Source organism: Pleurodeles waltl, chromosome 7 (assembly GCF_031143425.1).
Source record: "Pleurodeles waltl isolate 20211129_DDA chromosome 7, aPleWal1.hap1.20221129, whole genome shotgun sequence".
NCBI lineage: Eukaryota > Metazoa > Chordata > Amphibia > Caudata > Salamandridae > Pleurodeles > Pleurodeles waltl.
Window position 1 is genome coordinate 595813151 of NC_090446.1, and position 72089 is coordinate 595885239.

Consider the following 72089-nt stretch of genomic DNA (forward strand, 5'->3'; position numbering starts at 1 on the left):
GGTGGGACCGAGGGTATTTTGGCATTATTCTTAATCCCAATAGTGCTGAACCAGTCTTAGCCATAATGGGTGGTGATAAATAGGAAGCAGAGATTGCAAGATCATTTTCTAGTGCTATTAGTAAACCAAAGGGGTTCAGCACAAACTTATTTTGAGAGATAATTCCACACCTTACATTCATAAATCATAAAGCCAGAAATGTGCTGGTGAGTATCAGAAAGAAAGTGTCCTAGGAGCTAGAGAAATTACAGGCTGAGAGCATTATCGAACCAGTTGAATGGTCAGACTGGGTTGTAACCCTAGTGGTAGTGCGACGACATAATGGTAAATTCAGACTCTGTACTGATCCGAGAGACCTAAACAAGAACAGTTTGGTACATCGTTTTCCACTTCCAATAATTAGTGAAATGCTATTGTTAACCAAGGGAATTGGATGGTTCACCACAACTGATTTAAAGTCAGAGTACCATCAGGTGTCCCTTCACCCGGACAGCCTAGGCTCACTGCATTTACCACTTTTGGGTGCTTTCAATGTGTAAGGGTTCAATTCGGACTAGCATTGGCTGCTGCCCTGTGTAAGCGACTCACGTTTAAGATATTTAAGGGATTCAATTATGTCTTGTTTTTCTGAGTTGAATTCCTGGTCATAGGTAGAACGAGGGCAGAACATGACTCCAATTTGATAAAAGTTCTTGATGTACTGAAAAAGAAAGGTTTAACCACTGAATTTAGTAAATGCAAAATAGCAAGGAATAATTTCACATCTAGGACATGAAATAACTAGTAAAGGAGTTGTACCTAAGGCTACTTTGGTTCTGTCCATAAAGAATGCACCAGCTCCCTCCAACAAGGAGGGAATAAGGGCATTTCTGGGACTGGCTGAATTTTATTCGAAGTAAGTGCATAATTTTTCAGGAAAAACATACCACAAAAGGAATTTAAGTGGTCTAATGAGTGTGAAGATACCTCTTTTATTAATAAGAAGGGATATTACATGTGTGCCCACTGTGCAGGGTTTGGACCCTAGTCTGAAAAGCATAGATCCACAGATGCGAGTAATAAAGTTATGGGTGCAGTCCTCAGACAAGTGGATGGGCAAGAAAAGGGGGTGTATAATAGCTTTTGTCTCCTGTTCCTTGCCTCTGCCAGAAGAGAAATATTCTGTGTTAGAGCGGGAGGCTTCAGCATGCGTATGAGGACTAGAACACTATGGACCACTATGGACCGTTGAGATTGGGGGAATCCCAAGTTAAATTGCAGAGTGATCATAAGCCATTTACTAAAGTGTTGGCTACGAAAGGTTTATGCAGTGCATCTCCTTGCCTTGCTTGCATGTCCATAAAATTATTGGATTAAAATTATAGCATGAGTTACGTGCCTGGGGTTAAGAACAAAATAGCTGATTTTCTTAGCCAGTCACTCATTCTGAATAAGGTCACAAGTGGAGAGTGTGGAGGTTGAAGTTGAGGAATGCTATTGGGCTGACATTACAAATGAAGTTAATGGTGCCTTGAAAAATGAATGGAAAGATGGTTTGGAGAATGTTGAAGTGTAACAAAAGTGCAGCAAAGGATACTTAGTGGCTTGCCTAATAACAGCAAAATAGAGGAAGATACAAGAGTATTTTGGGAATTGCAATACAAGCTGTCTGAGAAGGATGGTAAAGAGGTGGCCCACAAGTCCCCCTAGTGTACTCAGAGACAAGGTATAGGACATACATGTTATGAGGGGCATTTGGGGATTATGAAAAGCAGAGTGAAAGAATTATATTGGTGGCCAGGGATTGATGTAGTGGTGGAAAGGAAAGTAAGAGAGCAAATCAAGCAATACCTCAGAGAAAACATTAGTCACATTTAATCCGTCACCGATTCTCACTAAACGTCCAGAGATGCCATGGAAAAGGATCGGTTTAGATACAGTGGGTACCATTTACAAAGACATGGTGGTGCCCAAGTACATAATTGTGTCTTTTGATCATTTTGCCAAATGGCCAGACAGACATTGTGTCGAAGGTAGATGCTAATGCAGTGGTGAGTTTTCTGGACATAATATTGTTGAGAGAAGGTTTACCAAATGTATTAACACAGATAATTGTCCCCAATTCACTGGGGAGATTTATAATGAGTATTTGTATAGAAATTACAATATATAAAACACCCACAGTTTATCACTCTTCTGGAAACGGTGCTGTTAAGAGCTTCAACAGGCTGATAAAGAATGCCATACAACTGACTGGACTGTCATGGAACAAAATGTATGGAGAACTGTGTAGGTGTACAGAGTGACACCTTGTGCGTTGACTGGGTACAGTCCATTTGAGTTTATGAGAGGCAGATTTCCATCAAGGAAAGATAATGCGGGTTGGACAAGTAAGGCCAGATTGAGTGAATGAACTCCAAAGGTGGATAAAAGGAACCTGATTAAAGCGCAGGAAAGCTGCAAAAAGTCCAGCGACCCCAAACATAGTTGCAAGCAAGTCCATATAAATGTGGGTGATTTGGTGAGTCAAGAAGCCAGACATGTATAAGAAAGGTGAGCGAAAGTTTTATAATTCTGCAAGAGTGATGAAAGGTTTCAGCAAACCAGTTTTGTTGGGGGATGGTATGGTTTGGCACCTTAGTCGAGTTTCTTCACATAAGGGGACGGGTATAGAAATGAAGCTATCAGGTGTGAGTGAAGCTGATGTTGATCTATGCAGAAGGAATTGGTTAACTGAGGAGGGGGGAAAGGGGACGGTTTAGGGGGGGTGTTGATGCAAATGAAGGTCCGTCTCAGGGTCCAGTTAAGTGTTTGACTCAAATCTGTAATGAATCTTCACACAGTATGAACAGAACTAAGTTCGGAAAATTTGGCAGGAGTGTTAAACCCTTAAAATTCAAAGGCGTCATATGTGCAGAATAATTTTTACGTGAAACTCTTGTTAAAGCATTTGTAAATAGTTTAGTAAGGCATCCTGATTTGCATATTTGTATCCACTATTTATATGCTAATTTAGCCACATATTTATTGAATCTGGCTGGAACATTTCTGTCACCAACCATGCTGTGTTTCACTTCTTTATCTACTTTTTATTTTTATTTAGTTATTTGTTTATTTTGTCGTTTCAATGCGGGGGGTTGGGTAGAGGGGATACTACACTTACCATCACATCATAAAATGCGTTTAGTCATTGGAACCATTGGAATGCGAGGACATGAGGGAACTCTAGAAGGAGTGAGAACTTCAGAGAAGGTCCACGGCAGTTGGTTGATGTAGAGCGAGCTGCCCTCCCTCCATTTTGTGCTAGGGTCTTAACCTACAATAAATCTTATTTCTATATAAACATGCGGTACCTTCTTTACATTTGTCTTCTGTGTGTACTTCCGTTCATTCCCTTCACCATCACACACACAGCCACTCATTTGTAATCACTGTTTTATTTTCCTTTGACGCTGTCAATATTTGAAGAGCTGTGTACCTTCTTCACAAACTTTCCCATAGAATTACAAATGGCACACCTGTGAACACTGAGCTGTGTTCTCTGGAAAGAGGCCAAGAACAAGATGGACACGTAATCTGAACATCTTTATGACCTACTGACAGGAACTGTGAGTAGCTTCAGTTCCAGAAGCCTCAGTCGTGCTCAGTTATAAACAAAAGACCATAACCTGAGGTCACCCAAACACCCGAAGACGGTTCAGTTGGCAGTAGGCACTAAACAAGTCATAATAAAACTACATTAGAGACAACATCTTGAAAAGGCAAATACTTTTAAGGAAAACAAGATAACGCTTAAAGTGAAATGTTAAAAGGGGTTGCATCACCGAGATAAACATTCTTAAGGGCTTTTATGCGCATTGTTAGGAATTCGAGCGTTATTTTTGCCTGTTAAGGGCATAAATAATGGGCCCATGAAGACCAGTTTCAAAGCCACATTGTAATTATTTACGGGTGCGACACCCTGCTGGACCTGTCCCACTTAAACCCCTTGGTAAAAGTACATGGGCGTAAAGCGGTGCAGAGGCGGCGTGCGGGGACCCAGCGGTATTTTTGGGGGGCTGTATTAAAACAGGGTCTTTGGAGGTAGGCATCCGCAGGTGTGATGGACAGGCTGACTGAGGGCCCGAATTAGGCTCCGACCTCGTGCCTGCTGCCATAAAGTGCACAGTGCGCAGAAGGGACAGGCCCAGACAACTCCACCTGGACCAGCGAGACAGGCTAGGTGAGTTCTTGCCGCCCTCACTGCCTGGTTCCCGGACCACAGTACAGGGCCTGTCCCGGTTTCTGCTTCTCCTGCCAAGTTTTGGTGCAACCTCCCGCATTGTCTGCTCAGGCCGAGGCCCTGCTGTGGTTATCAGGCCCGGTTCAAGTTCTTTCTGCTTTAGCTGGCAAGCTGTTTCGTATTCGCACACTATGCCTGCTTCGAGTGTCGGGCCAAGGGCATCAAATAGGGTCAGGGCTTGTCCAATGTGTCAATCTCTGCCCCTATGCATTGCTACATCAGACTTCTTTGCAAGTCCCGCGTCGGCTTCGTCGCATTTATACAAAGCTTTAGGAATCTTGGGCATGTAAGAGCTTCAGGGTCTGTTCTAAAAGTAGGCCTCAGTGTATAGTGATGCCCTGGTGTGCCAGCTCATTCTTTTGAGATCAAGCCTCCTGTTGGTGACAGATAACCCCCCCGCCCCTCAGCAACTGAAAGTGAGGCCGATAGGTAACAGGACAGGGCTCTGGGAAGAGACACGGGGCGAGAGGAGTAGCTTAAGTGTAAAGTGAAAAATCACAAAGGCAAAGGAAACGGCTCCAAGCAGCAGCACAGCCATTGTTATGGGCTCTGGTGCAAGGAAAAAAAATGACTTCCCTAGCTGCTGTTTATATAATAAAATGCACCAATAATCAGGGTTTAGCGAGGGCTTTGGGACTCTGGACCCAGGTGCCTCTCCGCCTGCTGCACCAATGGACGCTATGCCTCTGGCGCCATGGACTGGAGAGGCTTCCAGGGAAGGCTGGAGGTTAATTGGAATCAGGTAGAAAGAGGAGATGTTGCATGGAAGGAGGGAAGTTGCACAGGACGTGTGCTGGATCGGAGGGGCTGCACAGTTGGTTGCTGCTGCTAACAAGGGGGCAGTTCATCAACCATCAGCACTGCCAGTAGGCATCACCTGTTTTTAAGGGCCTGCGTCCGTCTTCAAAGTGTGGACATATCATCCCTACCCAACCAGAGTGGAAAGTTCAGAATTAGGGATTAACTCATTGGCCTGGGTTCCATTTTTTAAATATCTTTTGTGCGGGATATAATTGTGTACTTGAGCAGATGATTCGGGTCTACAGAAAATGGGACCCTCTAACTTCTCCTGGTCTCTCTGTCTCCACTAGCGAGACCAGGATCCTCCGTGCTTCAAGGACACCTGATGATGGACGTAATGCTCCAGGTCACGGCTACCATGCTGTCTTCTCTATGAACTACTCTAACAGAACCTTTCACAAAAAGCCATCCTTACCTTCCCACGTGTCAATCATTCATCAGCACCGGACACCTTTCTTCAGTGTCGCTCATCCCTGTGGTGCTTTTTCCACCAGTCAACAATGGCATGGTGCTTACACATGAGACACATTTAGGGTTTCCTTGTTCTTTGGAAAATCAAACTACTTTCTTGAGAGCTTTCATTAACTGCTCAGCCTCCCCATATGTTTTAGTTTGTGGGGGCAGATGGGTGTAATCAAAATGTAATGTACTGGTAACTGGTTTCCAAGACGTTTCAGATACTATTGGAAGTCTCTCTCTTGAATCTGGTTCTAATCGTTGGTTTTTCATACCTGGGAAAATCTTGTGAACTGTCAGGATTTTCTTCAGTTTCTGCACTAGAACTTTGGGCAAATCTGGTGGTCACTTCCACGGTACAATACTTCGAGTATTCGTCAGTGACTGTAGGAGGTGTTGTCCTCGTGTGAGTTATTGCAAAACAAAATGGGAGACAATCTCTAATTTGGGCTACTCGCCTGGCACAAAGCATTGTTCACTACTTCCCCCATTTAGGAAGTGATACTCATTTATGGATTCATTCCCTGGCCTTAACCATACTTGATTTTTGTTGGTTGCACTAGATGGTGGGTTAGAAGTGCCACCCAATTACCAGAACCCCCGTAAATAGTCTAGGTTGCTACTGCTCACCTCCCAGCCTGAATGAGACTAGACCTCAGAAAGCCGATTCCTCCATCGAGCTTGTCAGTGCAATAGGTTAACTATCTGGAGGGTCACAGCTCCGTGATTCATTCTTTCTTTGCTTCTTCCAGCATAATGGCATTGAGGGAGGTTGTTGCAACTGGTGGACAGTATACTTCTCTGTCTTAGCAGTCTCCAAGGTTTTGGCTGCCACTCTGCAGGTTCTTACCACCTCCATAAACAAGCAGCAAAATCTGATTAATTTCTACAGTCCACTTCAAGTCCAAATCACTATTTTACTATTTAGGTATTCCACACAGACACATATGAATTCACTCAACGTAACTGGAAAAATCCAGATCCTTATGAAGGTCCGTGTTAGCAGCCAAATCGCATTAATCCTTTTCTTTCGCACTCATATTGGGAAGTCCTACAATTACTCCAGCGTTTGTGATTGGCTAGACTTTTTTTCGGTTCCCTCACCTCTCCAAATGATTCATAATAAGTCAGTGTTGGATGCATTTACTGATTACCACTTCCTACATATGAGCAATATTTTGACTGTCTCAACAAATCAAATATTCATATTTTCAAATACACAACCATGCATACCAATTATTCGAAATACTTTCCCCCCTCAGGTATAGAAATAACTTATTTTTTATAACTATTAAGTATATAAAAAAATCACTATACTAGATACCGCTTAACAACCTGTTCTTGGACACATAATATAACAAATGTATCCTCAAATCCTTTGGTGGACTGAAAGCTGAGCTTGGCTCTTTCTGCATCCCAAACATTCCAAACCCTGCTTTGTTTATTATATGCAACTGAACCTTGGAATACCTGCAAGGCCTGCATGAACTGCATCATCTTCCTGTGAATGTCAATGTGGGCTTACCAGTTTCCTGAGCTGGGGTTGGAAGAAGTCAATTGATTTGCCTCATGCCTGCCTGAGAATAGACCACATTTAGCCACACTAGAGTTGGACAAAGTGAGGAGTAGTTAGTGGAATTCTTCACCAGCCTCATGCAGCCCAGGGGACTAAAGGGCCTCAGGACATAGTCTCAGATGACACACGAAATTTGGAAACACTCCATTCTTAGTTTTCATCAGGAATGCTGGCTGCCAGCAAAAGTCAGTGAGAAGGAAGGGACCATTTAAGATGCTGGTGTATGTGGGTGCAATGCCCATGCAGACCAGCCTCATTTTCATGATTTGGGGAGCCCCCCTCAGTAAGACAACATGGCTGCAGGAGAAACTATCATGCTGGTTACTAAATCTAACTGCTTGCACAAATGCATAATATATATATATATATATATATATATATACATATACACACACATATACACACACACACACACACACACACACATACATATACACATTATTATATATATTCATACTGTGACCCAAATGCTAGCGCCCCAGCTGTGTGCAACATATGTGCCAGCAGGCAAACCGGTTCCCTTTAGAGCTCAAATGCCTATTCAAACTGCATAAATAACAAAGGGACAGAAAACAGGTCCCAGGGATGAGAAAAGCACTTAAGGGACAAGAGAGAACGCTAGCCAAGAGGAAAGGAGCTGTGAGGATATCACAAAGGAAAGCAAGAGGGGGGCTGCAAGTGTAAGGAACAAAACACCTCTGGGGTAGGGAGAGGCTGCCATGTGAGGGAAGCGGTATTATGTGATCTGGCGTGGATAGGGCCTGAAAGAGAAGTGGTCCCAAGGGAAAGGGCTTATGGGGAGGGCACTGGCTCCCAGTGGAAATATCGGTAAAGAGAAAGAAGGATGAATGGTTGGCTGGGACAGGCAAGGGTAAGAGGCCACTAGCCCAATGGAGAGTGTACATAGAGTCGCAGTGTGCTAGAAAAAGAGAGAGGGCATAGTAGGAGAAAATGGAAAGATGCAGGCACGGGGAGAGGCTACCGGAAGAGAATAGAAACCTAACGGGAGGAGGAAGCATAGAGATGAAAGTGGCAGCTTGCACACACAAAAAAAAAACTGGAAACCTTTGACAGAACACTAAGCAAGATGAACATTTAGCAGATGGCCATCCTGCTGTGCAGGAAATGGCAGTGTTCCACTCTGTCAGATAGTCTCCATGTATGAAAGCACCATACGATCATGTTCAGAACTTTCTCTCACAGGGTACATAAGGCTGGATGCTCCTCCTTCCTTGGGGTTAAATAATCCAACAGTTATCTTTAAAAGTGACATTTGAAACACAATGATAAAACATTTATTTTTGGAGAAGTCTGTGCTTGAACCTGCACCTGTTTCAACCCAGACCTTCACATCCAGGTTCAGCAAGATTAGGCATAACAGGCACATAAAAAAAACAAAAAATAAAACAACATTTCACATCAAATAGGCATGTATTGGCATACAGAGGACTCACAGCAAAAATTACTCCTTAAACCACATCATAAAAGCCGCCATCCACAGCAACCTATTGATTCATCATGAACCCACCAGAGACATTAGCACAAGGATTCCTAGAACCAGGAGACACTCTATGGCCGAAAAAATGGCAGACAACAATTTATTCAATGGTTGACTCAAACTGCTGTTACCTATTGGTTGTACCTTATGTCACAGCAATAATCCACGGTAGATGATGGGCCCTAAACTTGAATCGTGTGCTGTCAATAGGGTTAACTAATCTAGTTCAAAAAATGGTAATGTCTTTGAATGACCCCCAAGTTATGATATTTTCATTGGTTGATGGTACCCAAGTCACAGATCAGGTCATTAATAATGGGTGGGCATTTTCTCAACTGGGGTAATGGCTCTGTCAATCGGCCATCCTAGGTTTTGATCAACATGTTGCCCATTGCGATGTGGTGATTGCTCAACACTAGTTGTATCAATAGTGGACTATAGACCTGCGCTTTATGCTAGTGGTGGAAAAGGAGTTTCCTTGCTTTGGGTTGTGGCATTGTCAGTGGTGTGGCCCTGTCTTGTGTCAACACGTTTGTGTTGTCAGATGGTTGTACACTTATCTTTGGTCACTGCACTGAGGGTCACATTTATCACAGGGTGGCAGCACCGTAGGCTTAAGTTATGCAGTTAGTTCTGTCAACGGAACCAACATTGTCACAATGGCTAACTGAATCAGTCCCAAATGGCACACATTCATGCAAAGGATCTGGACATTACTTCAAAAGGAGCTTAAATTAAAGTGAAAAGGGAAACCTCGTTTTTGAGCAGCACCAACCAGATCTCCGAGCCCAAGGCAGGCATGAGACACCGACCATGGCAAGTTCCCATTTCCTTGGATAGATAGGGAGAAGAGTGGTGGTGTAGGGAATGCAGTACCATTTTATCTCCTGACACAAGGGAGGGAGTGTTTCCGCTCGTCCCTTCAATGTTGTGATCGAGCAATACATCAAAACACATCTTCTCTTCAGCAGAAACAGCAGATACCCACTGTGCTCAACATTCACATTTCACATTTAGAAGGCCCAGCCCCCATGCTCTCATCGGGAATCCTCACCGGCAGGAGGGAGAAGCACACAAGGTGCATGAGGAGTTCCCCTTTGCCTACAGAAAGAATGGACCATATGTGATTTTAGCAAATACAATACGCTCAAACTTATCTTCTCACGTCAGGATAATGTGTCCCCACACCCTTACAGTTTATTAGTCTTATGCAGTGGCTTTCAGCCCAAGCAGCTTCAGGAATCGTGGGACCACTGCAGGCCAGGTGCTTGGTGGGGTGGGGTCAGAGTCCATCTTTCCCATCCAAATGGAACTAGGCGACTGAGTGTCCTGCCACAAGTGTGTCAGGTGTCCGAAGAATCCACCTGCCCCATCCAGAGGGAGGTGGGAGATATGGAATCTGACCTGAGACGCTTGATGTCTTGCAACTCACGCTCCAGTGCCTGACTTCGGTGGTACATCTCCATGTAGCCTGTTTGGATCTCACGCTGGTACTTCAGCACCCGCTCCTTCTCCTGCTTCCAGGTGCGGCGCTCCATCTCGAAGGCCCCGAGAAGTGCCTCGCTCTGTCGTCTCTCCAGTCTCAGAGCCGCCTGCAGTCGCTCCACCTGGACCTCCACAGGCAGCACACAATCCCCCTGCAGCCCTCGGCACTTAGAATCGTCCGTTTCACAACTGGCGAAACCCTGGGGCTCTTCTGTTGCCAGTTCCAAGCCCATCTCTTTTACATGGCCCTTGGAGTCCAGCTTTCCCCGGAGGTGCTCACTAGCGGGTGGCCCAAAGTCCCTCCAATGTCTCTTAGGTGAGACCGGCATGGCCTCACTAGCAGCAGTCACCTCATATTTCTGGACTAGAGCTTTGGCATCTTGGAGCTGTGCCTTTAAACTTGACACTTCATCTGTTTTCTGGGCTAACTCTGCCTGTGAATCCCGGAGCTGCTGCTTGAGGAGTGATATCTCGGCCGCTTTCTGAGACACCTGTGGAAAAAAGAGAACCAAAGACCACAGTGAGGATCTGCAGCACAAGTTGAGGTTTGGTCAAAGAGGTGTGGTATGAACACGTGAATGCCTAGAAAATACAGAGGACCCCCACTAGCACGAAAGGGGCAGTCTTAAGTGAACCTTCAACTCCACATGACCCCGTAAAATAAAGGAGTAAAGCACACCTATTAAGAGGTGAGGATATTACTGAAAAAGGGGGAAAAACTGTGTAAGGAAAGTGCATTTGAAAAGAGGGTGGCCTTTGTACAGGAGGCGAAGAGTTAAGTGCAATGGAAAAGATGGGGACCACAGTATTTAGTTTAAAAAAAAAGTTTGATGTTAAGCCAATTTGAGCAATAATGCCCTCCCTTCTCAACACTTATATAGGAAAGGGCACTGGGAAAACTGTTAGGGAACTATGGACTCCACCTTCTTGTTCACATATTGCACTTTTATCTTCATTTTCAATGTATCAACTGGTATCAGAAATGAACTCCGCTTGTAAACTGGTGGCCATGCACAATTCTTTGGGACTGACTCCCCTGTAGTCGGTAAAGAGGCCCTCCCGTGAAAATGTGGGTACGTTGTTTATGTAAGCGGATTTGGTGCCTGGGGTAAGGACGATACATTTGGCAGAGACCAGTCGATCTGAAGACTGGGGGGGGAAATCTCAGTGTTTAATAGCATCCAGGGCACACGCGAACAGCACAGCAGTTTAGACCGCCACAAGCCTGGTATAAAAATAAAAGCCTAAGCAGCTGATTCATAAGTTCATAAGCTGCGCGAGAAACACGTTAGCTCTTAGCTATGTAGTAGGCTAAACACGGCACAGCTCGAACTTAACTAATGTGGCAGGTGGGGACGGTTCGAAGCATGCTGAGGGGCAGACGTGGCGCAGACAATCCATTTGCAGTATCGTGGGCTAGGCAGGGTAAATGGCTTCTTCGTGATATAGTGATTGAGGCCGGCTGCCCCGGGAAGCATTTTTAAAACCTTTTTTGAGATTCAGTTTTAATATACCAACAGGTCCTTTCTTGGTCGAACTGGACGTTTAAGAGCTTGGATTAATGGGCGAAACCTAGATCTTTACGCTATTGAATACGACTATCCGCAAGAGATGGGCAATGACTCCACAGAGATATTTTGAGATGTCTTGGAATTGTTCTACGTCATTGTAAATACTTCTGCAAGTCTGTACATTTCAAAAGGCTCCCTCAACTTAAAAAAATAAAAATAATAAAAAAAATAAAAAAAATTAAGAGTACAATTAAGGACTCGCTTATTAAATGCTCCCCGAAAACTGAATGCTATTGAGACAATTGCAGCACGGCCTGCTAAAAGTTTGTAACTGAAGTTCCGGTTGTGCATCCTTTTTAAACGGCCATATTTAACTATATCTGGGGATCAGAGTGCAGGCTTCCAAACTTTTGTGATCATTGCCATAGAATTGATGACGCCGAGATGCATTTTGTCCCTTTGGCTTTGTAGATCTCAAACAAGGGAAAAAACTCATTGTCCCAGCAGTCAGAACTTTGGGAATTCAAAGTCAGCAAGCTGCTTTTAGTTTATGTAAAATGGATATTTCAACCTATTCAGTTAGTATTTATTACTTCTGTTTTCACCTGTTCTGCTTGGCATGTATAGCAGAGTCACGTAAGGTCTGCTAATTGAATATCCACTTATTTTCAATTTCCCTTGGAACTCTCATCTTTTTTTATTTTAGCGCAATTACTTGTAGGTGGACGTTTCCTACATGTGATGAACTTTACTTATTGTCTTATAGGTAACATTGACCAAAATAAAAAGTAAACTAAGCCCTTTCAGCGACCCTGCACATTATGTGTTGGGTAGGGTATGGCAGACAGCCCCTGTGTAATGTGGCGGGCTAGATCCATGACAGAAACGTATAGAATCATGCTGGGACGAAGCTGCGTCCTATTCAGCCCTTAAAATTAGCATTTTGCTGGAGCAGAACTGATGTTTGCCAGGTGCTCTTACCTCCCACTTGGCCTCTTCCTGCTTGGGGTTCAAGCCTCTGGGTGGGGCTTGTCTGTGCTTCAGCTCCTCACACTCTGTCCGCAGCAGAGTCATCTCATCCTGCAAACGCTTCTTCTCCTGCTGCACCTTGTAGAGCTGTAGCTGCAGGATCCTCTGACTGCGCAAGGCCTGCTGGGATACTTGATGCAGCTTCAGGACGTACATCTGCTTCAGCTCCTCCAGCTCTTCCATCCATAGCTGGCGCTTGTTCTCACACACCTACAACCAGGAAGCAGCACCACCACAGTTAGCACATGGCAAATGTAGAAGTGGGTACACAGGCAGAAATCAAACTAGAGAACATGCACACTGCAAAGAGGGTCACCACACAAGCAGATACATAAACCAACATAACAACAGCAGCAGAACAAGAGGCACAAGCAGACTATCTGAAACTGACAAAATTGAGTTTGTTCCGAGTACTTGGGCAGTTAGACATAGAAAGTTCATAGTGATGCAATGACCTGGGCGAAGGGGTCTTCCTTCCCGCTGGGACTTCTTTGGCGTGGCTGCTTCTCCACTTCCTTCTGCTGCAGCGGCTGTGCCTCCACTCCCCGTTGCTGCAGCTGCTCCTCCAGCTGCTGGACCATGTCCTCCAGAGAACGAGAGTATTCATAAGGAGGTGGTGGGTCCCCTGCACTATATAGGCGGTTCAGAACAGCCATGCTTCTGCATGGTGCCTTCTCCCCACTCCCCCGCATTGCCCTGTCCAGTGAGCCCCCAATGTGACTGAGGTGTCCAGTGGAGGCACTAAGTGGGGCTTGCGGGGTTCCAGAGGCTGGGGTGTAACAAGGGACACTGTTGACAGAGCAGGGCCCAGAGTCAGACAGGGTATCCCCTTCCTCCTCTCTTTCGTCCTGGCTGATGGTATGGAGCTGTGTGGCCCGCAGGGGTCCCCTGTGCACTGGGGTGCTCAGGCTGTTTTGGCTATGAGAAAGTTTGGTGCCTGACGAAGGGCTCAGGTTCTCCATGGAAAAGAAGTTCTTCACCCCAATGGGCTTGAAAGAGGGAGTATTGATGCGAGGCTGCAAAAGAATGAAAAACATGTTTTGAACATGGCATCACAGTTCGTCCAAGCTACCCCAGAACCAAAAATATAAATAAACAGCAAAACAGACTTTATGGACTAAGGGCCTGACTTGGAATTTGGTGGACGGGTTACTCTGTCACACATATCCCATCTGCCATACTACAATCTCCATAGGCTATTATGGGTTATCCCATCAGCGGACTGGATATCTGTTACCTTTGTGACAGAGTAATCCCATTTGCCAAACTCTAAATCAGGCCCTAACTTTCCTGCAACAACACAATATACCCAGCCGCACCACCGAAAGCGAGCCCCACCCCTACATAAAAGCCAGCACCATCCAGACTTCCTCGATTAACCTGAAAATCCTCAAACCGCCCAGTAATCTCACTAGTCTTCTATCATGGTAACTTAGTGATCAACAAAGCAGCTCACTCTCCTCCACATAGTGCAAATAGGGAAGGTTTTGGAGCTAAGTCAAGCCTCTTGTACAGCTACACCATAGTTCATATGGACTATGACAGCTCTCCTCTATCCACTGCAGAGTCATACATTGGGACTAAGATTGTGGTGATCTAACCCCACTCAATGCTTCACCATGAAACAACCTTGGGCTCTCAGAGACTCACCCAGTACCTTCGGCACAGCTCGCTATCAGTTCTCCCCCATCCCCTAGACAGTCCCATATCCCCCTCCACCAGAATAATCCCTGCACTCACACATAGAGGTGATCCTCCAATACAGCTGCAGAATCAGTCTATCCGGACAAGGCAAGGGTGCACCATTGGTCACTCCCAATGGCACAAAGAAAACTTCTCAAGTAAGAAGAACTGCAACTGAACACTCTGTCTCTTCTCAGTTACTGCACCGGTAATGAAATCCGCACCAACCCATCCCCTTGTACCTTCAGGATGTAGGCGGTGCACTGCAGAAGGGTGATTTTCATCACAATGTGTAGCAGAAGCACAGCAAGTAAATGACAATATTTCAACGTGAATGCATCCAGTAATACATGTTGTAACTTGCCAGATACGAATGAATCCTTCTAGAACAAAATCCAGTTCAGGAATTATAATTGGTAAATGGCTTAGAAATACGTAACTACCCAATTCAGCTAAATATTTAGTATTTCCAAATCCTGATCTAGAGCTCAAGCCTTGGTGCAGTGGCTGCGTGCCCAGAGGTTTCATCCAAGCGAGTGCTACTGAGAGCTTCTGATCAACAATTGGCCTCGTCCTTGCATTACGTTTTATGGGCTCGTTCAACCCGAAACAACAGACAATGACCCAACTGCAATGGCCTCAAGCCCTTATAACATGGCATCAGAGTCCCTCTGCAAGGAACCCTAATAAAAGCTGGTAGTACAACCCTTTTTAGGTCGAGTCTATCAGGCAGCGCAAGCCCTCTGGTTGCAAAAGAACTATTGTCAAATACCAAGATCTTAAAGTGTGCTTAAAGACCGCCCTCATCTTATCACTGGTTGGCATTAGTCAAACATTTGCTAGTGTATTATTCAGTGGCTTGGCCATTTTGTTTTGTCCCTCTCTTGAAGCAGAGCTTCTTCACTTGCCTCCATCGACTGCTCAGTTTTAGGTAGCTAGTTGTTTCTATTTTTCTTAAGGATTCCAGCCGTCTCCCTCGTGAGCTTCTCTACACTGTGTTGGTCCCTTTCATCCATCTGCTTTTCTCCTCCCTCGTGCGGCTCGTTTCTTTTTGCATAAGCACTCAACAAGAGTGCTTTGTTCCATCAGTCTCGCTTTTGTGCTGCTCTCTCCCTCCCACTAAGTGTTTCTCTTTCTTGTCCTTGTGCTTCTCCCTCCCCGTGCTGCTCTCGTTCCCTCTCCCACATCGTGGGATCCGTGTTGCTCCTGTGGTGTTCTTTCACTCCTGTGCCCCCCAAACTATTGTCTATTGCTTCTCTCCTTTCTCCTTCCACTTGCTCCTCCGTGATCGCCCAACACTGCTCTCCATTAAAAAAAAAATATATATATATATATATATATATATATATATATATATATTTGCCTCTTTCGCATTAACAGATCTTTATGTTTTATTTAATGATGCAAGTGGCGTTCACCATTTTGGATCAATAAATAAATAAAATAAATGGTGCCCATGTCATTAAGCAGGAGCTCGCATGCGTTCTGAAGCATGTGTACATTACTGTAATGACAACACCATTGTCTTTTTTTAATTTTATTTTGAAAATGCTGCACAGCCTCCCCAATGCTGTACAGCAACGCCAAAAGGAATTCCTCATTTAACCTTAACGCTTCCGCTCTGGCAACCTATTTCTCACTGCCTGGATTGTTAGACCACAAGTAATTTGCAGTAGCAGGCCTGCATGTCCTGAACATGGTGGTCGTCTGTTTCCTACATGTAAGATGTAGATAACGCTTAAAATCCTTATGTGAGGCACCAAAAGGACACTTTTGGACGGGTAGAATGCCACACCATCGGGGTGGTGCTTGGTGTGCAGAGCATGTATGTGTTGTGACCTTATGCGGAACGTGTTTGGCGTAGTGAGCGAGCGACCAGAGAGGTGCTCTAATTTTGTCTTCAGGCACACTGGCTAGAAGTGTGATGGAGAAGGTGGTATAAGAAGCGAGAAAATTATTATTACATTAGGACTAAACAGGTAGCGACATAGCATCGACCTAGCCGGAGAGCAGCGGGTTGCCGGGCTTGCATACAGCAAAAAAAGAGAAGTAAAGGTAGAAAGCACATAATCTTTATGGTAACAAGGTCCAATGCAGAGATGCAGTTAGATGATGCAAAACAGGCAAACACTTGAGTTGGTGGCATAGGCATGCACCTTTTGAAAAAGCAGAGATACTGCTTACAACGTTACAAATACATCTCATGAACGAGGATTCCACCAATTCTTGCTAGGTCGAAAGAGGCTCCACCTTTGAGCAGGGTTTAGCACCCCAACCACCTTGCATTTGCCAAAGAATAAAAAAAACAGGTGGCCAATAATAGGGTAAACCCTGGTCAGGCATTGTCTCACATCCTAGCCACGCCAACGCCATGCATATGCAAAGGTGATAAGACAAAATGCTTGGAAGGTTGCCATTTGCAAGTAGTTTGATTACCAATCGATTAAGCACAGGATTAAGCAGAGCACAGATGATCCCATCTAGGAGGAGACATTTTACCATTAAGAGGTCAAATCAAGAGGTTAAGTAGAGGTGCTCTGGAGATGGGTAACCACCACGTTTCTAAATGCTCGGGTAGGTAGCAGAACATCCCATCCAAGGCGTAGGTTCAAAACCAAGGTTGTTTGTGGTGCTTAGAGGGTGAAAGCTCTTATTGGTTTCACCAGCAGAACTCTCCCATCTCTCCACGAGGTATCAGGCATTGACAAACTCTCTCACCTTGAAGTAGGAATCTCAAGACAATGTAGTTGATTCGCTGTTTGAAGGACAAAATGTTTTCAATCGGTAAATGGATGAGATGGTCCAGCAGTACTAGGGAAGCACAGTCAAGTCACACAACTGAGCTCTAATCAAAGGTTTCAGTCTTAGGAAAGTGCTTCCTTTCGCCCCAAGTTGAGAACGAGGTACTTCCAGGGGAAGGTGAAGCCTTCCAGAACATCTTCAGTTGTCTGAAAAGGGCCACTGACCCTCCAGTGACAGGCATTATCAGCATTCCACCCTGCAGCACAAATGGCACTGCAGTGCAGAGGCAGCAGAGGAACTGGCAACGTTGCCTCAGACAGAGATGGTACTGTCAGTGGTGGCTCGGGCAGCTGTAGAACACAGCGCTACAGGCCCTAAATATAATAATAAGGGTTTCTGTGCTAATCTTGTCCTATGGTGAGAATATTCAGATGTCCTTTGTGTGAATTTAACCGTTTACTACCATGTTTGGTTATCCTTAATCAGTATCAAGTATGGGTTGCCCTTCAACCTAGCATTTTGACCCCACACAACTCTAAAAGGTTATTGAAGGAAGCAGAAGCCTAGTTAAGTACAGTGGTTTCCAGCTACCAAGGCTTCAGTAGTCATGGGTTGGAAGATAGATACTGGCAAAGTGGGATGGTGGTGGAAGATCTCAGTGGCCCTTGGCCTGAAGATGAGGAAGGCCAGATGGAGAGCCAGTTCCTTAGCAAGTAATCACAAAGACTGAGCTTAGGGTCATATAGCACTTCCTGGTTTTGTGCTTTTTGACTAGTTGCAAGTTAAAAAAAAAATAAGATCTATTCATTTTCTAAGTAACAGCTCTAACTGGATATTGCGTTTGATATGTTTTATTTACTGTGTCATGTTAAAAAGGAGCTTTTAACCCCCTACTGTCACCTTCTAGAAAAAGCCTCAACTACTCAAATTCTAGAGAGTCAAGGAGTAACTTGGTTAGCGAACCAAAGTGCAACAATGCTTGAGCCACTCACACCCCAGTGCTAAAGAAGAGCACCCACCAAAGATGTTGCCCTGTAACCAATGGGTTCCCTGGGACATTGAGGGGAATGATCTTAACAATATCCTAGATCTCTGGGACTTCAGTCAGGTACCCCCACCCCCTCCCACTTTTAAATTGAATATATCAACCTTGGGAAATATACAGACAGCAGCAGGTTCTGCAGAATGATTAGTTGCGCTCAGTGGACAGAAAGATGCAAAGTTTAATACCTGTGCTTCAGACCAAAAGTAGAAAGATCCGGTTTGCCTGAAGGTATCTGCGTTGCTAGTACCGAATGCAGAATTTTGGTCTTGACACAGTTCCACTCATATTCACATTCCTGCTGGCTCACTTGCAGCTGAAGAAGGTCTGCTCCCAACCTTACTGGTTTTGTCTGCTGAGGGCATCTCCTCAAGCTCTGGCTTTGTCTACTTTGGCCCAGCCAAGTAGTATGATTTCTTGTCTCAAATTGTTTGCGACTGTTCCCAAATCCTCTCTCATACGTTTCAGGGGGTCTATTTATTAGGAGTCAGACTCGACCCTTGACTAATAATTCTTCACCCCCTGAAGATATGGTTGTCAAACAAGTGTAGATCCCCTTCTAGGTCGTAGCTCAATCACAGTCTGTTGACTGCAGTTGCTAACATCCTTCAAGGCATCACACGTAAGGATGGCACTCAAGGCGCAAAACCACTCTTTGCCATTCTGCCTAGAGAAGTTGTATTGACAATTTTGCCCTGTCCCAGTTCATTTATCGGTAGGCAGGAACTATCTATAAATCTGCTGCTGGGGTGTCCCTTGAATACTGATCTCCAACCGTTTAGGTAAGCCATTTCCTAGATAAACCAGGTAGTCAGAGTTGTTAACCTGAAGGCAGACTATTTGTGAAAGTGCATTTGCAACTGACCTGAACACTGCAGGAGCTTTAAATCCTGGAGAGGCAGGGGACCCCTAATCTAGATAGGTGTGTAAAGCAGTCTCCTAAATTACAGTTGGAGAATCTCCTGGAGCATTTCCCCCCTCTACTTCCCTCATCCTGGCTTCCCCTCACGTCAGATCCACCACCTCTTCTCCCTCTCCTTAAATACTTTGAACTTCCTGGGTCCTGAGGTCCAGACAATCAAATAAAATTGAGTGCTCATTCATCCAGGAAGTTCTGGCTTTGCTTCACCAGATTTTATTTCCAGAACAATGAAACCTCCACCCTTCCCTACAGCTACAAACATTTCAGCTGAAGAACCGGGTTAATAAGCCTTTTTCCTACGGAGGCCTTCTGGCAATTTAGATGTTTATTTGCCTCCCAGAGAATATACAACCAACACCCATCACACAGAGTGATTCAGGTTCTGCGAACGAACCTTTTCCAAGTGGCCAACTTAGCTCTTGTATAGACAAGGCCACAGCACTACCCAGGCACCTGTATTACTCTCAGCCCAGTCCAAAGCCTCTCCCATTCACAATGCACTCTCTCAGTACCAGTACAACATTAGCTTCTTGTTAATGACCAAAATGGAGCAGGGGAAGGGAGTACGCCTGCATACTGCATGCATTGTTCTGGCTTCAGACTTTCAGCATACCTGTCAATTCAACTGTGTTTGGTCATCACCCTCTTTTTACTTCCATTCACCCGCCTGGCAAACAAAAATCACTCTATACACTTTAATAGGGTCATTCGCTTTTGAAACATATCACACTCTGAAGTGCTCATCCTCCATTAATCTTGATGGTATCAACCTATTAAATACCCTCTTCACCAACAGTTTTCAGTCAAGCGGCTGACAGGTATATTTCCATCTCTGTAGTCGGAAATGAGTAGTCTCATCTCCTTCCTATGTTCCTGGAGGGAATGTTTCTAATGATAGGGTTGCTGGTTCTGAGGGTAAGGGACCGGAACTGGTACCGGTTTGTGGTTCAGAACCCATTTAAGAATTGCTTGTATCTGAGGAGTCTAAAAAGGTTCCAAACACCAAGATATTATCAGGAGGAATGTCAGACCAGGAGTTGGTTCTATCAATGGCAATACCTGAAATTAGTAAAATGGCTCATATTTTTAGCTTGTCAAAATACAAACCGATAGCTTCTCTGTTATCTTTTCTGAGCCGTCGTGTGACCTCTGTCTCTACCAATCGACCTGATTTCTTTAAATGGAGTTGGAATTGTATACCTTTCCTTGCCAAGATCATACTATATATCGTCTTCAGAAACAAAGAACTTCCCCCACCATGGCAGTTCACAAATTTGAAACCTCTCTCTACTTTCTACCCGCCGTCATCATCAGACCCTCCAGAGGTTCTAATGTTCGAAAACACTGTCCTGAAGGAATCCGGACTACTGAGAGAAGGGAGCCCAAATGTTAATGCAAGATAGAGAAACATGCCTTACTTACATAAAAAAAAAAAATATATAAAAAAAAAATGATTAAACCTACTGAGAAAGATGGAAGGAAAGTGATTCAAAACACCGATGACTATAATGAAGACGTCTTCAGACAACTACCTATACCACAGCTTTACAAAAAAATGAATGGTGATCCATCTAACGAAATTCGAGTACATATTCAAACAGCCATTAAACTAGCCAAAGATCAGAGTAATCTTAGCGACATGGAATTTCGATTTTTCAAAAATGATCAGCTAGGACAGCTGTGATATACACCCTACCTAAAAGTCCCGAAATTAAAATACAATCCCCTAGCTGTCCCTTTATTTCAGGATGTGGCTCAATTCTAGGACCACCCCATCAATACATAGATCATTTCAGAAAACGTTTTGTGAGGCAAAGCACAGCTTATGTAACAGATAGCATTGTCTTTGTCACCATACTGAAGACCTCAGTATGGTGAAAAATTGTGAAATTTTAATGACTTTTGATATTGAGTCCCTACATACTAACATCCCTCAACACGTACTACTTGATATCACCAAACAAAGTAAGATACACGCCTAGCTTCTACAGACGTTCCAACTGAATGCATTATTAAACGTCTTAGTAGTGCTATGAAGAGTTTCTTCAAATTTCTCAATTCCTTATACATCCAAAAGAAGGACGTAGCTACGGGGAGCTGTCTTTGCTCGCATTCTGGCCATCCAACAGGTGGATCACCATGAAAGGAAGTATTTATTAAATGGACCCAATTAAGCAAAACATAGTTACATAGTTACAGTCCTGTTTCTCCTTGTTGCCAATATGTTTATGGCAGAGTTTTTAAAAACAAATGCATAAGTTGAGTTGCTTTTGGGTTGTGTCAATTTTCTGGTGCAACCCCGATAAAAAAATTATTTTGGGATTTATAGTGCCACAGAAATCCTGACTGAGTTGATTTCTTGGAAAAAAAAAAAAAAAAAACACCCACACACAAACGCAAGGCAGCACGTTGTCCTGCATTGCATTGCATTACCTTGTATCAGGTAGGCATTCAATACGAGGAGTGTTTGTGTGTATACTCATAATGCACTCAAATATACTCATGGTAGATTTACTATATAATGGTTGAGGTCTTTAGATCTAATGTCACTTCTTATGGTGTCACTTCCTATAAAGTACTGTAATGTCATGTGCGATGTCACTTGCATACTACCTAACTTGGTAGTCTCTTGCTATTCTTATTATTGGTAAGTGCTAAACTGTGTAAAATAGTCCCATGTGCATTCAATGTAAACACCAATAGGAGGCGGAATCACATACTGAACAGCCAATAGCATGAGCTCTCTGGGTGGAGCTAAATCCTCCTCCATGTACATTTTAATAAAAATAGGTAGCTTTACGTCTTAAAAGGCAGTTGTCCTGCTTCCACACATTTCCAATTAGTCTTACATAACTTTATGTTTTATGCTGCAGTAAAAAGCCCTAACCCAAGCCATCAATTGGGGATGATTATACAGTCCAGGAGCATCTGTCTGTTCTTTAAATTAAGGGATATCAAGCAGCAGCGGGGTTGCTGATCGGGATAACTTGTGTAACGTGCCAGGTGTAGTGCTGTATTACACAGGGAGCCATTTTAATAAGTTTTGATCTACTGGAGGGATGATATATTTTGGTAAATGTGCAAGTCATGAAGATCGTGGATCACATGGCATGTGCTCAAATGTATGTTTATGCAGGAGAAGCCGCAGGATCACATTGTTCCATTGGCTCTGCCCATTAGGACACTCCTAAGCACTCCTAATCTAATCTTTTGATACTTCACAGACATCAGCCAAGGTCCTCTCATATGAAAAGTTGGTTTTGATGGGACAGTCTCTAGAAAGGTGCAGTTGTGAAGCATTTTCCGTACATTTTAGGATTTGTCACAATCTACCATATGCGGTACAATCTGTAAATTGAAAGGAATGAACAATTATTAAGAACACTCAGTATGAAGTACAGTGCCTGACACTTTTCCAAAGTTATATGGTCACCTCTAACCAGCAGGCTGCTAAATTAGACATGAAAAAGCAATACTTTTACCAATGTTTTCTGTGTCGGGTGGTCTGGGAAGAGACTAACAGCAACAGAGTTGTCTAATGCAGGCCTATGAGGGCCGTTTCCAGGTCAAAATGTCTGGATAGACACATAAGGTAAATGTACATACACTGATTGAATTATAAATCTATTAGTATTTATCCTAAAAATCTGGTGTGGCTCCGGATGTTGTACATGTAGGTATGTTAGACACTACTGGCCTACAGAAACAAAAACGTATTAAATAGAATTCAAACAAGGTGAAAATGATCACTGCTGCTAAAACAGTTATTTAAAGAGAACATTCATAATTTAGAGTCTGAAAAATTATTTTTATAGTCTCATGTTTTGAATCTTAAAGTGTCTCCCAGTGATGGATATTTTTTTTCATCTACCATGTAAAAACAATTGTAAGAACCTGTGGATTTGCTAAGGATTTAATGTAGGATGAGCCCTTTCTGAAGGCAGGGATTCTACTAAGCTATTTTCTTTCCATAATTTTATTTAACTGTGCCTTAAAGCCTTTTGCTGCATTTCTGAGAAGAGGAGGGAAGCTCATGTAATTTGTCCAGATGGCGTTCTGGCGCTCTTGTTGGACCCCCTACACCTTATTGCTGAATAGGAGTCTCTCAAGCTAAAAGATAAACAGAACAGAAACAGGAACCTTTTATGTGTCAATTTCATATGTATTATTTTGTTTGAGATTTTGTAAAATTCTAAGGTCATTTTACGATGACCTCAGCACGTTTTGGTAAAGGTTTATGTAAAAGTGTCAATATCATACATGTGGGAACACCTGGTGAATGGGAGCCAGACAATGAAACAACAGGGAAGGAGTGTGTCGGAAGATACCAATGTTAGCTATATCCCTAGCATGATAAGAAAACTTTGAAAGAAATGAGAATCTAAAGAGCCTAAATGAAGGAGGCAAGGCCGGTCTTAGAGGTCTGTCCTGGTTGAATGGTATCTGATGCGGTCCAGGATTTCTGTTTAATACTCGTCAATAAAAAGTGCACAAATTTAAGGATATTAGCTTTAAATTAATACAGTCCAAAAAAACAAAAAAGGAGCAGGAGGCAGGCTAAGAGGGACGGAGAGTGAAGTAAGAAGAAGGAACTGGGTGGGAGACAGACTGAGGGAGTCTGTGAGAGGGGTGGTCTCACCTAGAGGGAAGCAAGAACGATTCAATTATTCCAGGGGGACTGGAAAAGAGGGCATTATGGTAAGCCTGATGCAAAGGGGAAATGCAACTCCACATAAGAGGGAAAGGCATTTGGAATGTGATGATCTGGACTCTCACCTTATCATAGCGACCCCTCTCAGGGAGAGAGGTCTTGGTGAAGTTAGTCCCCTGGCGGTCTCTGCAGTGGGTACTTGGATAGCCATTCTCTCGCTCATCCACGCTGTGCTCTCGTCGGAAAGGTAGCCCTCCAGCCAGCTTCTTGCCGCTTTTCCAGTCTTTTTTTGTAATGTTCAAGTAGCTGAGAACCTCCCTTTGGATGCCTCCTTTGTTAGGGCCAGGCTGTCGACAACCCTGAGGGAACCTCCGGTCAAGGCTTGTATCATCCACAAAGTCCTGTTTTTCGATCAAGCTGCCCACGCTTCCCATAGCACACTGGTAACTCACAGGGTCACGAAGGCAACCCGGGTCGTAGGTCACATGACAAGTCTGTGCTGTTGCCATCGAGAATTAGATGTAAACTGAAGAGAAGAACTGCGAATGGAAAAAGAAAAAAGTGGCTAGATGTTAGACTGTACACCAGTGCCACTAAAACACCACCCTGGACTTATGCTAACCCTAAAGGCCTGCCATGTACTGCTGCCAACCCCAAAACTACACTTTGAACAGAATGGCAGCCAAAATCCCAACTTTGGCCTTCTACAGCATCAAACACTCGATGCCGTACCAGTCCCACATTCTACTATTGGGTCATTGCCGAACTTTTCAACTCTGCCTTGGGCTTGCCGGCAGGATCCCACTCTAGACTTTTGCCGACACTCACAGCTACTCTTGCGGTGTTAATCAACCGCTGTGCACAGAAACGCCAAACTGGCTATTTTGACAGCCCAACCCCCGGACTACTTATAGTTAAACAGATTGCACCCTGGACTGCTATTCGCCATGCTGAACAGCTGTTGATCCCATTTTGAAGACCTGGTGCGCTGCCATTTGCATATCTGGCACCCGGACTACTCCTGCTACTTCCCCCACTATTTCCTCACCCTTTACGGCTGTCCAACCTGCACAGCCACCTGCTACCAAACTCAATCCAGGCTGTTGCTTAACCCATCCGACAACCAAATCGTTCACCGATGCTGATCCTACTAGACCACCACTCCTCTCCCTGAATTGCTGCTGGCTCTCTCAACAAACGAGCTGCTGCAGGACCTAAATCCTACCTTGCATTACCACCACTGCCTCTCCAAAGCTACATCTTCTTCTGCTTCTAACACCCCCACGAATTGTGGATAATCACGAAACAGAACCCACACTCACACTTTGATAGTCTGGAAAATTGCACCATCCCTTGGTGTTATCACCACAACCCAACATAAACTCTTGCTGACTCTCAGCAGCACATATCGGATGGCTGCCAAACCGAGAACCGCACCCAGACACTGAGGTGCTAACACCTGAGCTATGTGTTACCAAACAATATTAGCACTGCCCATGCAGCATTTAACTGCACACCTACTACAACCACATATTATGCCTTATTACACAATAACTGCTCTCTACTTTTACACAATAACAACAAATATATTTTTAGTGGCTATTCCGCTTCCACTATTATACACCAACTACGCCTTTAGGCCTGGGCATTATTACACAATTGACACACACACCCTCACTGCACTATGCGCATGTATCTTGTAATTGAATCTTCCCTCTGTTAAGCATCCCTACAATATTGTGGACAAATGCTGCACTTGACTCTAAGGTCATTTTAAGGCACGGGAAAAAGTCACGCTGACTCGGGCCCCAACCGTTCAGCGACTCTTATAGCACAGAAGAAAAGACTGCATATTTCCTTCATAGTTCAGAAGATGAAAAGGCGAAATATTACAAAATGTTACCCCTCAGCATCATGCAATGTTAGTCTAGTCCTTTGTCCTTCCTGCACACCTGTGATCTCTTCTACACCGTGTCCCCGGGCAGTGGTTCACTGCTGGCAACCCTCTGCACCGAGAGTTCACCTTTTCCTTCGAGACAGATTCAGCCTCTGCATTAGGATTAGGACTAATGGTGGGCGTAATCTGCTGTAACGTAATTATGCAAAATTATGCAAGATTACAAAGAACTATACCAGACGTATAATCCTGTGTTTTTTTAGCAGAAAATGCACCCTTGTGGTCAAAATGGACCAGAGCACTAAGAAAATAGCGCTAAATACAACAGAACACAAACAGCAGTAGCCAGCTGCTGCTCGCTCTGTTCCTGTGCTGTTGCAGTAGGTATTTTTGCCCCAAATTACTAAATAACGTATGTTATTTTATGTAACTTCAAGTCACAAGAGTATAGCAAAATTACCAAAATTACTCATATTACTCCAGCATAAATAAAAGTTCTCCCTGGCCTAGTTAAGATCCAAGGTACTTATTAATCCAGCTGCCTGGTAACTAACTCCACAAAGTAGACAGTCATTTGGGGGGTGGATTACATCAAAATCCGATGTACTCAGTAGGCAGGTCCCTCTCAAGGCAGTCTTTAGCTCTTCTTGCAAGGCCTCGCTTCAGTTTGCCTTCCAAATGAATAGGGAGACTAGCAATCAAACATCCCAGGACAGGCACAAGGACGTCATCTCTCTCTCCCACACTACTGTGTGGGATCGAGCACTGGTCAATGAGAATCCCTGATACTTGGCGCTGTAAGCAAGGCCACTGATCAATATTTTTTCTTGACTAATCAGTTTTCTGCCATAGGAACATTTTTGGAAGACTCCTCCAATCAGATCTGCCATGCCCAGGTGTCCTCCTACAGTGCTTTCCCCAAACTGGTTCCAGATAGTCTTAAACCTAGCATATCTGACCCAAACAGGTCAAGCCACACTCTTTAGCACTCAAAACTGGAGATGTCTGGACAGAGAAGAAGGGAGCTAAACTGCAAAGTGAACAAAAAGGCAGCCCTGACCCCCCCAGTTGCTGCAACCGGACTACAGTGACATACTTGGGGAATAGGCAGGAAAGTTCTGGTGTTAACCCCTTGGCAGCCAAGGACGTAACTGTTACGCCCTTGGCTGCGGCGCTGAGGTGCCAAGAATATAACCGTTACATCCTTGAACCGGCTCATGTGTGGAGCGCTAGAGCTCCCCCCGGCACCCCCAGGGCAGGGATAGAAGGAGAATCGCTTCCCCTTCCACCCCGTCCCCCACTGTGGTGTCTGATGACACCAGCGCTCGATCGTGCACGAACCTCATCAGAGGCCTACCCCCCCCCATGCTCAAAGCATTTCTCCTCCAATCACGTGGAGGGGGCGAGAGAGGCATGAAAGGAGAGGAAAGACCTTTCCTCTTCTTTCATGTCTCTCTCGCGATCGGGCAGCAGAAACGCCCATGAGACAACAGGGAGGTTTTTTTTGTTTAACTGAATAAGGGGAGCGAGCCCTTGGGCAAGGGCTGCTCCCCAGGGAGTCAAACTATTTTTAGGCCATTTCTGCCCACCTTGGGGGCAGATCGCCTATTTTTATTAGGCCAATCTGCCCCAAGGGGGGCAGAAACAACTAGACACCAGGGATTATTATTATTTTTTTTTGGTAATATTATTGAATGAGGGGAGCGGCCCCCTGGTCAAGGGCTGCTCCCCAGGGGGGTAAAATATTTTTAGGCCTTTTCTGCCCCACTTGGGGGCATATCAGCCTATTTTTTATTAGGCCAACCTGCCCCCCAAGGGGGGCAGAAACCACTACACACCAGAGATTATTTTTTTTGCGCCAATTTCACGCAAGGGATGCAACCCCTTAGGCTCCCCTTGTTGGGGAGGGTGGGTGGGGCAAATTTATTTTAGGCCATGTCTGCTCTCCTTGGGGGCAGATTGGCCTATTTCCAAACCACTTAGGCTCCAGGGATTGGTGTATGTGTTTTGTTTGGGGAGGGGGGCAGCCCCTTGGGCAAGGGTCCCTCCCCACGAGGGCACATTACTGTTAGCCATATCTGCCCACCTTGGGGGCAGATCGGCCTATTTTTGGAAGGGGGCAGAAAGCCCACCAGAGACTTGCGTTTTTTTTTTTTTTTTTTTTTTTTTTTTTTAAATAAGAGGGTGGGTGTATGGCCATACCTCCACCCCAAATAAATGGGGCCAAAGTTGTTCTCCCCACCAGTGGGCAGATGGGGCAATTACCCCCGATCCACACCCGAGGGGGGCGGAAAGTCTACTAGATGCCAGGGAATTAAAAAAATATATATATAGTTTTGTGGCTACCAACTGAAGGGGGTAGCAGTCTTTCAGCTCTCCCTCTGCAGAATAAAACATCTTATCCCATGGCAAGTAAGAGGACATTTGACTATTTGGGGTTTTGGTTTTACATTTGGGCCATGGGAGCTCAGCTAACTCTCAAAATCATCCCACTTGGAATGGTGAGGGCTGCAATTTTTGGACTTTGAGATGCTGCCATTTAGGAAAATCAACAAGACCTAGACACATCTGAAAACTAAACATCTGGGTGAGTCCAGGGTGGTGTGCTTCACATGTACCCTGCACAATTTTCTTACCCACAATGCCCTGCAAACCTCTAACTTTACTGGAAATCACAAATTTTCCCCACATTTTTGTGATGGAACCTTCCGTAATCTGCAGGAATACACAAAATTCCTACCACCCAGCGTTGTCTCATCTATACAGATAAACATTCTGCCCCACTTGTCAGCCTAAAAATGTTTTTTTTTATTTTTTTCAAACTGCCCTTTTGGACTCACTTTGGTTCCCCCTCAATTTCGACATGTTTTTGGCTCTTCCCTGTCACAGGAACTTGGCCCACCTAGATAAGTGGGCTATCATTTTTACCGGGAGACTGAGGGGAACGTTGGGTGGTAGGAAATTTGTCCCGGTGCGGTGATCCCACACAGAAATGTGGGAAAAATTAGATTTTTTTGTTTAGCTAAATTTGAGGTTTGCCGAGGATTCTGCGTAAGAAAACACTGGGGAATACACGGAAGTCAGACCTCCCTGGACTCCCTCGGGTGCCTAGTTTTAAGAAATGTCTGGGTTTGGTAGGTTTCCCTGTATGGCTGCTGAGCCCAGGACCAAAAACACAGGTGCCCCCGCAAAATCAGGTAGTTTTGTACTTGATAATTTTGATGTGTCCAGATAGTGTTTTGGGGCATTTCCTTTCGCTGGCACTAGGCCTACTCACACAAGTGAGGTACCATTTTCATCGGGAGACTTGGAGGAACGCTGGGTGGAAGGAAATTTGTGGCTCCTCTCAGATTCCAGAACTTTCTGTCACCAAAATGTGAGGAAAAATTGTTTTTTGGCCAAATTTTGAGGTTTCGAACTGGGTAACAGAACCTGGTGAGAGCCCCACAAGTCACCACATCCTGGATTCCCCTAGGTGTCTAGTTTAAACAATTGCACAGGTTTGGTAGGTTTCCCTAGGAGCCGGCTGAGTTAGAGGCCAAAATCTACACCTAGGAACTTTGCAAAAAACACATCAGATTTCAATGTAAAAATGTGATGTGTCCATGTCGAGCATTAGGCCTACCCACGCAAGTGAGGTACCATTTTTAATCGGGAGACTTGGGGGAAACACAAAATAGCAAAACAAGTGTTATTGCCCATCGTCTTTCTCTACATTTTTTCCTTCCAAATGTAAGACACTGTGTAAAAAATACATTTATTTGAGAAATGCCCTATAATTCACATGCTAGTATGGACACCCCAGAATTTAGATATGTGCAAATAACCACTGCTTCTCAACACCTTAGCTTTTGCCCATTTTGGAAATACAAAGGTTTTCTTGATGCCTATTTTTCACTCTTTATATTTCAGCAAATGAATTGCTGTATACTCGGTATAGAATAAAAGAAAACCATTGCAAGGTGCAGCTTTCTTGATGAACCTATAAGCCCTATATATCCCCGCATTCAGAAGAGTCCAGCAGACGCAACAGTATACTGCACAAAGTCTGGGTACCTCTAGAATCCCTAGGAAATTTGGAGTGCGTGGCTTATGTGGACAAAAAGGTATGAGGGCTTAAGCACGAACTGCCCTAAATAGCCAAAAAAAAGCTTGGCAATTGAGGGGGAAAAGGCCTGGCAGCGAAGGGGTTAACTACCACTCAGAAACCAAAGAAAGGATATAGCTCCCTGTTGGAAATGTCCCTTTTTGCAGGGTTATCCCCAAACTGTTTTCATTTTTCCTCCTATTTTAACAGATCTGTTTTACTGGTTTATTGTCTGCGCACTTTACCACTGCACTCCCTGTATAAATTGTATTGGTTTATTCTTGATTGGCATATGATTTACTACTAAGTCCCTGGTAAAGTGCACTGTGTGCACCCAGAACCTGTAAATCAAATGCTATTAGTGGGCCTGCAGCACTGATTGTGCCACCTGTTGCACTGCCCTGGTGCAGACACTGTTTACAGCCTATTCACTGACAGAAATTTACCAGCCTCTTGCACTGTTTCGTTTCATAAATTTTTACAGGGAGTTTCAGCTCACTAGGCTATCTATTTTTTCAAAACCTATGCTGCTGTACTTAGAACTTCCTCAGATCTGCCACTGCAGTGTCTGTGTGTGTAGGTTTGCACTGCCATTTCGACCTGGCAAGTGTACCCACTTGCCAGGCCCAGACCTTCCCTTTTACTACATGCAAGTCACCCCTAAGGCAGGCCGTGGGTAACCCCATGGGCAGAGTGCTGTGTATTTCTCCAAGGGCTTGAAGTAGAGCTTGCCTTTTGTTGGAAGTCTCAGGGATATCAAATACTTCAGATTCATCAACCTACAGCACTGGGAACGGTGTGTTTTGTGCTGCAACAGAAGAAAAACTACCACAATGCGGTCAATGACGCCGCTGCTGCCTGCACTGTGACCTGACGACGATGCACGGAGTCGTGCCCTGCTTTGCACAGCAACCCTGGTCTCACAGACGCCGCAACCAAGCCGCTGCTTGCACGGTGACCTCTGGGCCCTGCACTCCACATCACCTTGCTCACACTGCAGCCCTGGTAACAACGATGCTCTATGCTGACACAGACACCGCTGCCTGCACCGTGGCCTGAGGACACTGCTTGTGGGGTACAGGAAGCACCGTCCTGTCCTGCACGACAGCCCCGGTCTGCCAGCACCATCGCCTTCAGCATTGTCAACAGACGCCCCTGTCTGCACCGCAACCCATGGGTGCAGCACAGAGCCCACCCCGCATCATACCGCTGCCTTGCGCCTACTGACAACAGTGCTTCAGCAAAGACGAAGGTGCTTCCTGCACCGCGACCTGGAGACACTGCATATCGCACTGCCCCGCTTCACACCACAGCCCTTGTCACACCGACGCCGTCATCGAGACGCTGCCTGCACCATGACCTGTGAGCACCACACATCGCATTGTCACACTTCGCACCGCAGCCCCGACGCCATCAACGCCAGCACTCCTGACTTCATCATCAGCCCGGAATTCGAGCAGCAACTCATGACTTCAAGGACCCGTGGACCCCTGTACCGACCTCCAGAACAGAAGTCCGCAACGTTGCACTCCGAGTCTCATCATGAAGATAACGACACCCTACATGTCCAAGGCACTGTTAGTGGGTCCTCACCACTCCGTACCTGGCCTGCGACACCGTGGTCGACCTGAACTGTTGGATTTGTTGTTCACGACACTGTGATAACCCCAGACAGAGCTATCAACTTCAAGGAAATGTATTTTTATGTTAATTCTTTCTGAATTCATATATCTTTATTACTGTATGTTGGATTTTTCTTATTTTGGTCCTGTTTTACACAGATAAATATTGGCTATTTTTCTAGAACTGGTGTGGTATCCTTTTGTACTGTTTTCACTGTATTACTGTGCATTATGTGCAAATGTTGTACACACTGCTTCTGAAATAAGCCTGACTGCTCGTGCCAAGCTACTAAGGGGGCGAGCAGGGGTTATCAGAGCTGGGTATGCCACTTACCCTGACTAGAGTGAGGGTCCCTACTTGGACAGGGTGTAAACTGACTGCCAACTAGAGACCCCATTTCTAGCACTCCCGTACTCAGCAGCCAGAGAGTAGCTATAGCAGATCTCTTTGGGAAGGATCAGATAAAGTTCAGGCCTTCCAGCAGGTGGAACAAAGTGATTTAGGCAGCCTTGGCTAAAGCCCTAATTTTGTATAGCTATCTACAAATTCTAAGATGGATTCCTGCACCCATCCGGTAAAGCGCAAACACGCTCCATGTGCATCCTAGATGAAGTGAAGGGCCCAGCTAAGGGAGACTGCAGACTTTTTAACAGAAGACGCCTCTAGTCATCTCTACCCGGCAGGCGACAGGCAAAAAGGTGCTGTCAATTATAGCAATATTAATGCTCCCACCAGTTCTAGTCTTAGCTCAGTAAGAGGACAGCAGGCACTCTCCAAAAAAAAAAAAAAAAAAAAAATGTTTTACTCTGAGCACTACTACTGATTGCAATGACATGATCTAGAATTTTAAATGGGAACCACTTAGTGAACAAGTAATGATACATAATGTGACTGCTAGCAGTTTAACATAGGATGCAAGCACAAGCTCAACAGAACCAAGAATGGAACATTTCTATCCCAACAGCTGCCACTGTTTAAAATTATTTTTTTAGGATTTTATAGGATACGGACATGTCTTCAAAAGGTAAAAGATCATTTTTAGGTTAAATGTAGCAGTGCATAAGCGCTGCTCTTCGACATGTTCTAATCTATTCTGTGGGCTTTAACCATGCCCATCACTTTAATTTGTTCCTGGGCCTGCCTTTCAAAATTCCCTTGAATTCGTAGGTAAATGCTTTACATTTGTCCCACCTTGAGGCTGCTTTGTTACACTTTACTGACTGACCCTGTTTACTTGGGTTATTGCACGATCAGCCACATACTTTAAAGTGGGCACACTACTTTTTTCTTTTGTCTCTCCCCCTCGTGCTCCATGGCAGCTATGGCCCTTCGAAGTTTCATATAGTGTGAACTCGGCTGAAGGTTTTGCAGCACTTTGCAGGAGTACCAGGTATGTCTCATTGTTACCAAATCAGAGTCATTTTGTGGCGAACTTTCCCTTTTTACTTCCACAGCGTCCTTGCTCTCAGCTAACGTAACCATGATGTTCCTGCTTACATTTTACATGCTTTACTTAATCTAGCACTCTCTATAACTGTTTTCTTTTTTCAGCCAGCATATTACTGGCCTCCCCTCCCTCATAACCTGAAGAGACAGCAGAAAAACTTTTCACAAAATGGGCACTATGGTTAATTTTTTAGCACAGTGCCCAAAAGTCATTGGGGATGTGTTCAATTCACAATTGTAGGGTGCAGTACCTTATGTTGCCAAAAGAGTACCCAATGGACACCTAGAGACAGCCTGTGGTACTGCACCCTTTCCCTGCTTTATGCACATTTGAATGGTAAATGTGTCAGGTTTTGTTCAGCCATTTGCTTTTATGACTGTTTTCTTTTGTATAGGATTACAAATGCTGGCTCATATTTTACTTGTATTGTTTAAATATGCAATTCACACATTTGGAAACAGTTTTCTTAGTGGTTTCAGAATGTTTTCGCTGGGATTCAGATTCTGTGCTTATATTGAAGGAATTCCCGGTCGGTGCTCATGTTGCTACAATTAGAACAGTAACCATCTTCTGTGCATGCTTTTCTCAGATTTGCTTTACTTAATAATTTATGTATTAACCCTCTGTGCTACCTTACGATACAGTCAGAACTTCCACTAGACAGATTTCCAAACTCTCTCCAGAAAGAACATTGTTCACGGCGTTATGTTGACATTTTTTTGTTGCCTGAAAATAAATGGTGGCAAGAAACGCTCACAGCAAGTGCTTTTAAAATACACTTTCAAGAACTGCGCCCCCACCCGAAGTCAACACCCAGTGTGGTGGCATCAGCTGCACTGCCCTAGTGCAGGCACTGTTTACAGCCTATTCACTGACTGAAATTTAGCAGCCCCTAGCACTGCTTCGTTTCATACATTTTTACAAGGAGTTTTCAGCTCACTAGGCTATTTTTTCAAAACTTATGTTGTTTTACTTAGAGCTTTCTGCTTGTGTTGTATGTGTATTTTAGTATGAATTGCTTTTTTTTTTTTAACACTGTTACTGTTTTTATTATATTTTTCGTGTTTTGCAAATAAACTCTACTGGTCATTTTTTTTTAGGATTTAACAGTTTCAGGACCACAGCGTTTCACAAAGTAAAGCACTTGGTTGTTAAATTTCAATGGAAAATAAAAACGCTTTTTTTCTGTGTTGGTGTCACTGTAACATTCATAGTACCTTCATGGCCCAAAGAGGTTCCAAGGGACACCTAGGACAACCTGTGCTACAGCAACCTTTCTCTTCAAGATTACTACTGCTGCAAAGGTGTGAGGAGAGGCCCGGCTTAGCTGGAGATGCGCAGGTGTGCCCGTGTCTCTGATGTGTGAAGTTGCGCCACTAGTTCTCACGCTCAGGCAGGGTGGCTTCTGCTGCATTCTAGGCGAAGTATACTTTTAACTAAGAAAGCAAACGGGACTCTGAATTAATATATAACCAGTCTCTCTCTGTGTGGACCCCCAGGGTGAGCACACAGACGGAGTGACAAACCTAAAGCTGAGAAGAGGGTGGCTATGTGAGAAGATGGTCTATGACAGGGGTCTCTGACCTTTTCTGCAAATAGAGCTACTTATGTTCACTGACAATCATCCAGAGCTACTAATATTACTAGTGTAGTAATAGTGACCATATCACACAAAATTACATTAGTGGCCATCATATGTAACAACAGTGATCACTTTGATGCATCAGGCAGGGTTGCCAGCAGTAATCTGAAAAGTTCTTTATCAATTTGGAATGATCGTACATGAGTAATACATAAAGGCCACAGCTAAAATGCCGTCACCAGGGTAATAGTTATAGGTCACATCAAATATTAGTTTTATATATATTTTATAAAGTTAGCCTTTTATTTCCAAACATCAGCTTATGAGGGCTGAAAACACATGCCCTCTTGAACACGTGCTTTTCAATTGTGATATACATAAATTCAACCTTGCAAAAGCTTCTATTTTAGTAGGCTTGGCTTCACACAGGAGAGCTACTTATAGGTAGATGGAGATCTCCTAGTAGCTCACGGGCTACTTGTTGGAGAAACCTGGTCTATGATGGGAGGCATCAATGTTTGGCCCTGTAGTTCTTCCTCAACAATATCAAGAGTCCTGGAGCCGTGGTTAATCTCCTAAAAAGTTACTGTAGTTCTTTCAAAGTTTCTTTAATTCTCTACCACTGCACTTGTGGTTCAGCAATCAAAGCTTACTCAAGGAGACAATTATAGATTTGGGCTCAGGTGCAATACAACACGACAGTCTGTTACTACAAACAACATTCGTGAATGCCCGGCAAGTGGCATTTCTCTTAAAGGCTATGTATTTAAGCTAAGAGTAGAGCAATAAAATAGTAAAAGAACACAAGGACAATGGACTCCCTCAACCACCCCCCATTCCACCAAAAAAACGTTTATTAGCTGGCCTAAATAAAGATTTACAGCCAGGTCTTGTAAGCACTTCTCAAAGGGCTCAGGTCGTTAAGATAAAGTAGGTAAAGTGTTCATGTTTGAAGAAGGGAACAGTTGAAAAGCAAAGTTTTTCAACATCTACTGGTGTCTCAGCTCCTTCCATAAATCAGGTTAATGGTTTAGTCCAAGAATGGACATAAGGCGTCCATATCTACAAACTGGACAGTTTATGATGCACACAGAGCACTGAATATTCACTGGCGTGTGTCTCAGACCCGGCCAGCTGTGTTCAAAATATGTTGGGGCCCCCTAGGTCTGTGAACCCAAGAATGCCAGTTATTAATAGCAAGACCTAGCAGGGAAACGTGAAAGCCCATTGTCTCTGGAATCCCAACTTCCAATCAAAAACTATTTCACCATTGGCTCTCTATGAGTTTGGGCCATTTGGTAGGCAGTATGAGACTCCGCAGCCAAGGGAGCTTGAAATTATTAAAAGGAAACCTAGAGGTCATGCTCAGGGTCCAATCCAGGGTGCCCCGAGTGTTGTCAGCCACCCCCATAGCCCACCAGAGGGATCTTGGTTCCATCTGCTCCTGTACAAAGGGGACAAAAGCAAATGGGGCCGCACTACTAGGAGAACGAACCTTGGACTGGGGCGTGGTTGGCACATGAATCGAGATTCTTATTCAGTAGATGTTTGTAAGCAAACTGCTCAGGCAGGGTCACTAACTGCTGACCCAGTTATACATATGCAAGGTTAATGACACTATCTTGACCACCAGAGACACTCCAACGCCCTTGCCTGTGCCTCCTTAGGCAGATTCCAAAATGTCAATACAGGATGGAGAGGAAGCCAGTTCTCGATCCCAACCTTAAACCTTCGGCTGGGGTGCATCTCTTTCTCTAGACGGCTATGGGAGGAAATCTTTCAGGCAGGATTTCATCTCAGATGAAGGGAGGAGGATTGCAGAGTTGTGCCATATCTTGAGAACGTATGTCCCAAGGGAAAAGTGGAGGACACACTTCCTGATGCACAGCCTGTAGGATATATTCTGCTTTGGAGAGAACTGGGCAGGACCCCCACCTATCCGAGACTGTACTTCGCTGACATCTCTTGGTGCCAGCTGGTTGGTTCCAGGGCTGGATTTGCAGGCTTTTCACTCAGCAAGCACACAAAACTTTTAGTCAGTGACTGATGCTGGATCCAATGCTGTGCCAAAGAATTAAACTTTCTCTTCCTGAATCAGGGAGCTATGGAGGAGTTGAGGCCACAAAGAACAAGGGGACATTCCAGAGTTGAGAAAAGGTTTCCTCGTTCACCAGTGACCAACACTCTAACCCATGCCACTCTCACAAGGATCCAAGGCACCCAAGCCGTGCACATGGCCAGTGAGGAGAGAGGTGGAACTGCACAGGTGGGAGCAGCCTCATGCGGCCATCCTCAAACCAGTGATCACAAATATGCAGACATCATTCTGTCATATAGACACAAACAGTGAAGGGGCAAACAAAGCTGGAGGGCGAGGGTCCTGATTTTATATAGTGTGTGAATGCATTGGGGGAAGTGGGTGTCAAGCAAACAGAAAACCAAGTGGGAAGAGCACAGACTTAGTAGGCTGAATGTATGAAGTAAACCGCTTCTGGAGGCAAAGTGTATGACAGCAATGAAGGCATACAGCCATATGTGAAAGCACATGGTCCCGGAAGGGAACCAAAGTGTTAGGTTCTCAGTTCCTACTTCTTGTCATCTGCAGCTAGGACCCAGACTGTGACAACGAAGTAAAAGAGATATCAGCAGTGAGTCAGCTCCACCATTCTGAATCCCCTCACACACAAGATTGATCTCCACTCAAAGTTTTCCATTCTAGACTATTCACTCTATCACTGATGGTCTATGTTTTTTGCTCTTGTAAAATTACTATACCCCCACCCCCACCAAAGTGATGGATGAACGTAACTGGTGCACACGACCAAGAAACAACAGTATAGCCCGTATCGATACTGCCTATCTCTCACAGAAGACATTTACACCCTGCTTGCAGCTTACTGCTCTCACCCCCCTTCGTCCTCCAGACATTTTCCCTGCCCACCCTCCACAGTCAACCTCAATCAAAAAAGATACCAACCACCTTGTCGCAGAGAACCAAATGCTAGGCCTACTTACCAAGAACTGTGACCAAGAAGCACACTATTTCGACTGAACCCCAGGACATTTGTTACAGTTCTAGAGGTCTCCAACCTTTTTTGTAGTAAAAGCTACTCCTGTTGATGAAAATCTTCCAGACCTACAGATATTACCAGAATGTTAATACTGACCACATCAGACAACTTTACATGTTTGTTTTAAATATGCACTTTTCAGTTTTTGTTGACTGGGCTGCACACAGGAGAGCTTATGGGTAGCTCGACAGCTACTAGTAGCTCACGAGCTACAGGTTGGATACCCCTGTGCCACCACAACCACTGAGTCAGTCTTGCTGCTTCAAAGCTGTACTTCCAGCTTGTGCTTCACGAGCTGGAACTTGCAGGCACTATTACCAACTGCAATCTTTATTTTCACAGAGACCTGGTTTAATGACGCAACCCACAATATCATGGACTCCTCACCTCCCTCTGAATTACTCCATCAATAAATGTGATTGAGAAGGGAAGTCTGTGTGAGGTGTTGCAGGTATCTTTAGGAACTCCCTCCAATGCAAAGGGATTTTGAATAACTTTTCCCTCATTTCAATGCCTATCTCTTGAACTCCACAGAGAGCACAATTCCCCCGTTAAGTATTTACCACATTCCAGGCACAAATGCTACATTTACTAAGGAGTGATTGGAACTTATGAGAAGCCAATTTATTTGCAGTAATGTTGCTATATTTCTTGGAGATTTTGAATTTCACTGCGGTAACACAAATGATGCAAAAGACAAGCTCTTCTCTTCCTTCCTCAATGAAAATGACCCAACGCAACACAGCTCCAGACTTACCCACACTAGAAGCTCCATTCTCGACTCAACAGCCATGAGTGAACTGCTCTCTACAGAAGACTCCATAAGACTCCATATTGGCAGGCTGGTCAGACCATTATCTCATTCCATTATCTCGGTTCCTATCACATTCCATTACCTGGGGCCAACCTAATCAAGAACGGGAAAAGCCAGTAGCTCTTGCATATGCAAGAGCTATTGGCTTTGGCCATTGTAAACTGTAGGGCACTGAAGTGTTTTTTCGGTGAGTAGCCACTAACCCGGAACCCAGGATTAGTAGTTAGTAGGTTAGTGCCAATTACTATCACAATTTGTTTAAAGCCATAACGTGCTATGACAATATAAGTAACATCAAACATTTCTAATTTTCTAATCGAACCCCAAGTAATTCAACCAAAAACAGAGAGTAGCTTTACTGGTGAATTGTATGTTTTCATTACAAAGCAACAAAAATACTCATGTGGTTACTGTCTCGAGTCCAAAACAACCTCTTTGAAATTAATGTTCACACAAATACTCTGCTCTTCAGTTAAAAAAAAAGAAAAAACTCGAAAATGATATCCCTATAGGGATCCCAGATAGGCATGGACAAGATCGGGATTCGCTTAATGCTGATTTCTGTGGTGTTAGTGTCATACGAAGCAGAAGAAAAAAAATAAAGAGATGTACTCCAAACAACACTTGGTGATGGAATTCGAACATTTAAACCTTGGCAACTAAGAGAAGCCAAAAAAACACGCTAAGCAGTCATTTATAACCGTTTTCCCTGTGGCCTATTTTCACACCTTGCCTGATCTTAAGTCACTGATGACTGGCGAATGAGGTGCCCTTGGGGCAGCTTCTAGCAAAGCAAAACGGAAAAGAAAAAGTAGCACTTTCCCCTCCATTGCGGGGGCCCTGCGTCGGGGCATGACATTTCTGCATCTCTTCAAGCAAGCAAACACACACCTTCTAAAGGTGAGTTGAATAATTCTTCCCTTACCTGAACTAGTGCTATTTTTCTCTCAAGCACGCTCCGTCTATAGCACACTCCCATCTTGTGTAAACATTGTGAATGGAATGTACTTTGAAGTTTAGTTTCAGGGGAATTCTTCAAACCCAAAATCCACATGGTAAACTTTCTGCAGTAGTAGGTGACACCAGTAGCTGTAAAAATGTATTGTTCCTTTTTTCTTCTAGTCTGGATTGCCTAAAGTACTCAATTAAAAGCAGTTCAGCATGAGGTATCATGCTTCGTCTCAGGGTCCAAAAGAAATGACCACAGAAATCTGGCACTGCTAACACTCCACTGGCCAGAGCTATGTACAGTACAGCCTGCATCCCCCACATGGTCCTTTACATATCCACTCCATGATACTTGGCTGATTAGCTAAAAAGTTCTGCGGAAGCAGACCATCACGGAACAGAGAAGTCTGCTCCTTGAATGCCTGACCTACAAAAAGGAGAAGTTTATGGCTCAATCAGTTTTAGGAGATTCTACCAGCGTCTAGAAGTCTTCACCTCCGACCTTGTGCACTACTTTCTCACTGACAATCTGAAAGCCCTTCTAGATGAAGGGCATTTCAATTACTCTCCGCTCTACACCACCCCCTCTACGACTACAAGTCGGCACTGAGTCTTGTCACGAGGGTTACTTCTGTGTCACTTTGATTTTATATTATAATCCATCTTGCCTCTACCTGTTCAAATCCTGTCACATAATGTTTATATCTTGCACAACTGATAACTATCATTTAATGTTCTGGCCATGTAGTCGTCCCGGTAACAAATATGAGAATCTTTGGAAGGTGTAACCGCAATAACAATCCAAATCAAAGTTCTTACCAAAAGGTTAGCAATGTATTCCTTATTGCTTCCAATTTATTAGTTCCTATTTTATTTGATTTGTAGCATCAAGAGAATGTTTCATTCCACAGATATTGTCATAAAAAAATAACCAACATGTTTCGCAGACGTATCGCTTTCTCTAGGCTCTGTCAAAAGATTGAGAAGTGTCCACTAAAACGCAAGCTCTCAGAATGTTCCTTACAATATTAGTCAATGTTTTAGAGAAAGAGAATCGAGAAATCCCACCCCACAAGATGGGAATCAGACATCATCCAGAAGCCGCTGTCTTTACGTTAGCGAAATACACTGGACAGATGTAAATAAACCGCTACCATATGAATACCAGCACTTTGTCCGCGTTTATACTTTATTTAAGGACGGAATTGGGGTTCTTGACCGATAGCCCAAAGAGTTTGGATTAAGGCCCCGACAATCAAAGAATCTGCACGTGCTCATCGGCTTGACTGCACCCCCAGGCTCCCGCAACGCCGGTTCCCTGGCTTCACTCATCGGTGCTCGCCGAGCGTGCTGGTTAGGTCAGTAGCAGCACAGCGCGTTCTTCTTCAAACAAAACAGGCCCTCGAAACCGCCCGCGGGAGGTAGGCCGAGAGCACGAAGCGAGAACCACTAGACCTGCACCAACTTGAACGAAGAGATTGCATCGGCGCCTGTGATCGTTGATACGGAGCCCGCACAGACCATCGATACCGAGTCCTGGGGCCGGGAACAATGCGTGGCTTATCCGCAGGCAGCCGTGCGTGCGAGCCCCGGAGGGAACCTGAGAGCGGCAGCAAGGAGGGACGGCGGGGCAGCAGGGCCGGCCACCACCTCACCAGGAGGGGTTCAGCGGGGAGACATGCTGAAACCAGCAAGTGCCCACGAGGAGGCCTCACGCCATGAGAGATATGGCGCAGCTTCGAGAGCCACCTGGACATCAACGCAGCACAGCCCAGGTCTTCAAGGACACACCTGCCCATGCTAAGTCCACAGATAGGGCACTGCGCGGCCACGGCACTACACATACCCAAAGTGCATGGCCTAGAAGAGCCACAACACATTCCCACTGGCCATCAACAGACGACACTAAAGCCTGCCCAAGGCCCACAAGGGGACCAGAGCACAGATAATCTGGAAGGCCAGCCACTGCACAGTCTAGAGGAGCACCGCGTAGCACAGCAGATGCGAACACCAGGGAACTCAAGACCCTCAGAGAGAACACGGTCTTAAAGTGACACTAAATTCCTGCATTTTTTGTATGTCCTCCAGTTCTGTTAAGCGGCATTTCAGATTTTTCCCTCAAAATATTACCCCACTTTCCTTGACCCTCCAAAAAATGTCACCAAATTGGATATTAAAGTCGGCAACCTTTAAAAGGAGAAGCAAACAGCAGACCCCATCTGACAATGCTGACCAAAACTCACTTCCTCTAAATAACAGAAAAGAGGTGACTGGCATCAAACATTTAGCACAGGTATCTATCTCCCAAATTTAATTAATGGTGCAGGCGACGGCCCGGACTGATCAGCCTTGCTACCACAGGTGAAACAGGAAGCGAGTCAGCCTAATTTAGCCTACCTAGTGAAAGTTGCAGGTTGATAGGACGCCCAAACAGGATCCACCTTGAGCGCGCCTTAATCTACACGAACCTATGAAAACCAGAGAGAGCTGGGCATTAATGAGGATCGGAGAGCACTTCCTCATTAAAAGTCTACAGAATTGTCATCCCCCCCCCCCGTATTTCACCTTCTCGAGGAAAGCTCGGAGCAGAGCTAAACAAGCATTTTCAAAACAAATAGGTCTTGCCTATACATTCCTTTGCTTTGGCAATGTGTTTTGCCATGTTGTACCCCAGTGTGGCTGCTGTTCGTCATGGCTAAAGGTTAGTGGAGTGGAGTGGGGGAGTCGAGTGTCGTGGAGTGGATTTGCCTAAGTGCTGTAAAGTGGAGTGGGAGGAGTAGTGTCAGAGGGGAGTAGAGTTCAGTGGCAGAGTGTTGTAGAGTGGAGTGGGGGGGAAATAGGCTGGAGTGAGGTAGTGGGGTGGATTGGACTGGAGTAGAGTGGATTGAATGAAGTGGGAGGGACTGGAGTAGAGTGGATTTATTGGAATGGGGTGGATTATGGTGGGGTGGAATGCATTGATGTGGTATGGATTCGAGTGGGGTAGGCTGGATGGATTGGACTGGAGTGTGGTGTGCTGAACTGGGATCGCGTACGGTGGACTGGGTTTGGGTAGGGTGGACTTCACTAGATGGGGTGGATTGGATTGCACAAGGGTGGGTTGGATTGGGGTAGATTGCACTGGCGTGGTGCAGTGAATCGGCCTGGGGTGGACTGGAGAGGGACAGATTTGATGGAGTGGGGTGAATTGGATTGGGTGGAGTGTGTGGATTGGAGTAGAGTAGATTGGAGCCGGGTGGATTAATTAGAGAGGGGTGGACTGGATGGGAGTGGGGTAGACTAAGGTGGTTTAGAGTGGAGTGGACTCGAGTAGGGTGGATTAATGTGGACTGGAGTGGGGTGATTGAAGTGGATTGTATTACAGTGGAATGGTTTGGGGTGGACTGGAGGGAGGTGGATTGGGTAGTGGTGGACTTGAGGGGAGCGGGCTGGAGTAGGGTGGATCGGACTAGGGTGGGATGGGGTGTATTGGATTGAGGCGTGGTGAGGTGTATTGGAGTGGGGTGGACTGGATTGAACTGTTGTGGAGTGGAATGCAGTGGGGTGGATGGCAGTGGAGTAGGGTGCGCTGGATTTGGGTGAGGTGGAATGGAGTGGGACAGACTGTTTTGGATTGGAGTTGGTTGTTTGGGAAGTGAGACAGGTTGTTCTGGATTAAAGTGGGGCACACAAATGGATAGGAGTGGGGTAGATTGTTTTGGATTGGAGTTGGGTAGACTGAACTGGAACTGGGTGGGGTAGAGAGGGGTGGACTGGAGTAGAGTGGGGCAGACTGGATTGCATTGGGGTGGGTTGGATTGGAGTGGGATGGGATGGGGTGGATTGAATTGGCATGGTGGATCAGCCTGGGGTGGAGTGGATTGAGTAGGGGTGGACTGGATTGAGTGGGGTGGACTGGGGTGGGGAGGAGTGGGTTGGAGTAGAGTGGATTGGGTTGGAATGGGGTAGATTAACTGGAGATGGGTGGACTGGATGGGAGTGGGGTAGACTAGACTAAGGTGGTTTGGAATGGGGTGTACCGACTGGAGTAGGGTGGATTAATGTGGACTGAACTGATTTAATTTGAGTGGGATGGGTGACTGGGGTGGATTGGAGTGGGGTGGGATAGATTGGAGTGGACTGGATCTGACTGGATTGGGGTGGATATGACTGGACTGAGGAGGGTTGGAGTGGGGAGGATCTGACTGGGGTGGGGTGGACTGGAGTGGGGTAGATTAGACTAGGCTAGTGTGAGGTGGATTGGTGCGGGTGAGGTAGACTGGGATGAAGTGGGGCAAACTGGAGTGGGGGTGACTGTTTTGGATTGGAGTTGGTTGTTTGGGAAGAGCAGTGGGGCAGGTTGGAGTAGGGCAGGTTGTTTTGGATTAAAGTGGGGCAGACTGGAGTGAGGCAGATTGTATTAGGGTGGATTGGGTTGGTGTGGGGGGGGGGTCGATTGAAGTGGGGTGATTAGATTGGGGTGAGATGGATGGGAATGGGGCATATTGTTTAGGAATGCGGGGGGCAGACTATTTTGGATGTAAGTGCAGTAGATTGCAGTGGGGCAGACTGTTTAGGATTGGGGCAGATTGTTTTGGACTGGAGCGGGCAGATTGAAGTGGGGCAGACTATTATGGATTAAGTGCAGCAGACTGCAGTGCGGCAGGTTGTTTTGGATTAGAATGGGGCACATTGCTTTGGATTGTAGTAGGGTAGATTGTTTTGGATTGGAGTGGGGCAGATTGTTTTGGATTGGGCTGAAAACTGGAGTGGGGAAGATTAGATTGAGGTTGGTTGGAATGAATTGGGGTGGGTCGGATTGGAGTGGGGTGGATTGGTGTGGGGGCAAATATGGGTGTACTGCACAATTATGTGTTAAAGCAATTTCAGAAGTGGCACTCAAAGAAACAATGTTGCATTGCAATATTTAGAACAAGATAAGCGTCATCTTTCAAGAACTGCACATATGAGCAAAAACAAAAGAAAACATAAGTGCAAAGTGATAAAAGACGGCATGGCAAAATGAAAGAAATGTAACAATAAAAAATAAAACCATGCAATTTTGTTTGGTCTTGCTGGTTTGCAGGCCACTAGAGGTTAAAAAGAACAAAATAGTACCTAAATTATATCTGGAGCAGCGTATGGGCGCTGATTAAGTTGAATCAATCAGTCCTTGGTCCCTGCTCCACACAGAGGAACGGAAATAATACTAGGACTGCAGTGCTGAATTACAAGGCTGTGAAATAGAGTGCCACGCAAGCCAAAAAATGGTAAACAACAGGCGGTCTCCAAGCCCTTTACTGTACACAACAGTCTCGCAAGCAAGATGCATTCGCTAGCGCATGCACTCGCAGGCTCAACCCTAAAAAGGGACTTCGGGTGGGGGACCTCAGAACGGCCCAGCTCGTTGAACATTTACTAAAGTCCTAATATGATGCGCCCCATGTGTTAGCAAAAAAACGCTAGCTTTCTCTCAGAGATACTGAGTCTCTGATTCTTTCCCCAACTGTTCCATCATGGGTGACTGTTGCAGTACGGACATCCAAAAAGGTTTATAATGTGCTCTGGTCTTGTAAAATCAACAAGCAAGAAGCTATTCTTATCAGGAGCCAGTTTAGAATTTAAACTGGTTATAGCTCATTTAAAAAGCCAGTGCCCTGGAGCAGTGAGAGCCAAAATCTACTGCACTTGCTTTTTCACTCACATGCCCCCATCTTTCAACAGTGCAAGCAATATCGACTAGCTGTAAGATTTCACCAACTGGAGGCCTTTAACTGGTGCAGATTATGTGTTTACCAGCTTCTCATCTGGAGGGGCTTGTGTGAAAATAAAAATCCCAAACACTGAGGTTTTACAGTTTATATGTATGTGGTATTTCTATTCCGCAAACTTATCCAAAAGACAGCGGAGCGTTGTACAGGGTCAAAGACAAGCTTAAAGTCAACAAGTGATTAAAAAAGGCAGCTGGTTTCTGATCTGTTAATACATTGAGATGTTGTTTTTGAGCAGTATTGGTGTGGTCCCAACAGATATGGGGGGATGTTGTTCGTAATCCAAGATGCATACATTGGAAAGGGACTGTTGCCTTTTATTTACTTTTTTTTTTTACACTCCTTAGACTGCTGACTGACAGGGTTGTGGCTGTGCAGAGATAGTAAGCTTGTCTACATGATAAGTGAGGGTGCTGGGGGTTGTGGCTTTATAAATGATGCAGTTGGTTTTTAAGGTGGTGCGGGTCAGATAGGAGAGCCAAAGGAATTTCATGGGGATGGGCATGATATAATCATATTGCTTCAAAGTTCGTCCTGCATTTTTTCACCCTCCACTCCAAAACTGATTTATTAGGTACCCATCTACTTTCATGCAGGGTCTGATCAGTAGAGACCTAACCGATTTACCAGCACAGAAACATAGCCATCTGCTGGTGGGAGGTGCACCCAATTGTCCCCTCTTCCAAATAGCCAACTTTGGCAGACCTTTTACTGTAATTTTCTGCCAGGCGGCAGATTCAGGATACTTTAGAGCAGAGACCTTCAAACTGTGGGGTATTCCCCATTGGGGGTCTATGGCTACATTCCCAAGGGGGTACAAATGCCTCTGCATTTACTTGTAAATGAAGATAGCCTAGAACGGCCAGTGGCACTCCGAGGCTATCTATCCTGGATAGAAAGCACTGTGAATGTCATTATTTTACAATTCTATAAAACAGTATAAAATAGGCTGCCACAAAATGCAGTGTTCAAGATAAACAAGTGCTTTAAAAACATACACTTTTTAAATAAATAATCAGACTGTATTTAGTGCAAACATTTTTTTAAAGTGCCCATTAAAAAGACAGGCTACAGAACTCTGCTGATAACACTTCTATATTACCTCTCAAAAAGAATTCATATTCCTCACCATGAAGCTTCAAGTAACTCCATTAATTAAAGTCTATACTGACTCCAAAGCAGCCTTTATATTTGGCGACTAACCAATTGCACACATATACATTTCATTAAGGTAGCATGTACCCTGGTTGGAAGGCATATTATTTTTTTAACTCTCTATCCCCCTCTCAGCTTTACATCACAGGAGCCCCTCGAACCTGCCCTACTATGAAAACGGGTTTAGTGGCCCATTTTCATAGCTAGCATTAAGGCCTAGGTCACCTTTCCTGCGCACAAAACAAGACCCATGTAGATGTGTGTATGGTGTTTTTTTTTTCTTCTTTAAACATAGGAGTAGCAACAAGCCTGCTTTGGGAATCAGGCCTAGCAGTGATGGCCTTGGGCAACTGGCAGAGTAGACAGCCTGCTTCACAGAGCTGTAGAGATCACTGGTGCTGCAGAGTTATGGCTGTTTTACTATCCTTCCTTTCTTGCATTAGGGGACTAGTACATACTTGTTGTGACTGTGTTGCTTTGGGCTTCACAGCAATGGCTTAAGAGAAGGGAAAACTGAAGCAGAGGAGACACCTTTGAGCATCAGAGAGATTGGAGTTAGAGAGATGGTAGAGACAGCCAGCTTTGCAAGGCAGTAGCTATCATAAGTGAAGCAGGTGCAGTGACAATGGGGTCCAGGGGTCTGAGTGGTCCACTGCATCACAATTATGTATGTCTTACTGTAAATGGAGCAAGGGGGGCTTATTTTCCTTGCAAGCATTACAACAGAAGGCACCCTTACCACAAATATGTGGGCGCTCATTTATTTAAGGAACGGGGCAAGATTTTGTTGAAGACTGAAGTGACAGTCCAGCATGATGTGGAAGGGGTGAAAAAAGAAGGAGATAGTTGTGGTCCAGAGAAGCAGACTATCATTAGTGCAGCAGCTGCAGTTGCCTTAGGGCCAAGGAGTGTAAGGGACTCAGAGCACCCCAATAATGGGAAGTAGAGTTTTTTGGTCAAGTCTGTTTTTGTGAGATAGATGTGTGGTTTTAAAAGTATTACATTTAGTGTATCATGAGCTACAGTAAAGCATCCCTGAAATGATCTCAAACTTAACGCCCCTGCAATCAGCCATGCCCTCCCAATCTTTGCCTCTTGGTTGTGAATTGACATTTAAATCTGATAGCACAAAGCACTTCATAGCAGCTTTGCTCTGGGACAATGCTGTGGATGGCCTTAAAGATGTAGCTTCACAGTTATGAGCCTGAACTTCGTCAAACTGATGAGGGACCCATAAGAAGAACAGCTGGGTGGCAGATCATCTGAGCAAGATAATTTCTCCAATGAGCGCTTTATCAATGAAGGTGAAAGTATTCCAACAGTTGAAGAGAAGGTATGGGTTACTGAAAGCAGATCGATTTACGTCAGGAAAGAATCAGCTCCCTGTCTATACAATTAAGCCTTCAACATGAGCATGGTGTATATGCAATGTTGTTCATTTGACATCAGGTCCTGCTTTACGCATTTCCAACAATACCCATGATTTTCAACCTATTAGAGGATATCATTGTAAGGAAATGGCTCCCTGTTGCAGTTACCCCCCACTTTTTGCCTGATACTGATGCTGACTTGACTGAGAAGTGTGCTGGGACCCTGCTAACCAGGCCCCAGCACCAGTGTTCTTTCACCTAAAATGTACCATTGTCTCCACAATTGGCACAACCCTGGCACCCAGGTAAGTCCCTTGTAACTGGTACCCCTGGTACCAAGGGCCCTGATGCCAGGGAAGGTCTCTTAGGGCTGCAACATGTCTTATGCCACCCTAGGGATCCCTCACTCAACACAGACACACTGCTTGCCAGCTTGTGTGTGCTGGTGGGGAGAAAATGACTAAGTCGACATGGCACTCCCCTCAGGGTGCCATGCCAACCTCACACTGCCTATGGCATAGGTAAGTCACCCCTCTAGCAGGCCTTACAGCCCTAAGGCAGGGTGCACTATACCACAGGTGAGGGCATAGGTACATGAGCACTATGCCCCTACAGTGTCTAGGCAAAACCTTAGACATTGTAAGTGCAGGGTAGCCATAAGAGTATATGGTCTGGGAGTCTGTCAAAAACGAACTCCACAGCTCCATAATGGCTACACTGAATACTGGGAAGTTTGGTATCAAACTTCTCAGAATAATAAACCCACACTGATGCCCTGTGTTGGATTTATAAAAAAATGCACACAGAGGGCATCTTAGAGATGCCCCCTGTATTTTACCCAATTGTTCAGTGCAGGACTGACTGGTCTGTGCCAGCCTGCTGCTGAGAGACGAGTTTCTGACCCCATGTGGTGAGGGCCTTTGTGCTCTCTGAGGACAGAAACAAAAGCCTGCTCTGGGTGGAGGTGCTTCACACCTCCCCCTGCTGGAACTGTAACACCTAGCAGTGAGCCTCAAAGGCTCAGGCTTCGTGTTACAATGCCCCAGGGCACTCCAGCTAGTGGAGATGCCCGCCCCCTGGACACAGTCCCCACTTTTGGCGGCAAGTCCAGGGGAGATAATGAGAAAAACAAGGAGGAGCCACCCACCAGTCAGGACAGCCCCTAAGGTGTCCTGAGCTGAGGTGACCCCTGCCTTTAGAAATCCTCCATCTTGATTTTAGAGGATTCCCCCAATAGGAATAGGGATGTGCCCCCCTCCCCTCAGGGAGGAGGCACAAAGAGGGTGTAGCCACCCTCAAGGACAGTAGCCATTGGCTACTGCCCTCCCAGACCCAAACACACCCCTAAATTCAGTATTTAGAGGATCCCCAGAACCTAGGAAACTAGATTCCTGCAACCTAAGACGAAGAAGGACTGCTGACCTGAAAGCCCTGCAGAGAAGACGGAGACACCAACTGCTTTGGCCCCAGCTCTACCGGCCTGTCTCCCCACTTCAAGAAAAACTGCAACAGCGACGCGTTCCACAGGGTCCAGCGACCTCTGAAGCCTCAGAGGACTACCCTGCATCTAAAAGGACCAAGAACTCCTGAGGACAGCGGCTCTGCTCCAAAGAAGAAACATCTTTGCAACAAAGAAGCAACTTTTAAAGAACACACGTTTCCCGCCGGAAGCGTGAGACTTTGCACTCTGCACTGACGCCCCTGGCTCGACTTGTGGAGAAACAACGCTACAGGGAGGACTCCCCGGCGACTACGACCCTGTGAGTAGCCAGAGTTGACCCCCCTGATTCCCCCCCAGCGACGCCTGCAGAGGGAATCCAGAGGCTCCCCCTGACCGTGACTGCCTGCTTCAAAGAACCCGACGCCTGGTAAAGACACTGCACCTGCAGCCCCCAGGACCTGAAGGATCCGACCTCCAATGCAGGAGCGACCCCCAGGTGGCCATCTCCTTGCCCAGGTGGTGGCTTCCCCGAGGAGCCCCCCCCTTGCCTGCCTGCTTCGCTGAAGAGACCCCTTGGTCTCCCATTGAAACCTATTGCAAACCCGACACCTGTTTGCACACTGCACCCCGTGCCGCTGAGGGTGTACTTTTTGTGTTGACTTGTGTCCCCCCGGTGCCCTACAAAACCCCCCTGGTCTGCCCTCCGAAGACGCGGGAACTTACCTGCTGGCAGACTGGAACCGGGGCACCCCCTTCTCCATTGAAGCCTATGCGTTTTGGGCACCACTTTGACCTCTGCACCTGACCGGCCCTGAGCTGCTGGTGTGGTAACTTTGGGGTTGCTCTGAACCCCCAACGGTGGGCTACCTTGGACCCAACTTTGAACCCTGTAGGTGGTTTACTTACCTGCAAAACTAACAAACACTTACCTCCCCCAGGAACTGTTGAAAATTGCACTGTGTCCAGTTTTAAAATAGCTTATTGCCATTTGTGTGAAAACTGTATATGCTATTTTGCTAATTCAAAGTTCCTAAAGTTCCTAAGTGGAATACCTTTCATTTAAAGTATTGTTTGTAAATCTTGAACCTGTGGTTCTTAAAATAAACTAAGAAAATATATTTTTCTATACAAAAACCTATTGGCCTGGAATTGTCTGAGTGTGTGTTCCTCATTTATTGCCTGAGTGTGTACAACAAATGCTTAACACTACCCTCTGATAAGCCTACTGCTCGACCACACTACCACAAAATAGAGCATTCGAATTATCACTTTTTGCCACTATCTTACCTCTAAGGGGAACCCTTGGACTCTGTGCATGCTATTTCTTACTTTGAAATAGTACATACAGAGCCAACTTCCTACAATCATGGAAGACAAATAGTGCTTCATTTGAGCCAGTGGTTTCCGGTGCTCATCACTGGCACTTAACTGTCAACGCCGGCATTTATGGCAGCCCGTCACCTGGTGGTGCTGTTTATCTAATTTAGAGATGAGCACAACAGTTGTCTATCAACAGAATATACATTAAAAATTACTAATATCTGCTTCCTAAGCCATTCCTATGGCTCTGGGGGCCTGGAATAGCCTGCACTGCCACACTTGTAAGAGTGTGATGCTTAGTAGTTGTGTTGGTACTGTCACTGGCAGAGATGGCAGGGCAATGGGTGGTCAAGTTGCAGTGGCTGCTTGATGAGGGCCCTGGCACTACTTTTTTTTTTTTTTTTAAACAAATTAAGCACTGAAGATGAGACATTAGTTCGGATGATAGCACATAGTTGGAAATGGAGGCCTTGGCTTCCCCGGTCGTTGCAGTTAGCAACACCGCCTCAATGGTTGATTCAAATTCTTCTTTACCTGCTGAGGTGTTTTCAGCTTCTTCAAAAGATGCTGTTCCGTTTCGACCTAGAGGCATGGTTATTAAAGGTTTAATCTTCAGTCTAGACTAGGTTGTCCCATTGAAGTCACTGAGAAATCCATAAATCTATATGGCCATCCACATTAAGATCCTACTCTTGATACAGAGGTCTTTTGACAAATGCCTTTCAACAGACACAGCTACGGTGTTTTGAGTTTTTGAAAGATTGTTTTATTATAGGACTGGCAACATCTACTTTATGGGCTCTGCGGGCCGCAATAAGAGCATTTAGGAGCCCACATTTTGAGGTAGTTGCTCAAATAGTCTTGAGATTGTTAAAATGTTTTTTTTTTTTTTACTAAAGATAGCAGTATTTGTTGTCTTACACCTAGTTGGGAGCTACCACTGTTATTACAAGCTACACACAAATCTATTTTTTTCATCTCCTTGGACAAGGTGGATCTTACATTTTTTACCTTTAAGATGATTTTTGGTGGCCATCTCCTTCACCAGGTGGATAGGGGAGTTGGGTGGTTTGTTGTGTACAGAACCATTCCTTGTGCTGTTGCCGGATAGCATGATTTTACGGGCTGATCCACAGTTTGTGTCTTAAGTGTTGTCAGAATTTCATACATCACCAGATGTAGTCTTACAACTGTTTTTTAATTCCAGGTCCAATGTCGATTGGAGAGGAAAGATTACATCTGTTAAATGTGAAAAAGGCCTTGATAATTGATCTTAACAAAACAAGCTATTTTTGGACGTTTGAGGATCGGTTTGTTACTGTTGTGTAGAAGGTATGGATTTGAAACCTTTCAAGGCCTCACTGTCAATGTTCAAAGCAATAAATTATCTCACCATATGTAAAGTGGCCTTTGTCGGACCAGGTAGAAGGGAGTTCTTCAAGAGGGATTGCAGCCTCCTGGGCATCATTTAAGGATGCCTTTATAATAGATATATGTAATGTGGCTACATGCTCGGTCTCCTCACATTCTTGTCACATCCTAATTTACAGTTGGGTGCAAAGGTGTCTGACTTGGCTAGTCGGTATTGAGCTCAGTGGTAGAAGATTAAATATAGGAGACTGTTTGGTTCACACATTTTTGATTGACGATTATCAATAAATAACGAGTTGTGATTATGTTTTAATTGTGGTTCTGAAGCGGATATCTGCTTTATCAGCTCATGATTAATGAATGTCGAGGAAAACTGACAAGGAATGATTGCCCCTTACTTACCAGCAATCTTCTTTACTTCAAGTTCAAGTCTTCCTCGTCAGAGTCATAGTTTACGATTAAATAAGGGCTGGCTTCATTATGGTCTAATGTCTTTGTATTACAATAAGTGAGGTAAGCTAACTTGCCTTTTATAATATTTGCATACAATATGAGTGTCGGCCGTCTTGGAAGGATGGGAAACTAAGTAGTTATTTGCTTGGTGATTGTTCTGTTGACAGTAGCGTTCTCTCAGGGGTAATTTAAGACCTGGACTCTGAACAATTAAGATTACCAATTAATAACTAGGGCATTCAGAACGTCTTGAGTACAGTACCGCATCGTTGACTATCCTGCACAGATTAAAGGTGCTCTTCATAAAGCGCTCACCCGCTCCTTAATGCAAAATCCTCTATCACATACCTTAAATATGATTTCAAAAAAAGTGGAAGGTTGTTTGATAATACGCTTAAGTGGTGGAGAGAAGTGGGGCAACTGTACCATGTACACAGAACAGTTTTAACTGGCCTTGCCTTGAGGCGGTTTCAGCCTGACAGCGACACAAATATTTAATTAACAAGGTATCAGGAGAAAAATCTTTACGTTTCCCCGAAAAAAAATAAAAGAAAACAATGGTCCAGTGTATGTGGCTCTGTTGGGACAACTTCACATAGCAACCACGGCAGAATGCCTATCAGCAGGAAGTGGACCGGGCCATTAACGCCGTGGGAATTCCACTCCGGGGGCGTCATCTTCTTGACAATGGTCCATTATTAACTCCCTCCACCCCCCAAGCCCTCCTTCCCTTTTTTGTGGAAAGCGCCGGTGTAAGAGAGCAATCAAGGCCTTCCTGGGCTGTCGAGGTCTGGGGGCAGGTGCCACCCGCACAGCCCGCGCTTTTTCCGGCCTAGGCACAGGATGCAGGGCATGCCCGGCCTCTGAGTCACGGATTCTAGTGCGGGTGAGGGCCTCACTTCTGAGGGAAGTGTCGAGTCTTCAGAGACTCCGAAAGGTGTCACACGCCACAGCCGAAGCCCTTGAAGCTCTGCCAGAGTTTTAAATATGCGCCGGGAAAAGGAGTAGAATGAGGGTGTGTGCGTAGCTTTCAACTCGCCCTCATTTCGTGGGTGTGACCTTCCTGCACGCGCAGTCACCGCCCCCCCTCCCCCAAAGAACAAATTGCTTCCACAGTCTCGAATGGGGTCACCTTCTGTTCAAACCTATAAAACTCATAAAAAACGATGAATTCTACAATCACCTTAGAGGGAATCATACTCTTACATGTCTGGCTTTACTCCCACTTTGAGTCAAAGGGTATACCAGTATGAGGGTAGCGATGACTCTCCGGGTAGGCACTACGCACGGATGCGTTGCCACACCCCCAGTCGTTAATGAATACCGAGATTTGTATTTTTGGGGGGGTTGTTATAAAAGCGGGTAAATGTGGAAAAATGACGGATGTGAGCCCAAAGGAAGGTTAACTGAAAGAGAGGCTAGTACCCATGGGTGGTCGGGACGGACAGACGAAGAGAGCAGCGGGAGTGAGAACAGTAGTTGAGAAGGATGGACAAAGGCCGAGGAGAGTGTTAATGGTTTGTGGGAAGCAGGTGTAAAAAGGGGCCACACTGGGACGAGGAGAACGTGTATGAAATTAAGAGCCCTGGGGGCAGATTGCTTCAGGCCTGAGAAGGGTAGGTATGGGGTGTATGGTTGAGGAGAGCCGTTATTGGACGGAAAAGACTGGTATAGTACAATTTAACATATAGTAAGAGGGCTTACAAAGACGAGTTACGGCCGAGGAAGCAGTTGTGGAACGGGAGGGACAGGTAAGATAAGAAATGATCCTTAGCATCCATCCAGGCTACAACCCATCTTACCAGTAAGATTTTTTTTTCTTTCCACATTTTCGATAAAAAAAATAAAAAACATGAAGTGTAACACAAAATACACAAGGTTTGTTAAAACATATTGAATAAAAATTGGAATGAATGCCTATTGTCAATATGGGACACCTTACTCATATGCTTACTTCTGCGATTCTAAAGGTGAAAGTGGGATAAACGCACGTCAGGCCTGTCCCTGCTTTGGCAGAAGCCGCCCCCATAGCGGGCGTGAAGGACTAGCACAATAAAGGCTGCTAGAGACCCAGAAATTACCAGTTTTAGCCACCTCAGTGGTGATCCAACAAAAGGAGGGGCATCCTTCTCCCCCTCTTAGGAGGAAGAAATGTGTGCCAAGGGTGGAGTGAAGACACTGGGCCAATGAGTGCCCAAGAAGGGCAATTAATGTTTTGAACCCCACTATTGGGGGGGGGGGGGGTGGAGACACCTCTGCACTCTCAGCTGGGGCACCCAAGGTTAAAAGGACTGTGCTTCCCCCATAAATGGTACATTCTCGCAGGTAGGGGCAGCGCATAGGTGACTCAAGACCCACCCACCCAAACCAGAACAATAACATTGTCGCAGGGCTGAGAGGGCATGCCAGTGGCAGTAAAAGGGGTATGCTAGTTGGTAAAGGAGGCACACCGGAGGGAGGTGTGTCGGAGGAAGGCCACTTACCTTGGAATGCCTTACGGCAGGGTAAGTAGGATGATGGGGGAGTAAGCTGAGCACAGCACTCGCAGCCCAGACCCTCTGGTTGGCAGGGCACAAAATGGATATACACAGTAGAGTTGAGCCTAACAGCAGTAAGAGGCTACGCCCCCGCACAATCAGGGAAAGAAACAACAAAAGACCAACAAAACTTTATGAGACAAAAAAAGCAGCATGGAGGATGGCCTCAATGACAAGCAAACGACAAGGACTTGATTGATATATGGTTGAGATGATTTAGGACATGTCAACCACTGACGTTTATGAACTGTCAAAATGATCTATGCATGGCAGAGAGGATGTAACACCTATAGACCGTGATTTATGACATATCTCCTAATCATATCAAGAACAATGGGATGGCACTCAGGGTGATTTATGATATTGTAATATTGTTTTATGGTCTTGTCATTGTGATTTATGACTGATTATTGTGATTTATGAGGTCAATGATGTAACATAAGAGCACATGCTTGTAATAAAAGTGCAGCCAAGTATTCCCACAGCAAAATGCAGCCACACCGCAGTTTTAAATTTATTAATGGATGTATATGTAGAATTTCACAGATTGGCGTGGGCCATGTGCGGGTGTTGTTGATGCTGCAACATGACAGCCTGCAAACCAATATGCCCAAACATATTGTGCATTATAAAGTTCAACAAGGACAGCGATTTAGTTATCAGGTATATTCTGTTTAAGTGTCCTTATAAATGCAGCAAGAGCGATGCCTTGTACCACTGCAAACTCAGTTTTAATCACAGACCTTCCATTCATCCAAATTTCAGTATGTTACTGTAAAAAGTACAGATATTAGAGACTTAGCAGCAACGTTTATAAAAGTAACATGCTGGCATGTTTTGTTAACAATGGTGCGTATTTCTGCATCAGAATATCTCTGTGTGTTCTGATTTAAAGCTTTGACGAGTTCGGTCATTGCACTTCCTATTATGGCTGCCACCTGCCCTGGTTGGGGTGAAGCTATGTGGACCTTAATAACTGCCCTACAGTCCTCGCCCAAATCAATCCTTACTGGGGCGAGGAATGGCTGCATCTTGGGGACTACCGCACCTTCGGCTCTGGAGAAATCAATGTCTCATGCCCCTGGTCTGCCCAGAAGATGTCAGCCTCCACCCCAACTTTGCATGCAATTCAACTAGTATCTAGGACCCTAAAATGCTTTGTGTGTTTGTAGTTTCACAGCAATCAGAACATAAATTGGAGACCTACCTCATATTTACCTCACTATAACACATATTCCTCAGCCCTGTGATTGATCTTTTGCCAATTCTTAATAGTCCAAGTATTTATGGTAGATCTTCCTTCCAAGGATTACTACTACTGACAGGGGCAGCCACATCTAGGGTGAAGGAAACTGTGCCAGGCCTTTAGCATTGAATTAACAACGCTTCAATTAATTCTGCTTGCCTTGAGGACATGAATACCTGACCTTTCATTTGGACGTCCTGTGTTTAGTACCCAAATAGGGTTAGGACAGAAGGGGGGGGGAGGAGCGAGAGGGATCTAATTTTAACGAAGATTATTACTAATTTATAAGCAGTGAACACTCATAGGCAGTTGAAAATGACGCATGCATCACCTATTAACTCTGTGGGACAGTGGTGCTACCGTACTGCCTAGAAAGGTCAATAACTCTTAGAAGTGGTGCTTTAAATGTGCGGGTACTATCCGGTACTGAGTACCTTCACTTCTTGAGTTTGAAAGGGGGAATCACTTGCAGTTCTCTGAACTGCTCAAATGTATTTAATGGGAGAGTACAGGCATTTCTCAGGAGCAACGGGTACTCGAAACTAAGAGTACCTGCCCTTATATATTTTCATTCAAGGGCACTTGTTAGAACCATCAAGGCAACAGTCGAATAGCTGACACCATAAGCATCTACTGTGGGTTTTTGCACAAGGCACATGTACGGTAACAAGAACCCAAGGCACAAACATATACTAAATCTACAACTATAGGAAAATGACGAACACAATCTAATGCAGCCGTCTCTTTTCTGAGCGTGGGACAAGAAGGCCACAGCACACAGAGTATAATGTCCAACAGTATAGCAAGAAAACGTATTCCAGGTAACAGGAAATATGAAGTTGAAGAAAGGCTCAAGTCTTTTTTGCAGATGATGTCTTTATTAGTAGGTGTTTAGAGATGGTTGTGCCATCATGGAGAAACAGCCAACACGTGTTTCGTCACACAAGTGACTTCATCAAGGCTATTAGAAAGTAGTAAATCTGCATGTAGTATGGCTGCTCAAGCAGCTGCCGGTGCGTGTAGGAATTGAGTAAGTCTAGTAAAATCGGTAATGCGGGCCCTGATAAGCCCGTGGTCGTAACCTGGAGAGAGGAGCAGCGTCGGGCTTCCTAAGAACTTGAGAGCGTGACCGGGCCTCAGAACGAGAAAGAGGGACAACGTTCTAACCGTTCATCCTTGCGGTACAGTCGTTGCAAATCACATTTGTTTGCTTCCATCAACAGTTATGATATGGACATTTTGAATTTGCACATTTCTTACGGTAGCACTTTTTGACCTGGCGTCATTTCATTTGGTTCGGAGCGTGATATTTCGCTCAGCCTGGTAGTGTAATGTTAGTGAATGGTTGATCAATATTTAGTTTGGAAGAGGGCTGTGTAACTCAGTGGTTGTTAATTAACATAAATTAACCAACTCGCAAATAATGTTCATTATAGGCATACACACACAGATGTACACAAAATCTACGCGTTTGCTTTCGAAGGGAGTCTTATAACAAAGGCAGGCACCATTCATGCAGTTTCGAACCTTCTCACCAGCGCGAGGTGGCTGCAAGGCCTCCCGAGCGCTGGGCCCTGCTCCAACAGATACCAGGACCAAAGCCAACGAGACCGGGTAATCCCTAATCCGGGTCTAAAAATAACCAGCGGCAGCCGCAGCTATGACCCGGGTCTGGGGAACAGACCAGCACGAGCCTAGTGCACACCGGGGGTGCTACAGAGGTAACAGGCCCGGCCGGCCCATTGGGCACGGGGTCACAAGGGCACGGAAAGAGCGCAAGGGCAGGTATGAAGGAGTGCTGATGCTCCGCTTCCCCGGCTCAGAGTGCACGTTCAGTCATGCTCAGAGAGAGACCCTCCCCGTGGGAGTAGGCTTCTTCTCACACTCATAGTGCAGACCCCTACCTCCCGCGATACTGCAATAGCCTCTCACAGTTTATGCGCCTCAGGTTTGCAGTGCAAGTACATCAAACTCAGTGCATTCGCGCTCTCAGACTAACTAAACCAGTGCAGTTTTCTTATATTCACCATGCAGGTCCATTCTCAGGGTCCACGTCGGTGCACTTTTCTTACTCTCGAGTGACAGGTTTCCTGACAGTCTCACAGTTTCGTCCGCAGTCTCACAAAGCAAGTCTTAAATTGAGCCCACAATGTAGTTTTTTCTCCGACTCGCACCCTCAGTCTCACGCTGCAGTAGTCAATCTCGCGAAGCACGGAACCTCTCGGGGTCACCGTGCAGATACTTACCATGCTCACCGTGGTCTACGGTGTCCTGACACTTACAACGCGGGTCTCTACAGGCTCACGGGGTAGGTTCCTTACTCTCACTGTACCAGTCTCCTCTCAAGCTCGCATTGTAGTTCCCACAGGCTCACACTGCACCTCACACCGCAGGCTCCTCTGAGCCTCACATTATAGTTTCCACAGGATCGCAGTGCATGCATCTCTCATCCCAAGTTCCCCAGCACAAACCTTCTCTCAGGTTCACACTAGTTTTCTGAGGCTCGCAATGCATGCACCATCGGAAGTGGTGTTTTCTAAGGCTCACTGTGTTGTGTCCCCCATTGCACTACATTAGGTTTTGCGGGACCCGTCCTTTAAACACTCCATTATTCCCAACCCCCCATGCCCTGCCCTCCCCTCCTCAAAGGGCACTGACGGTAGGCGCTCACCATGTCACCGCTGTGCTCGGCCCCGGGAGGCTTTCGTTGTCCGGCACTTGTCGGCTGTAGTTCCACAAACTTCAGTAGTACGGACACAGCTCCAAATTGCGCGGCGCTGAAGCTGTATACCTCTCTCCTGTACGTAAGCTATGGGTCGGCTTCCCACAGACTTGGTAGGTGGAGGGCGTGTTGCAGCTCTTAGGCGTGAGGTGGAAGTTTCAGGACTACCTTCTTCCCTCTCTCGAGTTTGAACGCCTGCCTGCTCGCTCTTTTTCGGCGATGCAGGAATGTGCAGAAACCCGAGATGACCAGTGAGAGATGCAAAACCCGGACTGGAGCTCCACCGGCTCACTGCCACATACGATTGGGATCCAACGCCCACCCACAGTAACCCTGTAGGCGGGAGAAAGACAAAACCTGGGCTGAAACTTTTCATTTTCGCACAAGATTACTCAACACCCACCCGCTGCAGCCGAGAGAGAGCACTCGTGAGTAACAGGAACTATCTCTTGCAGCTGGAGAATGACGAATAAAACACCAATTGAATCACAAACCAAGTGCCACATCGGCTGGATTTTATATTTCAGAATCCCAGTGCTGAAGCCGACAGTTCAAACCTAGCCTTGAACAGCTCAAGCCTACAGCATCTGCATCAAACACCCACACATTCTTCTGCAGCAAGAGTACTGCAAAACATGGCACACACAATCACTGTGCTCTGCGGGATCTGCAGAGAGCTGCATAAACGTCGTATGCGGTCACTCCCACTCAAAAATGCACAGCTCACACTTAATACGTTTGGAAGTTAACGGCCGCAGCTTAATTCACACATTCACATTTTTAAAATCATCCCAAATCTTATGGTCTCCAAAATCAGGGCACACAGTAACTGTCAACAGGTCGTAGGTCTTGCCATAAATCATTCAGGCAACTCACTTAAAGTGTCACTGGATCATAAAGCAAAGCATAAATCATCTATTCAAGTCAAATAACCTTATCTACACTTGACACCTGATAATAAACCAAGCCATAAATCAAGCTGGCAGGTTATTATGCCATAAATCAAATGAGGAGACACGTATATGCTGATTGACAGTCATTTAAAGTCTGCGTTTCTTGCTGATGGTTGGGGTCTTTTCAGCTGGAGCTTCACTATTTGTGCCAGGGGGAAACCACCATCTCTTTACTTTAGACCCAACTTGCCACCTTGTATCGACCAATGTGGTCTGCCAACCGGCAGGCCATGCTGCAAGTGCCATGTTGTGCGCCCCTTCCCCTCTGGACCGCCTTACCCTGCCGTGAGCCATCCCAAGGTAAGTACCAGGTCCGCCACCCCAGGGTGGCCAACCCTTTTTTCACTCCAGTAGCTCCCTCTTTCACCTCCTCTTTCACCACTCTGCTGCTGCGACTTATGTTTATATGTTTGGCGTGGGTGGATGGGTCTTTCGTTGTCTTGCGGTCGTCCCGGCTCGAAATACAAGCTGAGCACCACGTTTGCCCCCAATATATATGGGCTTGTTGCCCTGCAGGCCCAAGTCAAACAATGCTTGGCCTCCTATTGGCTGGCAGTTTGCACCAGTTCTTAGCCTTTTGGCGCCCCTTGCCCCCTTTGCTGCCAAGGGGGTGGGGGTGCATTTCAGCCCCTCCATAGGCCTTTTCGTCCCTCAGGACCGGACAATGGCAGGCATTGGTGCAGTTTAACGCACCAGCCCCTTAGGCCCCCTTTTGGGTGCAAGCCTCTGCCATGACCCATGCAGGGAAACTCTCACCATTCCAATAAGCCCAAAGGACCCAAAGCGCTAGAAGCTCTCAAGTACTCCTTCTCCCCCCCTTTGCTTTTGCCTCACCGCTTCGCTCATGGTAATATGTTATTTCTTGGTGCGCCTTGATTACGGGCATCTTGCGGTTTCTTTGTGATGTCTGCAGTGGCTATGTAGCGCAAACTTGACACAAAAGTATTGGAGCACTTTATTTTTTTGCAGTTTTGTATAGCGCAAACTCGATACAAAGGTATTACAGTGCTTTACATGAGCACTGGTTACATTACAGAAGAACACATTCATTTTTGGTGGCAAGGGGAGATTAAGTGGTTTGCCCAGAATGACAGGATGTTGAGCAAGGCGCCACGACTTGAGCTGTGGACTTAAGCTCCAAAGTCGGCAACTCTGACCCTTACGCCATATCCTCTCCTCTAGGGTTCTTTGTCCTGTAAGTTTTGGGGCAATCTGGGAATATATGTATATATTTTTTTTAATATAGCGCTTGGTAATATAGGTTCTGCCACTTCATGGCACTGCAAAGAAGGTGCTATTCTTAACAAAATCACTATAATTCATTTGCATCAACCTTGCAGTGATGAAGAGGTGAAAAAGCTATGTCAGGAATCTAATCTGTGACATTCTTCATCTGTCAAGACCTCTGCAGTGCGTGCATTAACCCAAACTGACTTGAATAGAGATTAACACTAGGAGATAGCACGTGCTCTTGATATCCTCCGGAGGGTCACCAACCAAGCACATAGGTTAGTTCTAGGCAAGAAGATGGCGAAAGGTGTTGTCTGCAAAATGGTGGAGGAGTCATGACTCCAGACCCAGGCCCTTCACAGAAGCTTGATAGCAAAACATATCTAGCCTTTGGATGTAAATTGGCCCTCTTCAAATAGAGTTCAGTTAGTAGAGGCAGCCATTTTCCTGACCATATAGCGCAAAGAAGCTAACACAAGGGTACTACAGTGAGAGGAGGAGCATGTCCTAGGGCACAAAAGTGGAGCAAACTCCATCATTTCCTCCTCTCAAATTCACTGGTGTCATGGCTTTGACAGTCCCCTCACAGCTACTGCGAACGTGCAGATGCTACTTCCAGAAGCGCTGTCTAAAACAGTGCTCGGATAGCACTCCTTCCCATTTGAAGAGGCACTGCTTTAAATACCCCTCACAGTCACAGGCGCAGATCGCTTCCCCATCACCCTCTGGACTCCTGTATATAATGATCCATGCATCCCCTGTCACAGTCCAGTAATATTTAACCTGCTCTCCTCTCTTCCAATCCCAGGCTTCATGTAACCATAACACTAAGTTCCCATGCATCATTTGAGGTAAACTCCATGCATCCTTTCTGATTGCTGTGGTTACCAAGTACACGGAAAATCAATGTCAAGAAAATATATTTCTGACCCTATCAAGAGGCCCTTTTCTCACTCCTGCATCTGCTGGCGTTCCTCTCAGTGCTTCACCACACCTTCCTGTGTCTATAGTAATATACATGTGTTTGTTTATATGGGTACACACCCCAAGGACTACATTTCAAAGTCAATCCTAGACCGTAACAGTAAAGACTCCGTGGGCAGGAGATGTTTTAAACAGGAGAACTGTTGTTTCACAAACTGTGGCCACCAGGACCAGTCACTGCTTGTAATTATGTAACCCAAATGTGTCATTGTGACTGAAGTCTTTTTTTGTATAAGATAACAGGCAGGATCCATGCTAGGCTTACATGGCAACCACTGTGTAAATAAGTTACATATAAATTATTTTTATGTAATTTATATTATGTGGTTATCCAGAAACTCTGACATGGTTCTGGACCTACCTTGGATCCCCCCAAAAAAACATACATTTGAAGCCTATTCATAGCTGCTCTAAAAAATGCCAATGAACCAGCCCTGTAGGAGCCTCATTGGGCACCACTGGTCTAGGTGAAAAAACACTATCGTCCAAATCCAGGCTTCCCTCTGTACTCTGAGTGGTCCAGATGGCAAGGCCAAGACTTCAAATTTTGAATAGCCACCCCAACAGAGATAATTCTGACTTCAAAACCATCAGCCAATGCACAAACGTATGTACCAAAAAGGCACTGTCAAGGCCCAGGAGATTTAGGTGCACGTATCTGTTCTACAGAGTCCAGTCCTGAGCCGAGGGCTGTCATAAGACTGTTAACCCAAAGCAGGTCTTTAAATGAATACAGAGTACCAGCCCATCTGTATTTCCATTTAAAACAATGACCCAAGGTACCAGATATCGCACCTCTGGAACCTATCCTGTCGGCCCATCCACCACAGAAGCTCTGTTTCACCAATCTGCACACATTTGAAGCCTCCTGTTCAGTTAAGATGCCTCTTCTGTTATTCTCTTTTATACAGTCAATGTTTTTAAAAGTTAGGATGGTATTGGCAATGCAGAGGAATAATTCCTTTAAAAGTTTAATACACAGAAATATATGGCTACCCCTTTTCTTTGCTCCTAACTCTTTTGATCTCCTCATTCTACGGGTTAAATGCCACAAAGGTGCCTCTTTGTGGCTTGTTTGGTGCTATAAAAGTTTAGGTAAACACACTAGAAAGGGTTGCATCTCTAGGGTATCACAGCCAGCTGTAGGATCGAGGCAAAAACACTCACAAGATTGCAGTCTTGCAGTGTGCTCTCTCCTGCAGCGACAGGCCTGGGAGGGTTGCTGTGGCACTTGGCATACATCCACTACACTTAAAACCAAAACACATAGGCAAAAGACATTGTCATTTACAAAGCCAATAGTTCTAACTCTCACAAATGCGAGACATATTGCACTGCAAATGCTTGTTTTAAAGTCTGGTCACCCCATCCACATGCCAAATACTGCAGGGGAGGGAAGTCGTATATAATAGTGCCACTGATGGAGCTCTCGCTCTCCTCCATGCTCCTGTACTTATTTATTTTCAATGATTTGTTGTTCTCCCTCTTGCCACCTTTGGAACATTTGACCTGCTGTGTTCTATGCCCATTGACACTGCAAACCACAGATGGAGCTCTATATCGCCCTCCCCCTTTCATTGTCGCCCATCCCACCTCAGCCTTTAGCAAGGGAACAAAAGACGTCTCTCTCAAAGCAATAGGCACCTCCCCCTAAACATCCTGCCCTCAGTCACGCATGCAAGGGCTGCCATTGTTACCTTCAAGAATCTCCTCCTCTGATCCCCCATCCTTAGTGGGGTGAACTCCCCAGCTCAAAGAGTATTTTGAAAAAAACAAAAAGAGAATGAAGGCGCTCAGCACAGGGGGTTGTGGTGTGGGGGACGGGGGGGCTGGGTGGACGGGGGCGTGTGCTAGTGCTGAATAAAAGGTCAGGGGTTCAGACAACACCCTGTACAGGGGGCAGCAGGTGTGTGCATAAGAAGGCTCTATGAGAAATCATGCTGCAAATGGAATTGCATGATATTTCGTATTGCGCATAGCCTGTCATTGCTCAAATTCTGCACTTGCCAAAATTCGGCCGCACACATTCTGCAGTTGCACACATTATAACTTTGTACATATTCCAGGGTGGGCTCACATTCCGAGGACGCGCACAGTATAAAGTCAGGCACATTCTGGGATAAGCACGCACGCTGAAGTTGTGCACATACTAAGGTTTGCACGCTTTTAAGAGCTGTATATATTTTGGGGTTGCACCATTCGGAAAGTGAACACATCTTAGGTTGCACGTTCGAGATCGTATATTCTGGGGTTGCAGATGGCAAGAATGTATGCGTTCAGACGGAGCAAGCAATTTAAAGTTGTATTCATTCTGCGATTCCAAGCTTCTAGTACAGAGCACTTTGTGAGTTTGCAGACATTTCCGGGATTGCACGCATGCTAGGTCCTGCCACATTCGGAGGTTCATCCCAGCGTTCCACTTGTCAGCTCCAGGGTTGCCACCTTTCCCAGAGGAAAACAACGACATTTGTTCAAAGGAGATTCCGCAAAGAATCGGACATGATATTTAAACACTAGAATGTATAAAATAGCCCTTATTTCATTTATTTTTAAATGGCTTTTTCTGTGTGTTGTATTAACTATTATTAATGGATCAATTAGGCAGCTCTAGAAAATATTTTTAAGTGCCCTCTGTTTATGTTTGTTGTTTTTAAGTGGGTATTAATTATGGGAAAAAATACTGGTTCTAGGTGATTTTGCCAATCTTTGCAGTAGCAGGGATATTTAAATACTAGTCATGCTAGTAAAAAACAGAGCCATATGGCAACCCTACTCCGAGCCCTTCTTAAAGTCTCATGTTTTGAAGTGACCTCAAGGGCACACCATACTCTCTACAAAACACCAAAACAAATTGTATCGCATTGTATTCTGGCATTTAATTAGCACTTACCCCTATGTGGATGCTTGACTTGTTTTTAACCATGAGTATCATGTACGGCAATGGTATTCACAAACATTTTCTCAGGGACCCAAAGGTTTTGTCTGTGATATGACTGATGGCCACACTGATGCCAGCAGGGTGGCTGTCAATGTGGGAGTGGTTCTGGGGGTGTTGCGCTGGTAAAGAGGTGTAGGGGAAGCAAAGCAACCATATATATATATATATATATGGTTGATTTGCACAATGTGAAACCAGAAAACCCGGCATAATGCCAGCTTCACCACTTCACCAAATTGTGTGATCTTAGCCAATTGTATAATTTCACTTTCCTTTCTTTTTCTTCATTATCATATATAAAAGGACGTCAAAATAAACGACTTCTTGATGTGCATTGTACAAAACCTTCTCCTGTGTTTGATTTAATAAACTATATATATATATTGTACATGTTCAATAGGCGTCCAGTCCAAAAATTGCACTTAATAACTGACTTGCATCTTAGTTCACTATTGACATTATTGTTGGGGTGGAGGAAGAATTAATTTTTGTAAATTCATGTTTGAAAACAATTGCTTAAAACATATTTCTTAATGCACTGATATAATGTGATGTGTTAAGGTGAAACTGTTCTGCATGTTAATGAAAGGCACCTTATCATATTTTTACACTTTTGCATCAAGAGGTCTTTACAAATAAAGGTGTTTGTAAAGGTGCAGGATAATTGTTATTTCCATTCTTTCATTTCAATTAATCTTTAAATAAAGGCTTGCCTGTTTATTTAACTCCTTTCTCAATGTTAGTGCTGAGTCAAGACAATAGCAGCCCAGTGCTGCTCTTAACCATGGGGCACAAAAGGTCAGGAGGGCCAAATGCCACCCCCCCCCCCCCCCCCCACACACACACCTACCCCGGGATGTACTCTGAGTATCACTGATGTGGGGTGTGTGGTTGGAAGGTTGTGGTCTTTGTGTTTGTGATTATGTGTAATGGGACGCAGCGCTTCGCAGTTTGGTGAATGATGAAGTATGAGTGAAGACGCGCAGTTTATGGTTTTCAAGTAAGCTGGCCACTTTGAGCAGCTCTGCAGGTCCCTGTGTGGTTCTTCTTATAATCATAGTCTACCCAGCTGGTTACTGCAATAAGTTGTCCAACCTGAAATTTCGTTTCTAGTTTTGGTACTTAGCTGGTATGGATGGAGAGAGAAAGAAGTGAAGCGATCTACTGGGATGGCCTGTATCACTATCATCCCATCTCTGAGTGTCATTCTGAGATGTAAGGAATCGCTCATAGTGTATCGTTATTAGGATCCAACAGTGGTGCACCAGATTAAAGTCCTCCGATTGACCAGCAGTATGTCACAGATCTCCTCAGTTATTCCATGCATGTGCATCTAGTGATAGCTGGTTTATTAGTTGGGACAGTGCTGTGATGGACAAGTCCAATAGCAGATTTGTGTTATGTGAGTGTTAGAGGGCTAAGTTAAAGTTGGCTGCCAGCTGCTAAGTGGTACGGTATTAGTATTGGTGTGGGCCTAACATTTTAATATATAATATGATAACTACATTATACACAGGGAAACCATAGGTCAGCACTTCTTATGTTTCTTGCACATAAACAGTAGTTTGCTAGTTGGGGTGTTTCATATCTGTGGGTTCTAAGATGAAGATTGAACTTGATGGTGTAATTGTCTTCCGTGTTCTATCCCAGCAATGTTGGGTGATGTAGTTATCTTGGAAATAGCCATGTTTTGAACACTAAGGGGGTCATTCTAACCCGCCAAAGTTCCCCCAACAGAATACCGCTACGCGGTCAGAAGACCGCCGCAGTTATTCTGTGTTTCCCGCTGGGCTGGCGGGCGACCGCCAGAAGGCCGCCCGCCAGCCCAGCGGGAAACCCCTTCCCACGAGGAAGCCGGCTACGAATGGAGCCGACTGAGTGGGAAGAGTACAACGGGTGCAGTAGCACCCGTCGCGATTTTCAGTGTCTGCTATGCAGACACTGAAAATCTTTTAGGGGCTCTCTTACGGGGGCCCCTGCAGTGCCCATGCCATTGGCATGGGCACTGCAGGGGCCCCCAGGGGCCCCAGGACACCCCTCACCGCTATCCTGTTCCTGGCGGTCACGACCGCCAGGAACAGGATGGCGGTGAGGGGGTCGGAATCTCCATGGCGGCGACGCCATGGAGGATTCCTCAGGGCAGCGGAAAACCGGCGGGAGACTGCCGATTTTCCGTTTCTGACCGCGGCCATACCGCCGCGGTCAGAATGCCCTTGGGAGCACCGCCAGCCTGTTGGCGGTGCTCCCGCGGTCGTTGACCCTGGCGGTCAATGACCGCCAGGGTCAGAATGACCCCCTAAGTGTATAAATATTCCAGGATGCTTTGAATGTTGATTGGTAGCAAGTTCAAAAGCTTGGCGGCTTGTATTGAGAAAGCAGTGCCTTTTATAGATTTCTTATGGAAAGGGAGTATGATAAAGGGTGAAAGCCTGGCGCAAAGTGTCTTGTTTCGTTTTTATTGCTTAATTTTAAGATGTAGGTACAGTGGTATTTTCCTTGGGAAGCTCTGTGAAAAATGCAGAGTATTTTGAACATTGTTCTTCTAGCTATAGGTAGCCAGTGAAGTGGTTGCAAGATTGAAGTCATGCATGCTCGTGGGGAAGGTGGAGAAGACATCTTGTTGCAGCATTATGGATGAGTTGTATGTTGCATATGGTGAATATGAGTCCACCAATGTGGAGGTTATTGGTATAGTCAAGCTTGGAGATTGAGTGTGAGGATGGCTTGCTGCTTCTGTTACTATCCAAGGTATGGGAAGATAAGATATTGTGTAGAAGGAACACTGTGTGACATTGCTAACGTGTTATCAAGGATAGGTCTGATTCCATAGTTACTTCTAGGTTACTGACTTCTCTTGACGTTGCTGGCAGGGCCTTGAGTTCCCTGGGCCTAATAACAGTAGGCTGATATATTTGACATTGACTGCAAGTCATGATCTGTGTCTTTGCGGTGTTGAGCTTTAGATGATTATTCCTCATCCAAGTGTTTGTGACACAAAAGCAATCAACACGCTTTGAGTAGTAGAGGTTTTCCAGGCCATCCATTTTTTACAATGACTTTGGTGTCTTCTGCATAGTTATAACAGGTGAAGTTGAATGATTTAATCAGGTTTGGTAAGGGGTTTAGGTATTTGTTGAATAACAGGATGTATGATGGACTCTTTAGGGAGGCCACTGTGTTATCTGTGAGAAGCTGATGTGAAGGTTGGTAGGTAAACTACATCCTGTCTGTTTCCAAGATAAGAACCAATCCATTCTATATTATTTCACATATTCGAAGATGATGGGATCTGTGTAGTAGCGTGTGGTAGTCGACATTGTCCAATGTAGTTGAGAAACCAGACGCAATAGGCTGGTTCTCTGTTCTTGACCACAGTGACTTTTAAATCATCCCAAATGGATATAGTGGCTGAGTCTGTGGCTCTGCCTGGTCTGAAGCAGGGCTGTTAGTCTGATATTGTCATTATCTTCCATAGAATGTGAACGTTTGGTGAACACTGCTCTTTCAAATATTTTTGCTAAGAGTGGTCCATCTGATATTAGATTGTAGTTTGCTTGAAAAGATAGGTTTAGGTTTTTCTTTTGAAGAATGGTCTAAAGTACAAGGTTTTCAGCTTAAGATGGTATGAACCTAGTTCTGGGGACTTGTTGCGCAAGCATCTAGATACCCCTTTCGCAGACTGTGCAAACCATATCTTTAAAGATTTTTGGAGGTGTTGGGTCTGAAGGTGATCCTGATATGCTCCTTGTGATGATAATATCAAGGAAATCTTTTTCTGAGAGGGCATTGAAAGTAGTAGGTGCTGCAAGATTGGTTTTCTACCTTTTTTTATTTTTTTATATGAGTTACATGGAGTGTGTTGGGGCATTGGAGAGTGACAGGAAGATATAAAGCAGGCTACTAAAGAGCCCAACCTAAAAGACCGCAAAACCTGGATGTTATTGGGAGGATCAAAGGTCAGGAGTAGGAAGTATGTGATGCTGTAAAATAAACATTGTACAAAAGCGCTCCACCAGTCACTCCCCCTCCTTTTCAACTGAGCTCCCATTTACAAATTCAGAGAAAGATTTGGTTACTGAATAGCCTCAAAGTATTTATGCTTAACATGAAGTGTGAAAAGGATAACGCATACACAAAAATTAGACAGCATTTATTTGCATTATTCTTAAATTGCGACCTAAAATTAAACAGCATAATAGAAAGACCATTGGCGATGGGATGGGTGGGGAATAGCACAATCCTATTTCTCCCTGGAAAGAATCTAACATAAAATATAAACAGGAAGAGGCAATGTTTCAAACACCGTTGCAGTGGGAAATTCTAGTTTATTTATAGCACTGAAGTGAGTGGAGTGGGAGACTGTCATATGCTAGAGCAGACAAATTTACCAAAAACAAAATGTGTAACTTGATTCACAAGGTGGTTAGCTCTCAGAGGCAGCGGACTGTGCTTTTTTGGTTTTGCCTGCACAGCACTTGCGCTGTGCTTACTAAATCCCATTGGAACAAAAAAGTATATATTAAAAGGAACTTAGGGCCAGATGTAGCAAGCAGTTTTGCCCATTCTGTGTCTATGCGAAAATGTGTTCGTACATATGACCCTTAGAGCCCATCCATTACTTACTATTGCCTGGCTCTATCATCGCTCTCATTTCCCTGCTTCTTATGGGTCAGACCTTCCTGTTTAGCTTTATGTCCCAGATTTTCTTTGTTCGGTGGAGCCTGGACCAAGTACAACTTCCTGTAGGTGAAGGTGTTCTTTCACTGGCCGTGCCCTTCTGGAGGTACTTGTTTTTCTATATTTAGGTTCAGGCACTCCATGGGAGTGCATATATTTGCAAGTGGTCACCCCTCTTTCATTGTTTCCTGTACCGCTCTGTCAGTGCCTGCACCCATTATTGGGTCGGTGTCTGCACCCGTCCCCTCCTCGCCACACATCAGTCTTTGCATATGGCCCACATACCACCATAAGTAGGTGCTTGCACTGGTAGTTGCTTGATTTATTTTGGTTCAGGAATTTAATGAGAGTGCATGTGTTTGCCCCTCCTGCATCACTGCTTGCAACCACTTTGTTAGTGTCTGCACCAGTACCCTTCTCTCCACACGTTGGTTCTTGCACATAGCTCACCCTGCCACGTGTAGTTTTGTGCACCCTACGTGTCGCTGTGTGTTGTTGCCCCCTTCCTTCAGCGTTTTTGCTTCTTTTTGCCGCCATTCATTCCATCCTTTTCTTGTAGCCACATCCCTCCTGCATCATTGCTTGCTGTCCATCGTCAACGCCACCCACAGATCCTTCCTGTCTCAAAAAAAGCTCTATGATGCTTTTTCCCTTAAAGTTCAGTATGTTAACAAGCAGCTGTGCTACTGGGCAACATGGCACAAAAATTAACAAAGCCAATAGCTCTCGTAAGTGATGCTGTACAGAAGCGAGACTGCAGTTGTGGCATGGCTATTCTTCCTCTGTCCCACATTTACTCCTATGTGTACACCACCCCAGAGCTGCAGCCACAGTCCTCAGCTCTGCACACAAAATTAAAGGTCCGGGAACTACTGTTACTATTGTAGTCTAGGAGCCCTCTTTCAGCAGGGAGCTGCAGCAGCTACTCTCAGCTCAGTACACAACATGAGCAGTGCAGCAGCTGGCCTCAACAGACTACACAACACGAGCAGTGCAGCATCTACCCTCAGCTTTGAACGCAACCGAGCAGTGCAGCAGCTAACCTCAGCCGTGTACACAACCTGAGCACTGCTGCAGCTGCCCTCAACAGCCTCCACAACCTGAGGAGTGCAGCAGCTACCCTCAGCTTTGAACGCAACCCGAGCAGTGCAGCAGCTAACCTCAGCTCTGTACACAACCCAACAGTGCAGCACTTGGCCTCAGCTCTGTTCCCAACCTTAGCAGTGCAGCAACTGGCCTCAGATCTGTACACAACCCGAGCATTGCAGCAGCTACCCTCAGCTCTGAACACAACCCGGAAGCTGCAGCAGCTACACTCAGCACTGAACACAACCCATGCAGTGCAGCAGCTGACCTCATCCCTGTACACAACCCGAGCTGTGCAGCAGCTGCCATCAACAGCCTCCACAATCCGAGCAGTTCAGCAACAGGCTGCACCAGCTGACAGCTACAGGGGCTGCCCTGAACTCTGTACATAACTCATGTCTGTAGGATTTCACCCTAGTAGTTTGCGCCATCCAGGCGCTGCAGAACCATATCATGTCCACTGGAATGGAGGGGCCCGCAGAGAGTGAGACTCGGTCTAGTCTCTCCGCAGGTACTTTCGGGGGAAGAGGAAGTGACGGACAAGGACGGGATTGGTAGGTAGGTAAGTGGGGGTGGGAATGGGGAGGGGGTTTAAAAAGGGCTATAAGGGGAGGGACGGCCTCTTTCCGCACCGCTCATTGCAGGGGCAGAAATTTGGCCACCCACCCACCCAACTAGAATTAGAGGTTTCCTTTGGGGCGTCATGTGGCGGGGGCAACAGGGAGAGGAGTGCAGGTGCGGGTGTGTTTGAACACCAGTTGGGGCAGGTTGTGACGGTGAGCGAAGCAGTAGATGGGGGAGGGTGGAGAGTCAGATGCAGGCTTGGCCACCCTTCCAGGTGAAAAAACAAGCAGATGAAAGATCAGAGTGTGGAGGATGCATGAAGCGGGTAGGACATGAAAGGAAAAGGGGGTATGTTTGGGGGAATGGAAGCAAAAAAGGATGGGTTAAGTACAAGGATGAGCAAGGAAATGTTAAAGATCGGGGTTCCTAAACTTGGGTTTTTTGTTGGAAGTTTTAAGGTTATGTATTGATGTTACAATCCTGTCCCAAATAAATTGCCTTTTACACTAAATTGTTTTGTGTCACTGATATGTGTCCCAAGTATGCTGTTGTCAAGGCCCTCTCTGAAAAAAATAGTGGGGAACCTAACCTTAACAATACCCAATGATGTCACAGAAAGCGATGTCATAATCTTATCCTGTTTGTCATTTTAATGGCAATGTGTATATTTTACAGTCAAAGACAAACTATAATACTGGCTGTATACAATAAATGAATGTAAATATATGTATACCATGTAGGTATTCATATTTGTACCACATATGCACATTATGAAATACTACACAACTGCTAAGTAATTAAACATAAATTAAACCTTCAATATAATTTTTCAAAATATATACAGTCTTAAAGCTATAATTTTGAACTAATCAAATCTACGTGAGATCAATTAGCTTTGTCTATGTTTTTAGCAATGCTGTACAGCAGCATAGCTGCTGTGCAGCTTGGTTGCAATAAAAAAAAAGGTGCTATGACACGGCTGAAGCGTCACAGCAGTTTCTTTTTTATTTCAGCCCTGCTAAACGCTGCCAAGCTGCTGTTTAACATGTCTAAAAACATTAACAAATCTAGTAAATCTCGCATAGGTAAAACCTTCTGGCTTTGCCAGTGCTTGTTACTCCTACACAAGCCATCAACTTCAAAGTCACGAGGTAAGGTGGATCCTA

General features: G+C 45.2%; 1 protein-coding gene across 3 annotated transcripts; it reads right to left on the bottom strand.

The window, feature by feature from the left end:
- Positions 1 to 8361: 8361 nt before the first annotated feature.
- N4BP3 (NEDD4 binding protein 3) lies at positions 8362 to 58791 on the bottom strand. Of its 3 annotated transcripts, none has more exons than XM_069244469.1 (5): positions 58441 to 58791; positions 23783 to 24196; positions 13073 to 13633; positions 12570 to 12827; positions 8362 to 10568 (listed from the first exon to the last, which is right to left on the bottom strand). In XM_069244469.1, exons 2-5 carry the CDS (start codon positions 24164 to 24166, stop codon positions 9936 to 9938), a joined length of 1836 nt encoding a protein of 611 aa, XP_069100570.1. In that variant the 5' UTR covers positions 24167 to 24196; positions 58441 to 58791; the 3' UTR covers positions 8362 to 9935. The 3 variants fall into 3 exon arrangements, with proteins under 3 accessions (XP_069100570.1, XP_069100571.1, XP_069100572.1); XM_069244470.1 differs by lacking the exon at positions 58441 to 58791 and adding an exon at positions 57797 to 57837; XM_069244471.1 differs by lacking the exon at positions 58441 to 58791 and adding an exon at positions 39104 to 39123.
- Between the last annotated feature and the right edge of the window lie 13298 nt (positions 58792 to 72089).

What these genes read in the sequence shown, in the direction of transcription:
- N4BP3 (XM_069244469.1), bottom strand. Translation starts at nt 24,166, where the DNA reads ATGGCAACAGCACAGACTTGTCATGTGACCTACGACCCGGGTTGCCTT. An exon ending in AGGAAGACCCCTTCGCCCAG is followed by an intron (nt 12,828 to 13,072) that starts GTCATTGCATCA and finishes TCCTGGTTGTAG; the next exon opens with GTGTGTGAGAACAAGCGCCA. An exon ending in AGGAAGAGGCCAAGTGGGAG is followed by an intron (nt 10,569 to 12,569) that starts GTAAGAGCACCT and finishes TTTTTTCCACAG; the next exon opens with GTGTCTCAGAAAGCGGCCGA.